The following is a 72,089-nucleotide window of genomic DNA, read 5'->3' on the forward strand; positions in this document are numbered from 1 at the left end:
CATCATTTGAAAAGAGCATTTTTTAAAAAATCACCCACAGAAAGTACATCCTGGGGTAAGCACTGTGATTGACCACATTTATATGGACCCTATTTTATTTTATTAAATACTTCCGATACAAAAGCAAAATCTGCCTATGCACTGGAGTCATGGTAAATACCCTCCTTTTTGAATTTATATGTAAGATTGTCATCCTAAACAAAATTGAGAACTCCCTAATTCTGCTATCCAAATCTTAGGCAGTCCTCAGACACTCTTTCCCAATTCCCTCAATTAATCCTTGATGAGTCCTTCTATCAGAATTTTATACTTTTATTGTCAAACTTGAGTAATGAATGCCCTCATTTTGGAGAAAAAGATTATCATGAGCCCCAATTGTTGACAAATTACTTTCATTAGAATGTTACTTAGATATAATACAAACATAAAACTAGATATAAATTCATGATGCTGAACAATTATAATACCAAAACAAATTTGCAAATTAGAAGTAAAACTATCAAACCAACACAATTCAAATTAACAATATTAATTTAATGTGACAATTTGTGTTTTTTTGCAGTTAGAAACTGGCTTTCCATTTGTTCTAGTGCATGGAAGGCACTAGAAAATAGAGTAAGGAAGGATTCGGTGTGTTCTCTTTCTTTCTTAGTTCTGTTCCAGCAAAAAAGCTCTTTTCTCTCTGTTCTCAGCTCCTGCTAGCAGATTCCCCATTTTTTACTGATGTATCTGGCAGACCTGACTTCCTGCCTCTGTTAACATTGCCTATCACTAGATCTCTTCTGACAAAGGCTTGCTATACCTCTAATCCCTGGTTTGCCTCCTCATCACCTATTTGACTTTTTTACCCCTTTCAACACACTTTTTTTCTTTCTTTTTCTTACTTCCCCATACTAAATTCCCTTTTTTAAACTAAATGGTACAAGCTCTTTTTTGTTGACCAACACCCACGGATAGCACAAGAGTGCATAAGATTTCTTTTGTCACTCACTCTTTATGCCAATTATTTTACTTTAATTTCTCTTTTTCTTTGCATTTCAAGGTGCCTAAAATAAACTCAAAAGAGAAATTTCCCCCAAATTTTATGTTACTACTGTTTCATGCAGAAATCATTTCTGTTCTCCAAGTTTCCTGTGACTTCACAAAGTATCAGAGGGGTTTCAGGTGGAAGATGTATATACCACAAAAAGGAAATATCAAAATGAGGGGTGAGTTCTGTCTGCAGGCTCCAAGGTGAGAAAAGTAGCTGAGCAACTAGATACCTCTACCAACCCCAAAGCAACCAATAACTTAAAGGAGAAATTCAAACATTCATTTCCCTTGAAAAATGATGAGTGGATTGAGGTAACTGATTCTATTCTATTCTTCCTTGAGTTCCCTCAACATTACATGATTCATTAGCATTTTCCTTTATGAATTCTACTACCACACTGGAGAATGAAAGAGAGGAAGGATTTTAAATCAGAAGGTACCTCTTCAGGAGTTTAGGATGAGAGGAAATAATTTCTGATAGAATCAGATGTTCTTTCTGATAAAATATTTTTTGTCCTAAGATTCAGAGAAAAAGAGAGCAGGTATATATAATCTTTAATGTTTAACACAAAAATAAATTAAAGTTTAACACTGGGCATTCCTTGGTGACCTTCAAGCCAGCAAGACATGGAAGGTTGAGTTTTTAGAGGAATTGACCAACAGTTTCAATGCATATAAGTTTTATCTAGGCGACTCTTGAAAAATGCTGATAAGACTCTACCCCTGACAATTTAACAAGAATCTCTGGAGAAGACTCTCAGACATTAGAATTTTTTGAAATTTCCTCACATTATTCTGATGAAGAACAAAGACAGAGAGCCAATGACCTCAGCTAAGACTTAGGAGTTAGCTTTCATAGTATTCTTCCATTGAATTCGGTTGTTTTCCTGTGTTTGTCCATTTTTCCTCATCATTTTCTATTCTTTTGAATAACATCGACATAAACGATACTAAAACTACAATGAATCTGAGATTTTATTTTGCTTGCCACTTGATGAGAGAAGTTGCAGAGAAGAACATAAGTTCTTTCAGGGACAGAGGGGTGCTGATTGTGGTGAATCAAAATCTTCCAAAATTCTCAATGTAAGGTCTCGTGTATCAAATCCACTGCCCTCTGGTCATCCGTTTTGTGGAGTCCTTTTTCTCAATATCTTCAGACTTGTATTAGTCAGGGCTCTCTAGAGGAACAGAATCAATATTCACATATACATATATATGAATAATTATAAAAAGGAGATATTTTTATATTGGTTTATGTGACCAGAAGCTGGATAGTACCACAATAGCTGTCTGCTGGGGGAACTCGTAGCTACTCAGTCCAAGAAACTGGAGCCTCAGAACAAAAGAGATCAATGACATAGCCCCAATCTGGGACCAAAGACTTGGAAACTCCCTGGAGAGTCGCGGGTCAGAGTCTGCTTTGGAAAAGTGAAGGAACCAGAGTCTGATGTTTTCAGGCGATCACATCAAAGAACTCACTCAAGAAGAATCAAGCTTTGCCTCTGCTGCTGCTGCTCTGTTCTTCCAACTTTTGCTTCATCCAGATCCCCAACCTACTGGACTGTGCTACTCCACACTAAGAGTGGGATTCCACCTCAATTTTCTATCCACATGCCAATCATTCCTAGAAACACACTCATTAACACACCCAAAGGCCTCTTAATCTTAGGCATCTCTTAATCAAATCAAGTTGATAATTCATATTAACCATCACAAGTCCACCCCTTGTCAAACCGATATCCAAACAGGATGCTTTATGTTGTACTTACTCTCCAACTAAACCCAATAACAAGGTCATAAGTCCACTAAACACGATATAATCATGCTTCATACAACCCAAAATGTTCCTTCCCCAGAATAAGAGGGAAAAAAATTGTTTGAGTGATTCTTGCTTTTCTGATATCCCACAACTTCAATACACTAATGTAGATTTAATAACACTTTAAATACTGACATCAAGTCAATCAATATTATACTACATAACAAATGAATAGCAGATGAGCGTAACAAACATGTCCACTTAACACGTGTAGTTATGCACAAACATGTTCTGAACAAAACAGGAAAGCAGTTGTAGTGACAATTGCATTTTCATTCCTGGAACTGGTCACGTGACCTCAGTTGTACTTTTAACTACCTTCTTCTACTACCCATTCTGTATTCCCTCTGCCTTTTGCAAGCACTTAAGAAGGTCTTGGTTCTTTACCTGGAGGGGTGAGCCACACCTTCATTCCTGAAGGGTCTGAAACATTTTTCATTCTGTCTGGATTGGGTTGTTGTAGTTTCCCACTGACCTTAATAACAGGATATGGCATTCCCAAGAGATGCCCTAAGGGATCTCCTACATTCCAGACATCCTCTTCCTTACCTTCATTGAGGAGTAATAATCCAATCTCCCTTTGATGATCTGGATCATTCATCCCCCACCAATACCAAAATTCCCTTCTTAGACTGTTGACTCAGAGGCATTAGAAACCCAAAGTGACCAGGGGAGTTTAGCTTCCAGTTTAATGAAATCATTGTTATGACCCCTAGTAGAAGCATGCTTCCCTCTGGAACTAAGATTCTAGGCCAGCAGAACATAAAGTTGCAGAGACAGGAAGCAAAAACTTTGCTGGTAGACCACTAGGGGTAATGGCAAGTGCTACCATTCTCACCCCTTGCTTTCTGGACCCATGAATCCTAGCAATAGAAGAGATAGTACCATACAGTTGGTGCCGATTCAGAGTATAGACAGCCTTCTGCGAAACTTGCCTCAGTCTTGCAAGGTATTGCCACTTAGCTGGCACTGTAACTGAATCTTCAAAAGGTCATTTCACCATTCTATCAAACCAACTGCTTCTGGATGGTAGGGAACATGGTAATACCAGTGAATCCCATGAACCCATTGCCATACTTCTTTGGCTGTAAAGTGAGTTCTTTAGTTAGAAGCAATTCTGTGTGGAATACCAGGACAGTGGGTAAGGCATTCTATAAGTTCACAAATGGTGATTTTTGGTTGAAGCATTATGTGCAGGGAGGTAAATCCATACCCAGAATAAGTATTCCAGTAAGAACAAACCACTGCCTCTTCCATGGAAGTGGTCCAATATAATCAAACACAACCAGGTCACTGGCTAATCTCACCTGAGATTGATGCCATACTGGGGACTTAAGATTGGTCTCTGCCACTGGCAAATTGGGCACTCAGAAGTGGCTGTAGCCAGATCAGCCTTGGTGGGTGCAAATTTATGTTGCTGACCCCATGCATAACTGCCATCCCTCCCAGCATGACCACTTTGTTCTTTAGCGGTTTGGGCTGAGGAAAGAGGCTGACTGCTATCCACAAGGCTGGGTCAGTCTACCCACTTGATTATTAAATTCCTCCTCTGCGGAGGTCACCATCTGGGGAGCATTTACATGGGTCACAAATATCTTTATATTCTTTGCTCATTCAGAGGTCTATCCACATACCTCTTCCCCAAACGTCTTTGTCACCAATTTTCAATTATGTTCTTTCCAGGTCCCTGACCAGCCAGTTAAATCATTGGCATTGGTTATACCCAACTCTCAGTACTGATTTTTGTTTTACTTACCTTTTTTTTTTTTTTTTTTTTGAGGAAACATTTATTTGGGGGTTCACAGTTTCAGAGGTCTCAGTCCTTAGATAGTCAACACCATTGCCCTGGGCCGGAGGTGAGGCAGACACCAGGACAGAAGTGTGTGACATAAGAAAGCATCTCAGTACATGACAATCTGGAAGCAGAGAGATGGCTCTGTTCTCCAGGAAAAACACATATATACCACAGAGGTACACCCCCAATGACCAACCTCCTCCAGTCACACCCTACCTGCCTATAATTATCACACAGTTAATCCCTATCAGAACGTTCTTTACTATTTTGAATGACATTGTCAGACATGATACTAGAACTATAATAAATTTGAGATTTTATTTTGCTTGCCACTTGATGACAGAAATGGCAGAGAAGAACACAAGTTCGTTCTGGGGCAGAGGGGTGCTGATTGTGGTGAATCAAACTCTTCCAAAATCCTGAATATCTCAACTGTGTATCATTCACCTTAAACATGGATTGAATCCACTGTCCAGTGTTCATCCATTTTGTGGAGTCTCTTTTCTCAACAACTTCAGGCTTGTATTAGTTAGGGTTCTCTAGAGTAACAGAATCGACAGGAGGTATATTAGGGGATGTATTAGACTGGCTTACATGACCAGAAGCTGGATAGTACCACAGTGGCTGTCTGCAGGCTGGACAGCTGGAGAAACCACTAGCTGCTCAATCCAAGAAGCTGAAACCTCAAAACAAGAGGGATCAAGGCTGTGGCTGAAGTCCAGGACCAAAGACCTGGAAAATCCCTGAAAGTCACTGGTCAGAGTCCTCTTTGGAGGAGTGAAAGAGCTGGAGTCTGATGTCCTTGGGTGATTGTAGTAGCAATTAAAGAACCTACTCAAGAAAATTGAGCTTGCATCCGCTGCTGCTTCCTTGTTCTTCCAACTTTTGTCTATCCAGGTCCCCAATCTATTGGCCTATGCTGCCCACATTTAGGGTGGATTTCCACCTCAGTTCTCTGCCCCAAATGCCAATCATTCCAGGAAACACCCCATTGAGACACCCAGAAACCTCTTAGACATCTCTTAATTCAATCGAGTTGACAATTCATATTAACCGTGATAAGGCTGTTCCCACTTTATATCAGAGACAACTTGCTAATCTGGTCACATTAAAAATGTTCTAGTATTCATTCTGCAGAATTCTAGGCTCTTACAGGGTTGAAATCATATAACTCGTTTTCACATAGCACATTATATAAACAAATCTCCCAAGAAAACACCTTGCAAAGAATAGACAGTGGCTTTAGCTCTAAAAGAAGTTTAAAGGGTAAGGTTTTTTTTCCAATTACCCAATGGATCATTTTGCATCTCCCCTGAGGTACACAAATTTCAGTCTAGAGACCACTGTATCTATCTGCTGTATAGTGCTACCTCACAAAAAGTTATCACTTTAGTGATGTGAGTGGTACTTCAATATAAATATTATATTTTTACTAAGGACTGTTCAACAATGAACATGAGGGAAATAGCTAATTTTTCACCATCAATCATGAGTTACTTCATGGAAGATTCTAAAGAAATTTCAGTTTTTGCCCAATGTTTCTTGTTATCATCAGGGCTAGTTCTCTGGGGCTTCTCAGGTCTTAGGCTCATCCTCTAAAAACTATTTTGTCCAAATCACTTTTGACCTCTTCATAGCCAGTTTTATAATAGTTTCAGTGACCACTCTGAACCCAAAAGAGCAATCTCTAGCCTATCTTGCTCAAGTGATACTTTTTTTCAGAAAAAGTCACTAAGGACAACTCTGATCATCATTTCAAAGCAAATTTTCTCACTACAACACGTAGGTATAAAAACTTAAATGTTCTTAGTGAGGTGTAATTTTAGGGGAAAAAATGGGAGCCAGGACTTTGGCAAGTGCACTGATTCTAAAAGAAGAGACAGAAAGGTTTCCTCAGAGTCAGGGAAAAGAGGGAAATGAGCCTCCATGAGCAAGCACAGGGTTCCAGTCATGCAGTTAAAGATCATGCAGTTCAATTCTGGTTTTGCAACTGATCCTCCCACAATCATGTACCAGCTGAAAACATTTCTGCAGACCTCTGGCCTACGATCTTATTTTTAATCTATAATTACTTCCCCTAATTACTTATCCCCCATCCTCTTTTCTATCAGTCTTACACAGGAAGGCCACGACATTTCTTTGGTCCCCTCCTGAATCATACTCCCTTCACAGAAACCCATGCCTCCCTCTGGGGTGTCTCCTTTTTCCTTCCTGTGTTCCTCCCACAAGAGATGTTCCGTATTCCCAACTGCAGGGTTCCCATCTGTCTCACTGGAGAGTCCCTTTACCACGGCCATGTGTGGGCTGCCTGCCTCTAAAAATAAGATTCCATTTATTTGTTTGGTACAAGGAAAATCAATTATGATACAGTTCTCACTGTGGAGATATTCTCAGACAACTCTGTAACTGATTCCCAAGTTCTATTTTAAAAGTATCATAAACACAGAAACACAGAATTCTGGAGATTAACAGCACTACAGAGCTCATCCAATGTGAGTCTTTACCAGTTTGCAATCATGAAACCCTTTGAAAATATGATAACAGCTACCAAAACGTTCCCCAGAAAAAAAGACATACATCTTTGTATGTCTTACACACAAAGCTCATACAAAAGACTGTGTGTAGTGTTGTTCACTGTCTGGGAGGCTAGTCCTGGGATCCCTGAGTTAGACATTCTTGTACTTGATTAAGAAGGAAACTAAGTCCCTAAAAAGAAACTAATATTCTGAGCACAGAGCCGGTTAGTGGAAGAAATAGTACCAGAACACAGGTCTCTTCTTCCCAGCCCACAGGTACACTCTGTGAGGACAATGGTGACAACCCATTTTAGTCAGTATTGTCATCATTGTGACCAAAAGACCTGACAAGAACAACTTAAAGAAGAAAAAGTTTATTTTGGCTCATGGTCAGAGGTTCAGTTCATGGTTGGCCAACTCCACAGTTCTGGGACCAAGTGAGGCAGAACATCATGGCAGGAGGGCATGACAGAAGGAAGTAGCTCAGGGCATGCTAGCCAGGAAGCAGAGACCACCCCACACCAAGCTATAAACCTCAAAGGAATGCCCCTAGTGACCCATGTCATCCAGCCACATCTACCTGCCTGCCATTTCCACCCAGTTATCCTTATTGATGAATTAATCCACTGATTAGGTCACAACTCGTAATGTAACCACTTCAGTTCTGAACATTCTACCATTGTTTCCCACATGAGCTTCTGGGGGAGACCACATATCCAAACCACAACATCACGTTTTCTATTGCCTAACCCAGGGCACATTTGAAAATGAAAGGGTGGGCTATTGATACCTATGCTAAGAAAACAGGTGTAAACTGGAACCCTTGGAGACAAACAAGGGCTGTCAGACAATCACTCCAGTCACACCAAAAGTGGAAAGGCTCTTGAACATGACTCTTACTCGAGCCAGAAGGCAAAAACTTTCAAAGAAAAAAATAAAATGTGAATTTTAAATTCAGTCTCTGAATCTTTATTCTGTAGCACATAAAAAAACAAACAACAACAACAACAAGCTGAACTGGGGATGTAGCTCAGTGGTACAGTGCTTGCCTAGCATGCATGATGCCCTGGATTTAATCCCCAGTGCAGGAAAAAAAAGAGAGAAAATAAAAAAGACCAAGCTGCTAGCCCCTCTCTGAGTTCTCATTAAATGCATCTCACACATCTCATGAATATGAGATACAAAGGAAATTATAATACTTTATAGCAACAAGATTTAAGTTTTCTTGAGACTTCCCAAGGGCCATCTCAATCAATTTTAAGTTTTATCAGCAGCACAGTAGTGAACATTGGAACTTTCTTTTGCTGCTGTTTGTAAAGTCAGTTTTACTCCCGAGGTTTGACCATTTCAGTCTGACTATGCAGAGAAAGGATAAGGAAAATTGATTCCATCGCAAAGAGTCTCCCCAAAGGTCTAAATAATTCATATTAGTCTCAACTTTCAGACATTATTTCAAGCAGTAAGCATATTCCAAAAGACTCCAAACTTTCGGCGTTTCCTCTTGTCAAATAGTCACACCTGACTCCCAACACTGGCCTTTCTTCTGAAGGGTCAAGCACCTGTGTTCACTCATCTCCTTGTTCTTAGATTGTTAGTATCAATACTTTAAAATGGGCTGCGGGGTGTAGCTCATTGGTAGACTACTTACCTGCCATGAGTGAGGCCCTGGATTTGATCCCCAGAATTGAAAAAAAAAAAAAAGAAAAAGAAGACGACTGAAAGAGAATCTGTTTTTCAACTTAGTGACATTTTATCCTAGCAGAGCCTTCAGCTCTCAATTACATAACCACCACCTACCTTGGGGCCCCAGACCAGTGACTCTCACTGGCTGTGTATTAAAATTACAGAGAGAACTCCTAAAAAAAAAAAAAAAAAAAAAAAAAAAAAAAGACATGCTTGGGTTGATTTCCACCCCTAGAGATTCTGATTCATTGGTTGGGGGTTGGGCCCAGATATGACTATTTTTTCCAGATCTCTACAGTTTATTCTAATGTATAGCCAGAGTTGAGAGCTACTGCTTTAGAGAAAAACCTCCATAAGCAGTACCTGCTGGCTTCCTTGTTTTCCCCTGAAGCTCAGGAGTACGGGGTCAGTACTGGTTGTATGGAGATGAGCTGGTAGGAATGACGTTCAGTCCTGCTAGGCTAGTGGTCCAGTAGGCAGACACAGGTGTACAGATCTGAGTCAACCCAAGTGGGACCCGGACAACATCAGTAAAGATCCTCACCGGAGCTTTCTCCTTGATATTAAGGTGGAAAGAAAGAGAAAGAAAGAAAGAAAGGAAAAGAAAAGAAAAGAAAAGAAAGAAAGAAAGAAAGGAAGGAAGGGAGGGAGGGAGGGAGGGAGGGAGGGAGGGAGGGAGAGAGAGAGAGAGAGAGAGAGAGAGAGAGAGAGAGAGAGAAAGAAAGAAAGAAAGAAAGAAAGAAAGAAAGAAAGAAAGAAAGAAAGAAAGAAAGAGAAAGAAAGAAAGAAAGGAAGGAAGGAAGGAAGGAAGGAAGGAGAAAGAAAGAAAGAAAGAAAGAAAGAAAGAAAGAAAGAAAGAAAGAAAGAAAGAAAGAAAGAGAAAGAAAGAAAGAAAGAAAGAAAGAAAGAGAAAGAAAGAAAGAAAGGAAGGAAGGAAGGAAGGAAGGAAGGAAGGAGAAAGAAAGAAAGAAAGAAAGAAAGAAAGAAAGAAAGAAAGAAAGAAAGAAAGAAAGAAAGAAAGAAAGAAAGAAAGGTAGATAGAACACATTTCTTCATTTTCTAAGTTAGTATGCGATTGGCTCACCCTGTATCTACCAGAGTTGGGAGAGAATCCAACTTCAGTTATTTTTTCATATGCTCCCCTACCTCTCCCTGCCTGTGTTCCCCCCACCATATCCACACATCATAAGTCTCCAGGACTATGTAACCCAAGAAAATCCTAACAGGGCCCTTCCCTCCTCCAGTCCCATGTGCCCACTGTCACCCTGATGCTCATGCACATCTGAGTATGTGCTCTCCTTCCTGTTGTTCAACCCTGCAGCAGGCATGCTCCTCAAGGCTGCCCTTGGCGCATCTCCTAGACCAACATGTCAGTATCATTCTCCCCAGTGAGATTCTGCAAATTCTGGACCACTGTGTTACAAAAGCATCCCATCTCCTGCTACTTAAGAAAAGAAACCTCTTTCTCATCTTCCTGTTTCCAATAAAACACCAAAAAAATCTGTACCTCCTTTTCTTCCTCTCTCCACCAATCACCCTGAAGTATGGAATGATTCAACTTGACACCTTTCACTGGATCCTCTTGAAGTTAAACTAATTAAATCATGATATATTCATATTCTACCATTATAGATACCACTAGAGCTATTCCTTCTAAAGAAAGGATGAATCAAGGGGTGGAGGTTGTGGCTCAGTGGTAGAGCACTTGCCTAGCATGTGTGAGGCACTGGGTACAATTCTTAGCACCACATATAAATAAATGAATAAAATAAAGGTCTATCAACATCTAAAAAATATTTTTTTTAAAAAAAGGAATGCATCAACTTAGAAATCCAGAAGCCAAGAAGAAAACCTAGCAGTGTGTTTCTGGCTACATGCAGAAACATGAATTCTGAACAAGGGGCACTGGAATGTGTCTGCCTCTGGAGAAGTGTATTCCACTCAGAAACAAGGTATTGCAGGAAGTCTCCTCACAGTCTGGATGAAATCTTACAATTGTTCCTTTACCAAAGAATCCCTCGTTGATTCATTCAGCCTCCTATATACCAGGATGTGGAGAAAGTTCTGCAAAGACACACCAGGGACTGAGAAATGAATATTCCAGTCTCTTGGAATTCCACTCTCCCCTGTAAGTTGATAAACCAGTGTTCTGGTTTTCCCTTAGTTGCATACAAATTTAATTTGCAAATTCATTTGCAAAGTCTGATCTTTTCTGGGTAACTTAATGTTTTGCTTCTGTACTTGCAAGAATCAGGCTAAACGATTTCAGGAGGGCTTTGTGTAGGCAACCACTTGGTCTTCCCTCAAATACTTCCAGCTCTCTTCATGGACGCAGGGTTGTTGAGTTTCCATTACTGAAAGTGAAGAGATCAGAAAATGAAAAGAGTATTTTGCAATAGCAGAAATACTCAGATGCTGGCACCTACAGTATGCTGTATACATGAGGATCCTGGGTTCTTTGCATTGCCACCCAAGGAAGTCTCAGGATTCTGAGCACATTCTCCAGTGCCTAGCACAGGACAGGTGCTAGGATATTGTGTATGTTATTTCCCTAAATGGGCACCCCAGTGTATCACATTTAAAACAGCCCGTCAATATCAATATGCTACAGTATCACACTTGCCTACCATGAGCAAGACCTTGAGTTCAATCCCCAGTACTGGGGAAAAAAAAGTAATGTTACAATCTCAACAGAAAAATAAACCCAAATAAGATACTCATTTATAAATAGTGCTTCATGTCTTTTGCATCAACTAGTAAAAGTAAGCATTAAAGATATCAGAACCTGGAGATTTAGCTGGTGGACATGGTGAGTGGAGAGAAAGCAAACAGTGCAAAATGTCTGATACGAAATAGTCAGAAAAGGTGTTTTCTGTTTCCTGTGAACTTGCCTCGTTCTCTTCGTCAGTATTTTTCCTTACACTATATTGTCTAAATGTCACAGGCAGAATTTTTCCAGCTATGTGGACATTTCTTTCTAGTGAAAGACTGGAGGTGGATATTCTGCAACTTTTCTGCATTCTCTTTTAAAAAGAGAAAGTGGCCAAAGAACCATAAAAATTGGATACTCTCAGGCTCCAACTGTGGGTGGGGCATGTTACTTACCTATGGCTGCTATGGTTTAGATCTGGAATGTGTTGAAGTCTTGGTTCTCAGTGCAGCAATGTTCAGAGGTGGTGGTTTGGGGAGGTGATGAGATCAGGTGGGTGGCTCTTATCTGGTCAATGGACTAGCTATTGATTGACTATTTGGAGGTGCTGGAAACTATAGGCAATGGGGTCTAGTTGGAGGAAGTAGGTCATTGGGGGCATGCCCTGGAAGAGTATCTCTTGTTCCCAGTCTGTCCCCTCTAGCCCTCTGCTTCCTGGCTGCCATGAAGTAAGCAGCCTTGTTCTACCATACTCTCATGCCATGATCATCTGTCTCACCATATGCTGAAACCTCTGAAACCATGAATTCAAACAAATCTTTCCTCCTCTAAGTTGATTTTCTCAGGTATTTTGTCACAGTAATGATAAGTTAACTAACACAATGGCTAAGGGAAAATTATTCCAAAATTAAACACCTTAGGACAACATTTATTATCTCATGGCTTCCATCAATCAGAAACCAAAGGATAGCTTGACTGGGTTCCCTACTTCAGAATCTCTCACAGGTTATAGTCAAGGTGTCAACTAGAGCTGCAAAAATTGCAAGACTTGGTCAATCTGTACAAGTACAATGAGGTGGGTCTGTAAAATGAGAATAGCAACACTTTCTTTGTAGGAAGACTGGAAACATTAAACTATTTCCTTAATAGTTTCTTCATTTCCTTAATAGTGTTCTACTGAAAGATATGAATAAATAGGAAAAGGATTCCACTACCCATTAAGTTTGGGAAATACTGTATTAAATTAACCTCCTTCCTGCTTTTTCTTAGGTCAATAATGAGGTGTTAAGTATTCTGAGCCTGTGAAAGGAAGACAGAATAGGCAGTTTACTAAACGTATTTGTCCACAGCACTTTTCCAAGAGACTTCTATGAGACTTGTGTTAAGTAATGAATTATATAATGTAAGTGTAAATGCTGCCCATGGAGTCTAGCAGGCTGCGAGATGTGCCTCCCTGGAGACAAAAGGTTTATATATATAGTGCTCTCATAGACTAGATTATTGAGGCCATCAGACCAGATCACACTCCTGTACAAAGGAAATGGGGTCACTCCTGAAACAGACATTAATAGCAAGATTGCTCATTTGAGAAAGTCGACCTCCAAAGGAGGTCTTAGCCAAAAGCTGTAATAGTTCCTAGTCTTTCTTCAGCTCTCCTTGTGAACTTGAATTGGCTCAACTGGCTTAGGGCATTCCTTATATGAAGATTAAATATGGCTTTCAACACAGGGACCCACCCCTGAGGAAGGCAAGGAGGCAACTGCAAGGTATCTCAAGCTGAAGATGAACAAGACCTAACTTATAAAATACATGTCCAGTTGCTCATTCCTCCTTTACTCAATGTTTTTTGTTTAAAATCTAGGGTTCAAGCCAGGTGTGGTGGTGCACACCTGTAATCCCAGCTACTTAGGATCCTGAGGCAGGAGAAATGCAAGCTGGAGGCCATTCTGGGCAATTCAGCAAGGCGCTATCTCAAAACAAATTTTTCATTAAAGGATGGGGATGTTGCGTAGTGGTACAGCCCTCGCCTAGCAAGTGCAAGGCCCTAGATTCAAACTCTAGTGTTGTACACACAAAGATCTAGACTTCAGTGACAACCTTTAAAAATATTTCAGCTGTGCTTGAGAAAACTGAGGTGCATGCCGGGCTGGTGTGGTAAGGATGGCATGTCCCATGAGGCCAGTATGATTGGGTCTGGTGTGAAACCTGGGATGAGCTGTCAGTTCACATCCTGGTCCTTTCCTGAGGACTGCCCTGGTACATAGAAGGGAGTCCCAGTGGTCATGTCTTGACTTGGCGATGTGACCTGTGCTGATATATTCAGGGATAAGTTCTCAAATGAAACTAGACTAGTAAGATTCCTTTCCTGGGACTATGGAGATTTTTGTTAAGGGAAACAGCCAAGAAAGGCCAAGAAGTCACAGAGTGTCCTAAAAGGAAGGTCTAGGGTCTCCTGAAGCTAAGGTCCTTAGAGTTACCCTACATCTTACCTGATGGGGCTTGGTAAAAATCATATTTTTTAAAATCAACTGGATAAAGTCTGTTTCTCCTTCTTTAATCAATTAAATTTTAATTAATAGATGGTGACCCAGGTCAGTCTTTTTTTAGATCTCCCATGAATGAGGCGAATGGCGGAGGGTAAGTATGAGAGCCCCATCGCTGAGGACTTTCCCTATCTGTAGCTTTACCATTCAGTGATCACTAGAGAATCATAAGTGAATAGGGATATGCTCGCCAAGTGATCTGGGTAGATCACCCAGGTCAGAGTCTGAGGAGAGCTAGCCTCAGGGAGGCGGAGCCATGATGGACAAACAGAAGCACCATGGAGAAAACAAACACAGCATTAAACAGGGATCAACTAGTGGGAAAAATGGGGTGTTCCAATAGCTAGGAACAGAGCCAAGCTCAGGGGCTAAAGTTCAGAGGAATGACCTCAGGCCTAGATGAACCGAAATTCAGGGCAAGGACACAAGTCCAGGATAACAAGACAATGACCCAGTTGAATCACAGATCAAAGCAAAATCCCAGTTACCAGAATTGGAGCCAAACATCAGAGTAGGGCAGCTCATCAGTGTGTGACCTGCATTGTGAGACTTTTAATTTTCCAACAAAGGACAAGTCTGGTCCCTGAGGGTGAAACAGAGCCAAGGCTGCAGGCAGGGGTCACATAAAAGCAAGAAGGGATCTAGGGACAGGAATCCAGTGTCCACAATGCCATCTCCCACCTTCTTCTCCATAATGAACAGCCCTGGGGCCTCTGCTCAGCCCAAACTGCCATGTGGAAAGGGCAGCAGGGAAGGATGATAAGTTAGGGGAAGGGTACCACTGTCATTGGCCTGGAACACGGGTCCTGCAGAGTGGCATTTGGGGCGAAGAAAAGGGAAAGCTGCATTTGTTTATTTCCTCATGGCAACTCACATACTTAGCCAAATACAGATAAAAATGAAGTGCACGAAAACTTTCCTAACTTCCTGACTCAAAAATGTTAAATGTATGAATCTGATGTAGGCAGAATCCCAAATCCCACTAATTGATCCTCAAACACAGCTTGCCCTGTGCCCTTCCATGGAGAACGATTTCCCAGAGATCACAGGGATGAATTTGCTCTATTGCTCAGTATTTTCTAAAGTGACCCACGTGGAAATCTGCTATTCACTTTCCTCTTGTCTCTTAAGCTGAAAGGAGCCAAGCACACCTGGCGATAGGTGGTTAGAATTTATGATGGATTGACGGCTCCTCCCACTTCTCTCTTTAGTTCCCTCTCGCACCCCACTCCTCACTTGCTCCTGTGGCAGGACATGACTGGGGTTTCACAGGGCTGAAAACAGTGCTACAATTTCCATGTGGTGCATGCTTCTGATGGACTGAGACCAAGATTAAGCAGAGTGTGTGGGTAGGTGAAAGATAGGATTTATCGTGCATTCCAAAGTAGATTTTGAGGGTCTTTAGAAGTTATCTAGTTTTAATGTACACCACCAGATGAGACTGTTTCATTAGTTAGCAAAAGGTGGTGTAATGAATTCTTAATGAATATTTCAATGAAAAGTTCAGAATTAGGTTTATAAAGATGCTGGTTCCTACAGAGTAGAAAACAGAGACAAATCCGCATACCTCTGATATTTAACAATAATGCCAAAAGTATATCTTAGAGAAAAGACAACCTTTTCAACAAATGGTGCTGGAAAAACTGGAGAGCTATATGAAGAAAAGTATAATTAGACACCTCTCTCTCACCCTGCACAAAACTCAAAATGAAATGGATCAAAGACTTAGAAATTAGACCAGAAACCTTACAACTTCTAAAAGAAAGCAGGGTCAACACTCCATCATATAGGTGCTGGCATGGACTTCCTTAACAGGAAATAAAAACAAGAATCAATAAGTAGGATACCATCAAACTAAAAAGCTTCTGCACAGCTAAGGAAATGATTAAAGGCATGAAGAGAGAGCTTATAGAATGGGAAATAAAATCTTGGCCAGCTAGTCCTCTGATAGGGGATTAATACCCAGAATATCAAAGAATTCAAAAGAATTTAACATTAAAAAAAAACACAAATAAACCAATCAATAAATGGGCAAAAAGTTAAACAGAAACTTCTCAAAAGAAGAAACTGAAATGGACAACAAATACATGAAAAAAAATGTTCAACATCTCTAGTAACCAGGAAAATGCAAATCAAAACTACACTAAATTTCATATCACTCCAATCAGAATGACAATGATCAAAAATATGACAACAATAAATGCTGTTGAGGTTGTAGGGAAAAAGGTACGCCTGAACTTTGATGGTGGGACTGCTAGGGACAGAACCACCATATGACCCAGCTGTCCCAATGCTTGATGTTCTGCCCCAAAATCTAAAATCAGCACACTACAGCAACATAGCCACATCAAAGTTTATAGGCAGCACGATTCACAGTAGCTAAATTATGGAATCAACCCAGAGCCCATCAATAGATAAATGGATTAAGACATTGTGGTATACACACACACACACACACACACACACACACACACACACACAGTGGAATTCTACTCAGCCATAAAAAAAAATTAAACTATGGCATTTGCTGGTAAATGGATAGAAATGAAGAATATCATGCTAAGTGAAATCAGTTAAACTCAAAAACTCAAAGGTCAAATGTTTTCTCTCTTATGCAGAAACTAAAGGAAAATAAAGGAAAGGGGGGAGAGAAGAACAGGATGATATAAAGAAAGAAATATAAATTAATCGACAAGTAAAAGGAAGTCTAGTAGAGGAAGAAGAAAGGGAGCAGAGAGGGAGGATAGGAGGGAAAAGGAAGGATCCTGAGCTGAAATCAATTTCCATGCAGGTGAGTTTGTCAGAATGAACCCAGTGACCATGTATAACTATAAAGCTCTAATAAAAATAAATAAATAAATAAGATACTAAATTTCAGTTGTGCTTGAAGAAACTGGTTGGGGTGGTGGACAATTAGAGGATATGGGGGCAATTTTAGAGTATGGGGAGTTCATATCGAAACTTATCAGGGCGTTCAATATAAAACTCAAAAGAATTTGCCACTGAACTTCACCAAAGAAATCAAAACTTCTCCTTTCTTGCTTTTTAAATCTACTTTTATTGAGTGTGAACTTTGTAAACTCATAATTTTTTTTAATTTAACCTGAGTCAAGTGTGATGACAAGCACCTATAGTCTCAGCTACTCAGGAGGCAGAGACAGGAAGCTCATTTGAGGCTAGGAGTTCAAGGTCAGCCTGGGCAATATAGTAAGAACCTATCAAAAGAAGGGAAGAGAAGGGAAGAAAAATTAATCTATATTTGGTAAAGTTGTGAGTAGTCAGAAGAAGAAGAGAAAACAAAAATAACTCTCCCATCCTTTTACCCTCTGCCTAACTGCATTTTTATGCTCAGAGCAGGGTGGGGACAGAGCCACCAAGTTAATGGACCTGGCACCTTTTAAACTGTCAGGAGGGTGTGACTGTAGTTTGGATCCTGGGCTTCCTCACGAGGAGTCCATAAAACAGTGCCCACTCACAGAGGTGCTGGGTCAGCGTGGGCCATCAGCAGCAGCGCTCACATTTGCGTTTGTGTCTTTAATAGAGAATTCCCTCCACACCTCAATGCTGCCTTCTCCCACGCCCACCCTCATACTCTCCAGAGGCTTATGACCTCCAGAAATGAATTCACTGTATTTTAATTAAAATCATTTCCCCACAATGGGGAAAGTTAAAAGGATTCTCTTCTTTACATAGCCTTTGGAAAGGGAACTTGAAGATTAAACTATTCTCAATTATTAATACTAAGAAAAATGTACAGCCAGTGGGCACTGCTGTCCCCTTTGAAATCCCATCCATCTGCCGTGGCGATGGGGCTGACCAACCCTATATTTCACTTTTTACCTTGTGGATTCGCTCATTCAGTTTCCTTGCTGATTCATGGGTTTCAAAGTCGACTCGTCAACACTTTGCTGGACCGATACAGGAACACGATTGGGTAGAAAAGGAAGGTAGGTGCTGATTATCCCATGGCAGGGGGTGAAAACACTGACCCCTCCCTTACCCTTCTCCTGCTTCGAGAGCCTTTCCCGGAATGCCGTGGCGCAGGAGCGGAGGCGGCCCGCGTGCAGTCATAAACATGTTTTTGTGCTTTGTTGATTCATGGGTCCACTGGACACTGCTAGAGAGGTCTTGCTCCATTCAGGAGGGTCTGTTCCCAATAGTCGTGCACTAAATACAAACACATGTGAGAGGCAGCGTTAGCACTGAAGCAAGTACAAAGCAAGGCACAAAGGTGCTTGGCAATGGCTTCCGAGCCGGAACTATCACACTTGATTCATTCCCGGAAGTCCAGGTTTCCCTAGCCTGTAAACATAAATAAGAAAGGTCATTTTTTTATTATTTACAACAATTTCAAGACCCCGTTTATCAAATGAACTGGGCCTCTGTCCCCGTCCCAGGGAATCCTCAAAGGTGGTGGTGTTTATGTGTTTCCCTGAGTCAGTTGATCTCTGCTTCCATGGGCTCAGGCCATCAATTTCTGCCCTGTCCACAGGCCACTTAGGCCAACCACCAGCTGCCATTTACTCGTCCAGAACTGCTGACCTGCCTTGGGCACATTCGGCCATCTTTCCAGGCTGCTCTTAGTTGAGGAGGAAAGAGAAGGAAAGAATTCACTCCTTCCCTCCCTCAGGTGTGCAAGAGAAGTTTCCTTTACCCAGCCCAGACCAGGCTGTTACTTTTGAGGAGATTCAGTTTAAGGTCCTGAGATTACAGAAAGGAGTGGTATCCTTGTTATTCCAAATGTGGTCCACACACCAGCATCCTCAGCATCACAAGGAAGTTTGATAATAATATGGAATCTCAGATCTAATTCAAGTCCCCCTAAAACATAATCTGCACATTAACAAGATCCTTGGGTAATGTGTATGCATAGTAAAAAGTTTAAGAAATATAAATTTCTGCACAGAAGAGTGTTCATCAATGTGCCAGTCATCTCCCATTTGCCTTGCTGGACCCTCTCTACCCTTCTCCACCCTTATTCTCTGCCCACAACGTTGACTTCTACTGGACCACATCAACAGAACATGCTTTCCCTCTGTCTTCAGAGGGTGGGAAGAAAACAGGGCTAAACTGTCTATGGCTCTCTCCATTGTAACTGTCTTGAGGAAGCCCACCATTTCTTGTAGTCTAACCTCTCCTGTCAAGGGTCCCATTTCCTTTCCCCAGGAAGAGTCGACTTCCATATTCATTCTTTTTTAACCACTTTTATGGTTTTCTTCTTGTCCTAACTAAGCATAACATTGAAACACAACAGTAGTATATTTCCCAAACTTCAGTTATTTACTTCTAGATATTCTCTAAGTTCATGTAAGGCACCCATGGATTTGCTGGAATGGGTCAGTGAAAGCTGTAGTCTTCCAGCTTTGAGCAGGTCTGTATGTCTTTCCAACCCACATGTCCATCGGAGCTCCCAATATTCTGAGAAGCAGCTAAAACAAGAACAGAAGTTTCTCCCTTTGAACATATCACAATTTTTGAAAGTTTTGGGAGGATCTCCACTCTTGCACATTTATAATCCATCACACAGTGATGAACCACAATGTTCTTCCTGAACTATAAATCACTGGAGGCCAAATGGGGCTAGTGTACAATGAGTGATGAGTGGATAAGGCTTATTTACAGAGGCAGACACAGCCAGATCCTGGAGGGCTTTATAGACCACATGGAGTAGACTCTGCTATGCCATCTAGATTCAAATCCTGGGCCACTGCTTTTGGGATTGGAGAGATTGTTTCCCCAGCTGCCCAGTGTTGAGCAATGCCAGTTCGAAGTATAAATCCCCACTAGGGATTGTCCTTGGCTGAAGGCAGCCTAGTAGTCAAAGATCACACGTCTTTCTGAGGGCAGCCCACATGGAATGATTGGCAGTGCTGAGATATAAAACCTTCACTCCCTTGGCTTCAATTAGGGATGACTTGGCACAGTTGTGCCAGCTCCAGAGTCCTGTGGGATCAGCTGAAGACAGTATTGCAGCCCAGTTTCTCTCTTTGTCCAGTCTTGCTCCCTTCACATCCTCCACAGAAGTTGATCCTGAGAGCACTCCCCAGTAAACATCCCCTCTGCTAACCTCCATCTCAGCATCAGCTTCTTGGGAAAACCAACCCACAACACTATGACTTGTGTTTTAAGAAAAAATGAATCCACATAAAACTTTACACCAATAACAGACCAACATAAACAAAACAAACAATTCAACTCCATACTACAGCAGAAAAAAGGGGTAGAGAACACAATAAGTAGTATTGTTAAAATGAAAGAGAGAAGTCAGAGAAGAGTTCACTGAGAGTTAATCAAAGTACATAAAAGAGCCCACGAACATCCTGGTGGGCAATGTTCTTAGCAGAGAAAGCAAGAATAGAGAGCTTGGGGTTGTAGTGGTCAGGCTTCTTCAAGGAGCAGTAAGGTCACCATTGAAACATGAGTCAAGTGAACCAGGGAAGAGTAGCAGAAACAGAGATCAAAGAGGCAAGGGGACCAGATTATTCCAGGTCTTGTAAGTTATCATTATTGAGATGGGAGTCCTTGGAGGTTCTTTCCGAGGAGAGTTATTCAGCCTGACTTAAGTTTTGAGAGTAGGGTGGATGGAAGCAAGCATGGAAACAGAGACATCTGTTGGGGCCAATGCTGTGACCAGGTGAAAGATAGTAGCTTGGTCTTGGGTGGTATCAGTGGAAGTAGTGAAAGATGCTCCAGTTCTGGATATACTATCCACAGTTTGACTTTCCATTGTTTCAGTTACCCATGGTGAATTGTGATCCAAAATTTTTAAATGGAAAATTCCACAGAGCATGATAAAATCTCACACATTCTGCTCCTTCCACTCTGTCCCTCCCAGGATGTGAGTCAACCCTTGTTCACTGGATCCATGCTGAAAACACTGCCCACTGGTTAGTCTCTTAGCTGCTCCCCCAGTTACCAGATCAACTGTCACAATATCACAGTGCTTGTGTAAGGAGTTTGGTACTATCTTAAGTTCCAGACATCCACTAGGGGTCGGTGAAGGTATCCCTCACAGCTAAGGGGGAATTGTTGTGTCTTGAGGATGGGGCTATCGAGATCTGTCCTCAGATTGGAAGTGGGATGAGCAAGAGAAGCCAAGGACCCCCGGCATCTTCATCTCAGCTTGGAGTTGCCATTCACTGAGATGGGTAAGAAGGCAGAATGAGCAGGCTGATGGAAGAGGAAAGTAGAAATCATGCATCTGGCAGGATGACATCTCTAAATAGACATCCAAATGGACTTATTAAATCACCCACCAAGTGGGAGGGAAACTCAGGATCCAAATGCAGAAGATTCCTATGACAATAAGAAACTGCAGCAAATGATGTAACTAATCAGTGAGAGGCTTTATAAATAGTGATTAATGCAAGAAGAATTCAATTGCAAAATTCAAAGCATGGATTTCATACCAACACATTCTCATACAACACTTTTAAATTCTAGGGGGTGCAAGGACTTTTCATTTATTGTGTGACAGCTGCACTGGAAATATCTTGATAAGGAAAAATAAAAGAAGCCAACACTAACTCTTCATCTTATTCTCTTCCTTCCCTTTCTTTTGCCCCCTTTCCTGGCCCCCCTCTTCCTCTTCACTTTCAATTCTTTGTGTCTTCTGCCAATTCCTTGAACTTGCCAATGGTCAGTCACAAAATTCTCATTATTAATCAATTAAAGACTGCTGAACCTTGGGATTGTGACCTAATTAAACACAAAATACATTTATCGTAGACCTTCTCCCCACTCCAAACAAAAATTTCCTCCTTTCCAAGTTTTCTGAATAGAATTAGAGAAAAAAGAGTTAGCACTGCTTACCACTTCTTCTGGTGAAGATTAGGAGAAGAAAAGAACATTTCATGATATACAATTAATATGTAAAATTATATCAGATCTTTCATGTTTCATCATGAAATAAGAAAATGTATATATTTGAGAGGGTAATTGCATTGCTCTTGCATGTATTAAATGAGAAGATTAAAAAGTGCATTATAACCTTTCTAAAATTCATTCTCAATAAAATTTTTTTTGCTTTTTAAATTGATAAAGAATACTAAACAAACTTAAAATGGTTTGGCTTTAATTTTTTAGATTATCTCAATGCTTATCAGTATCAATATTTGGTTTTTAATCTCCTGAATTTTGGAGCATTTTCTAATTTCGCTGGAAAGCACTGACTTTAATAAATTTTAAAATGGGTTATTATCTGACTTGAGATTTTTATGTTAAAATAAGAAAGCATTGGATCACACTGTAATTGGCAAATTTTTTTCTTTCCTATTGGTACATGAAATAATAGCATGCTATACAATCGGTGCTATTTTAAATTTGATGAGCTATAGCAGTATACTAGGTATTTATACAAACACACACACCTGAGTTTTTGTAGGTGTGTGTATGTATGTGTGTAAAATGTTGATCCAATGCCACTTAGATTAGTAACTCAAATGGGTTAACAAGAATAATACCAAGAATCTTTACTACATTGATAAATGGGACATATTTATTTCTTCCTTCAATAGCTAAACCCTCTGCATATAACATTCATGCTGAATGTTAAGATCACTATACTGAAAAAATACATGGAATTCCTTCTCTTAGAAATTTCAGTTTGTGTAGGGATATGGGCAATAAAAAAAGGGAAATTAAAATAAAGTGTCACCAATATCATAACAAGAGAAATTAGGGAGGCAATAGGAATATAGAGAGACTTGAACCAACCAATGAATCCCTAATAGTGGAAGGAATAGTTTGGGCCTTATCTAAAAATTAGCTGGCAATGACTGTTGAATGTGGAGTGTGTGTGTGTGTGTGTGTGTGTGTGTGTGTGTGTGTATGAGTGTATGTGTGTGTGTGTGTGTGTGTGTATGTGTGTGTGTGTGTGTGTGTGTGTGCACACGCACGAGCACATGTTGAGTGTAGTGGGGCTGAAATACATTTAATACCATATTTGCTTGTGATCTGCCAAGCTTTTTCTGGAAAGCAATACTGCAATCCTCTTTTAAAAGAAGCAGGAGAAATAAATAGTGCCCATTAGTACTTACCAACGCCAGGTTCTATTATCTGAGATAGCTCCACATTGTCCTACAATTATAAAAAGGCAGAGTGTGTACTGAAAAACAGACATCCCTGAAAGAAAGCCTAAGCAAAACAACGAAAACCAACAGGTACAAAGTATGGTAAGTGAAATATCAGGCGCTACCTGACCTTTCTTGGAGACAGTGTTCTGAGATGTGGGTTTATTTTTACTCTGCAGTTTGACGATACTTTTCATGGCCACAGTCAGTTTCATCTGAAATTAGCCCAGATGATCTAAGCGAAAGGAAACATTTTAGAGTTTTGCATGATGAACGGTACCTCTCAAACAGTGAGTTGGCCCACCCGTGTGGTCTGCTGGCCAAATCCTCCTCCTTTTAGTCATATAATCACACAAAGGATCCCCAGAGGCCCCGCAGCAATGAGCCCAAAGCGAAAAGCTGCAGAAGAGTGAGTCTGTCCTTGGCAGGCGCAGGGCAGGACAGTTGGCTCAAGCAGGTCTCCTGGGCTTTCACATCTCTGGACCACCTCCTCCGCTTTTAGATTTCATCATTTTGTCCTAATTTGCAGAGTTGCCTCGTAAAATCCATGGGAATCTCTCAGAAGCTACTGAAAAAGGTCACAAAAAAGAATCACAGTAGTTCAGTGCAGTCGTGAGTTCAGTTCATGTTTTTAACATTTTTATGAGTGTTCTCCTTCAAATGGAAAGAAAATTGGAAAACCTAAGCAGTAATATGGATACAGAGGGGGGAAAGTCTAACAATGCGAAGTAAAATCACTTATGAGAGTTCTAGATGTCATAATGCATATAATAAAAAGATGAGTTTTCACTAAACAATTTAGTAACAATAAAACTAATAACCTGACCTGTCACCAACAAGTAGACCTATGGTTTAAAAGGCAAAAGAGAAACCTAATTAAAACTATCCTCCCCAAAAGAACTTGATGGTGATTATTGGCAGCATGCATAGTACACAGGCAACTGGATTTTATTTTTTTTAAGTAGACATACATAGGTATGGAAATAAAACGCAAAAAGATTTAGGACAGAGAACCACACATTTCTCTAGAATGCAATCCCTTGAGCTTAAGTTAGGAAATAAAGACAAGTTAATAGGAGATGTGAACCCGCTACAGAATTTGGATTCTTGTCTAATTTAAAATTAATTTTAAAACGTTTCCAGAGAGTAAGCTATATCAGGTGACGCAAAGGTGAAGGAAAGAAATATGAACTACAGCACAAAAGTGCTGGCAAGCACAAGAAGTGGAGGCAAGCCAAGTGGGAGCAGAGCGGGTCACTGGCCACTCACCAACCAGGGGTCTGAGCCGGGGCAAGGAGTGGGCGTGGCTTCATCTGGGAGAGGCAGGTCGGGGCTGGGCATAGAGCTCAGTGGTGCAGCATCTGCCTGGTGTGGGTGAAGCCCCCAGTTCAATCCTCAGCACCGGAAGAGGGAAAAAGAAGAGGGGGAGAAACCCAACGAAACCAGGGAGTGCTCTCATTTGGATGTGGTTTGTCCCCCAAAGATTTGTCTGGCTTTGTCTCCAGGGTGGTGATGTTGGGCGGTGGTATGGACCTTAAGGGGGAGCCTGGCGCAAAGGCCTTCAGGTTGTGGAGCGCCAACTGCTGCTTTCTAAGGAGTTAAAGTAGTTCTCTTGGTTAGTATCCCAGAGAGGACTGTTATAAAAGCAGCCAACCGGGCCACTCCCGCCTCTGCCTCCATTTGTCCTTTCTCCTGCATGTGCTCCACCATGATGCCATGTGCCCTCTAGCCTTCACCAGAGACCAAACACTCAGTTGCCCAATCTTAGACATTCAGCCTTCAAAACTGTGAGGTAAGCCAAACTTTTTCCTTTATAAAGTAGTCTGCCCAGAAATTTTCTTATAATAATAGAAAGGACTAACACAAGGAACAATCAGGCAACTTATTCAAAGAACATTAATCAGTAATTATTATCAAGTGACAATGTCTCAAGCCAAAAATTAAAAAAAGAAAATCCATACTCAGTAAGCCTCAGAGATAGACTAAAAATGTACAACAGTGAGGTTTTCTCATTGCTCACATATGTGATTCTGCATTGAACCCCCATACTTACAGGAACAGTTACATATGGAGAATAATAGTAGGCCATTATGTCTTACATGGTGATTTTGTACTTATCCTTTTTGCCAACATTTAAATTTTGTCAGCTTTGCTTTTAAAAAAGATATACAATTTTTAGTTTTTCATAAAAAATTAGAAAATCTAGCAACACCAGGATCATTCCCCATTGGCACCAGCCCATTTCATTAATTTTTGTTACCTGGCCCTGTAGACATCTGTCTGTGACTTCTTCCTCTATACTTGTCAGTCTCAGGCATTTTTCAAGACCCTTGATCAGGAACATAACGGGGTCAAGAGTATACAAAATAATTGAACCAATGACTTTTTTTTACCAGTACTACTTTACTAAAAATTCTGTCAAAACACATGTTTATAATCCTGCCAACTCTGGAGTCTGAGGTAGGAGGATCACAAGTTCAAGGACAGGCTAGGCAATTTAGTGAGACTTTGCCTCAAAAGAAAATTTTGAAAGGCACTGGGGAGATGGCTCAGTGGAAAAGTGCTTAGGCCCAAGTTCAATCCCCAGTACAGAAAAAATAAAAAAATCAGTCAAAGTTATTTATTTTCCTGTCTTCCTCTTCAACTCAAAATTCAACCAGATTCTTAGCCATCATTTCCTTCTCAGAACCTAAAGAACCAGGAAGAGATTAAATGAATCTTGTAAACCACAGACAATCTCACAGTGGCCAAACGCCAGGCCAGGGTCCCAAAACACAACCTGGGCCCACACCCCTGGAAACTGATGAACCCCCAGAATGTAGTCCCTCTGCTTTGTGGAAGCAATCTGGTTCTATTCCAGCCCACCTGATATATAATTTGACAACTAGAAAGGAAAAGGTGGCCCTGTGGATATGCAAGATAGTTCTGGACCAAACAGGAAACTCCTGGAGAAAGGCCAGGGGTGAGTGAAATAAGCCAGAGTTGAATTTCAGACACTGCAACACATCTATTTGGGAGACATAGGGGGTGAGGGGTGGAGAAAGGATAGTCCTGCTGATTCAGAGCTTTAAATTTGTTAACAAAAGATGTTTAAAGAGGTTTGAAAAAACAAAGTCAACGCTGTCACTTCTAACTTGAAGCAGATAAATGTACAATCCACTCAAACATCCTGGTGGGGTACTTTCTCCCTCCTCAAGCTGTCTTCCCTCTTCTCTTCCTTCTCAATATGGTGTCTGAGCATGAGGGTCAAAGGGCCTCCAGTCACAGGCTTGCCTCTGAATTGCCTGGGAAAGGCACGGATGACTTCTATAGTCGTTGGTCTGGTCTAGTCCTGGGAATTCAGTGTCACACTGTATCACATTCTACAGAGTACCCAATCCTACAAGTACTTTTGGTATGAGATAAGTCAGTACTGTGGCTCAATTCCGATACTAACTTCTGGAGTTGGTGTCAGACTCCAGAGATCTAGGAGCACCATCCCCAGTGAGACTGCCCTACTCAGATGGTAGGCACAGGTTCAGGCATCCTCGGACTGTGGCACTTTTGACTGACCAGCTGCAAATCCAGGGAGCTCCCAGGGCCTCCCTCAAGCTTGATGATTTGCTGGAATGACTTATAGAACTAGGAAAGCACTACAATTATAATCATGCTTTCACCATAAAGAATACCAGTCAGCAGAGTCTGAGAGGGTCCCAAACATAGGGCTTCTGTGTACTCTTCCTATAGAAGAGTCACCTCCCAGAAAATGAGTGTGTTCTCTAACCAGGAAAACACTGAGCTTCAGTGTCCCAAGCTTATGATGGGATTTTGCATGTAGACATGATTAATGGAACCATGGCCACAAGAGTGAACTCACTCTCCAGCTTCCCCCATCCCCCGCCAGAGTTGGGAAGGTAGGCTGATGTCATGTGGCCCAAAGCCCAACCCTCAGATCACATGATTGGTCTTCAACATGGCCTCCCCATGCTGAGTCACCTCTTTAGCTATCATAGTCCACCATGAATAGCAAAGATATTCTTATCACTCAGGAAAGTCCAAAGGTGTAGAGGTTCCCTCCCGGAACCAGGGACAAAGACCAGACGAATCTTTATTTTATAGCAGATGGGCACCCACCACTGTAGTCAGGGCACAGTTATAAGCACCCACTCTGTCAAAGCTCCCACCATCTGTGACCTTCCAGTCTACACTCCAGAACTCTTGCAGTCCACTGGTCCTCTCAGTACATCTACACCAGCTGTCACCTGAGGCCCTGAAACTTGTGGTTGCTTCTCTGCAATCATCCTGCTGCCCATGAGACTCACTGAGGTTCACCTTACTCACTTTGAAAAAGAAGAACTGCTAGAAATGGAATATATGTGGGTAAATACAAAATCTATATTACTTCTCTTAGTTTTTCCAAAAGATAAGTGGCTATTTAAAGCCAAAAGTGCATTGTGGGTTTATATATGTAGAAGAACATTGCTAGAAAACAGCAACAAAACTCTGAAAAAGAGCAGAAGAAAGTATGCTATTGTAATTTTCTTGTAATAAGTAGTAAAATGTTGTTTTAAATAGGCAATGAGAAGTTAAAAATACATGTTGCAAATCACAGAAAGATTAGTTATGACTGGCTTTGACATGGGAAGCAATGATTTTCAAAGGAAGAGGAATATCTTAGTTCAGGATATTGCAATGAAATGCCATAGATTGGGTACCTTGCAAATAACAGAAATGAATTTCACACAGTTCTGGTGGCTGGAAGGCCAAAACCAGGGGGGCCAGCATGGTTGAGCACTGGTAAGGGCCTTCTTCCAAACTTCACACTGATACTGTCTTGCTTATCTTTCCTCAAGATTGCAGAAAGACAGTAAGAGAGCTCTCTGTGCTTCCTTTTATAAGATACGAATCCCATTCATGAGGGCTCCATCTTCAGGTCTGATTACCTCCCAAAGGCCTCATCTCAAAACATCACACTGGGGGTTAGGATTTTAGAATATAAATGTGGCACAAGTACTCAGTCCATTTCAGGGAGATAACTATTAGACAACATGTTGAACTTCTCAAAGGCCACTTGTCCTTCCCTAACACCCACCCAACCCCACTGGAATGCTACTGGATCAGGACAGAAAAGGACTTTAACATTTTAAGCAATTGTCCCTCCCATATTGCCTGATGTCGATAAAACTGGGGGATGCAGTTGATTTCCATATTAAGAAATTTTACAAAATTAACTCTTGAACATACCAAACAGTGGGTATCTCCATGAAGGGGATCATATTGGAGGGGTTTAGGTGGGTATGAGGACTTTCCCTTTTATACTCTCTATAAAACATTTTTCATATATTCTTATATTTGTGTGTTTAAAATGTTTAAAACAAATGGAAAAAAGTTCTCGATTAAAATACATTCCTCCTCTTGTTTTCAAGCAAGGATAAAATTTCAAGAGGGATATATTTGGAGTAATGAGAGACAAAGACACAATCTAGTTGGCACTATATTCATTGCCCTGAGACATAAGACCTAAATCACCCTCATGTCCTGGAGAACACAGCCAGGTTTCAATGCCAACAAGGCGTTTATAGGTGGATTATCATGCTACCTGCCTCTTTCCCAGAGCCAGAGAGATTGTGGGCTCTCCTTCTCTGAGTGGTCTTAGCTCATCCAAATTCTACAAAACATTTTGAAAGTCTGTTGTACATGCCATCTCATACATCCCCAGTTTATGTTTCAAGAATGTGTCTGCTGGTTTGAGTGTTTGGTTTCTCAGCACACATGTTCCCAAAGACACTGTATTAAAAATTATGGTTAAACCCTCAAAACTGCCCACAAAAGGCTCTTTAAAGTTAATATATTTGAAATATATACTAAAATGGTACCATATTAACTCTGCTAAATTGGCACTTATAACTGTACTTATAGGGAGAGATGCATTCCATTTTGTAACTGGAGATATCAGGATTGCCTGAGAGATAGGAGAGCTGAGGATACGAGGGAGGACTTTGGACAGTGAGGATGCTTGGAACTTTTTAACTCCCCAGATGTCAGAAGAAACACATCAGGTGGACTTCTTTGAATGATCCATTCAGTCTTCATCCGATTTCACTTCAGGAAACTACCTCCACCCTATCTCAGTGTTATGTGACCAGGCTGGGCTTGCCCCTGCTACACCCTTGACCCCAGAGTGGGTGCATGACTCGGGAAGTACTGGCCACAATGATTGGCTCAGAGATGGCCACACCTTGCCTTTCCAGTGAGATCACATGCAATGCATGTGCAGGTAGCATGCTCTACACAAACATTATACTCTAGGTGACCCAGCACAGTGCTGGGCACAGATGACATAGTCACGTCCAGGTAAGGAAGAGAATGGATGTGTATTGAGCACTGATGGAGCACAAGGTTTTTCATACAGCTTTAAGTGTTGAATACCTCTCTCACATAAATACATATTATAGATTAGAGTGGTATTTTTTCAGATACCTATTATGTTCTGGAAAAAAAATCCTACTAACTTTATTGATTTAAAAATAATTTATTTTGAGTTTTTTTTAATATAACTAGGATAAGGAAAATGTTTAATTTTCCTTAACTGTCTTATGGTGGTATATACCCCATTTATCATAAGAAAATAACAATAATAATGTTCATCCTGACTCACAGGTCATAAAACTCTCTCTTATGAGTTTTAAAGGTTGAAAGATGAACATTTTTGCAAGCAAACTTTTTTTTCTTTAGGTACTGGGGATTGAACTCAGGGGTGCTTAACCACTGAGCCACATCCCCAGCCCTTTTTATTTTTCATTTTGATACAGGGTCTCACTAAGTTGCACAGGGCCTTGCTAAGTTGCTGAGGCTGACTTTGAACTTGCAATCCTCCTGCCTCAGCCTTCTGAGCCAATGGGATTACACGCATGCACCACTGGGCCCAGCTTTGCCAGGAAACTTTACAAAGTACCATGTAAATATTATTATTGTTTCTGCTGTTATTATGATTACCATCTCTTCATCTCCTATCCATTCAAAAGAAAGAATAAGACTTCTAAAAGACAAATCAGGACAGATAGAAACCATATTCCACTTATGCCATAGACTCCTTTATAATTTGAGATGAATGAATAAATTGAACTATATTGCATGTGCACACACACACACACACAAATACATACATACCACCTGCAAAGAAATCTTAAATATGATTGGCTTCAATATAAATAAAATATGTGCTAATTTTCCATCTAGAGAAGTCATGAATTTTCTGTAACTTGGCAATAGAACTCTAAGAGGAATTTGCATTCATGTTATTGCGAATGGTTTTGTATTAACCCATGAAATCATTCGCCTCTATTCCTAACACTGCCTTCTTATAAAATAAGCTTTATACACTCTTAAATTGTTTTCTGAGCATCAGTTTTAAAAATTGTTTCTGATTAGCTCAGCCTCGAGTTTGTTTGGCAGGAGCCTCAGAGGCCAGCTATGAAAAGCTTCATTTCTGTTTCCCATTATCTTGAACACATCCTCACTTAGAAACTGCAGACTGCAGTCTTTTAAGCTTCATCAGTTCAATGCAGTATAAGGAACCTGCCCCATCCGAGGACACGGTGAGAACCAGAGGCAAGAGAGTGATGATGATCGAGTGCCTCCTCACCCTGACTACTAATGCCCTGGAGCACCCACCTCCTTATCTGGAAGAGAAAGGAACTTTCCTTCTCCTAGAGTACACACCAGCAGATAAAGAACTGGTGGCCAAGGATGAAACCGTATCCCCAAGAATACATCGGTGGCATTAGGGCATCTGTAGAATAAGCATGGAAAACCGTGAATGCTTACAAACCAAACATCCTGCTTCTATTTCTAAAACATAAATGAATGAATAATAAAAAGCTCCAGGTCTGGTGGTGTATAGCAGAAAAACTGTAAAAGAGAATAAAATCTGGGTAGCATCTATTATATTAGAAAAGCATTCTATAATACAGGTCTAGGGCAATGCCCAGCAAAAGGTGCCAAGACTAATACAAAAATCCAGGAGGGAAAGTTAGCAAGAGGTAAGTTCCACTATTAAACGCAGCATCAATTCTGCCTATAACTAGCCTTCAACTTAGTTCTCACCTCTGGGACAGGGAGTGCCACTAAGTGTATTCTTTCATTCATCTGGGGTCAACACATCTGGAGACTAATTCCAGATCTGTCCCCTAATGAACAAACAGACCTTGAGCAGATCAGTTCACCAAGTGCTTAAGACAGTATCTGGCACACAGTAGACACTTGATAAATATTAGCTATGTTTACATCCACTTCTCTGTTCCCAGGATTTCTCCTTTGAAAAGCTAACTAATTGAGAAAACAGTTTCCACCCTTGTGATGCATACCATTACCTCATGCCTGATGGCTTAAAATTATTTTCGTATGCGTCCTCTATGAAGTCTTCACAGTCACCATTGGACAGAGGTGGAACAGCATTAGTATTTGTGTTACAGGTGAGGCACAGTAACTGGGCAATCTAATAGCTAGTAAGTCATATAGGTATTTAAACCCTCACAGAGTTGTTAGATAACTTGGAGGAGAATGCATCTAAAATTTCCTGGCACATAGTAAACACCCCATAAATAGTTACATGGACAGGCAATAGAGCATAGTCATTAAGTCATAGGCTTTGAGTTTTGTATCCAGGCTCTGCCACTTATTGTGACAGTTAACTTTATGTGTCAACTCTCCTGGTTCACAGAGTGTGTATGTTTAATTAAACAGCATTTCTGGGTATGTGTATCAGGATGTTTTCAGATGAGATTAGCATTTTAATCAGTAGAGAGGGTAAAGAAGATTGCCCTCCCCAAAGTAGATGGGCCTTATCCATTTTGCTGACGGTCTAAATAGACAAAAAGCAAAGTAAGAAAGAATTCTTCTTCTGCCTATTTTTGAGCTGGGACATAGGTCTTCTGCCTTTAAACTCAACTCAAAATGGAACTATACCACTGACTATTTTAAATCTTCAACTTGATTTTAGACTTCTCGGTCTCTATAATCACATGTGCCAACTCCTTCTTACATACACACACACACACACACACACACACACACAAAACTGTCCTGAGATAACCAATAAAAGAAATAAATATCTGGAGAACTCACACTAATATAGATGTGAGCACCAAAAAGTGTAATGCTACTGTAACAGTATCTAAAAATGTGGAAGTAGTTTTGGAATTGGGCAATGTGTAGAGGTGACTGGAAGAGTTTTGAGATGCATACTAGAAAAATCTAAGAGTGTTATGAAAGGCCTGTTACAGGCAATTCTGGTGAAGGCACAGAAAGAAAACTTGACAGCTATAAAGAAATCTTCCATCTTCTTAGTGAACATATAAGCAATCATGAATAGGATATTGATAGATATATAGAAAGTAATGGCCATTCTGTTGAGGCTTCAGACATAAATAAGGAACACATTATTGGACAATGGAAAAAGGGTTATTCTTGTTATAAGTGGCAAATCATTTAACAGACTAGATTTTTGTGCGTTGTGGAATGTAGAATTGCAAGTGATGAAATTGGATATTCAACTAAGTAGGTTTCTAAGCAAAGTGTCGAAGGCGTGACTTTGTCCCTGCCAACTGCTTTTAGTGAATTTGTCAAGAGCAAGATAAATTAAATATGGAATTGTTAAGCAAAAAGGAACCAGAATTTAAATATTTGGAAAATTCTCAGCTAATTAGTATTGCTAAAAAAATAAGGTCGCTTTTCCTGAAAAGAATACAAAGCATATGGCTGAACAATTGTTTGATAAGGAAATTAATATAGTTATGAACCATGAACCTAATCAGCCACTCCGGCAGAAATACTATTGGTTTGAACTAAAAGGGATGGAGGTAGGGTAAAATGAAGAAAGGCTGTTGGAATTCACATTGCATCAGATCAGAGAACGGTGTGTGTGTGTGAGCACAGACTATTCTTCAAGAAAAAGAAAATGACCTTAAAGGCAATTCAGAGATCACCAAGGCTGCCTCCTAGGATTCAAAGGGCGGAAGGACCTAATGAAACCTGGGTTTCATTAGGTTAAATGGTGGTCAGGTGGAGCCTTGGGGCATAAACCCACCTCTCAGAGCCTTGGGTTGTCGGCACAACCCCCACAACTGTCCAGCAGAACCATGGAGGAGACAGACCCCAGCAGATTCTGAAGGTAGGGCTGTTCCAGTGGTTCCCAAAGGCGAAGCCAAAATAAACTAAAGGAGATTATTCGCGATCCTTAAGATCTAATGGTCACCAGGCATGGTGGCACACACCTGTAATCACAGCTACTTGGAAGGCTGAGGTAGGAAGACTGCAAGTTCAAGGCCAGCCTGGACAATTTAGAGAGACCCCATCTACAAAGATCAAATGCTTTTTACCTTAGACTTGCTAGGGACTCAGAATTCCTTTCTTTCTCCCAATTTCTCCCTTTTGAAATGGGAATGTCTACCCTAAACTTGTTCAATCATTGTATTTCAGACGTATATAACTTATGTGGTTTTGGGGTTGATAATGAGGGAAAATTTTTGTCTCAGGATAAATCATACCTCAAGTCTCACCCATACCTGGCTGAGATGATATTAGATGAAGTCTGACTTTCCAGTTAATGCTAGGATGAATTTTAAGATATTTAGGGATGTCAGAATAGAATTAATATATTTCACATGGGAGAACACAAATTTTGGCTGACTAGGTGTAGAATGTTATGAACTAGATATTTGTGTCCCTAAAATTCATATATTGAAGTCCTAACGCTCCATGTGATTGTATTTAAAGGCAGGAACTTGGGGAGACCATTAGGAATAGATGTATCATGAGAGTAGTGCCCCATGATGGATTTAGAAGGGGAAGAGAGTTGACCAGAGTGCTCTCTCTCCCTCTCTTACCCCACACCCCTCTTCCTCTACATTACAAGGACACAGCAAAAAAGGTGCCATCTGCAACGTAGGAAGAGAGTTTTTGCAAGAGCCCAGACATGCTTGCACCTGGCCTCAGACCTTCATCCTCCAGAACTATGAGAAAATAAATTTCTGCTTTTTAAACCATCTAGCCGGTGGCATTTTGTTATGGCAGCCCAAACACACAGAGCCACTTAATGACTGTGTGCAACTGGAAGAGCTACTAAACTTTCTGAGACCCAGTTTTCTCATCTGTACAGTAGAAATGAGAATACCTGCCTCATACAGTTATGGGAAAACTAAATGAGAGAAAGTATAAAAAGCACAAAGCACATAATTCAAATTCTCCACCACACCTCATTTAGAAAGGTAATGAAAAATTTCATATTTATATGAAAATAAAACAAATACTGTCATTCTTCTGTTTCTTGGGGGATTGATTGCCATGGATACTAAAAATTTGCAGATGCTTAAGTTCCTAATATAAAATGGCATAGTATTTGCATATAACCTACACACATTACATGCATCTTCCTATATACTTTAAATCATCTCTATATGGCTTATAATACCTAAAACCATGTAAATGCTATGTAAATAGTTGTTATACTGTACTGGTTAGAGAATAATAATAAGAAAAAGTCTGTATGTATTCAGTACAAATGTAGTTTTTTTTTTTCCTCCAAGTATTTTCCCTCCATGGTTTATTGAGCTGCGGATGCAGAACCTGTGAATCCAGGGACCAACTGTACTTCATATAATGTTAGAATTAGATAAGGATTGAAATGATAGGGAGGGAGTATGAAAAATGGTGAAATGAGACAGACTTCATTATCCTATGTACACGTATGATTACACAAATGGTATGTATCTACATCATGCACAACCATAGAAATGAAAAGATGCACCCCATTTGTGTGCAATAAATTGAAATGCAGTCTGTAAAAATAAAATAAAATAAAAAAACAAAGAAAAAAAAACACTTTGGAAAAGAAACATTTCAAAGCAAAAGGATGGAATGAGGATTAGGAGCAGAAGCGATTGAGGTCTGAGTCATTACTTCATCATACCAATTTAGCACTTAATTGTTTTGTGCTAAATTCTTAGTATCACAAATACAGACCACATCAAGTAAAATAACCGAATGAGGAAACAATTTCACTGGGTATGAGGGGTGGGAAAGAGAATTGAAGAGAATAAAAGGAAAGGACTCTGATTCCTAAAATGCCTTAGTCTGAGAATTATTTCAAAGTAACTAGAACACTTACATTAGAAAATATGGCAGGAGGCAAAGTCAACAACAGAGAAGTTCAAAACACAAGGTAAAAAGCCGGGCATTATGGCACAGGCCTGTAATCCCAGCAGCTCGGGAGGCTGAGGCAGGAGGATCGCAAGTTCAAAACCAGTCTCTGCAATCTAATGAGACACTTAGCAACTCAGCGAGATCCTGTCTCTAATGAAATATTTTAAAAGGGTCTGGGGATGTGGCTCAGTGACTAAACACCCCTGGGTTCGAAACACACACACACACACACACACACACACACACACACACACACACACACACACACACGGCAAACCAAAAGGGGATAATTTGACAGGAGCTAAGGAAAATACGTGACAAGAAATTACAGTTACAAGGGAGCAAAACTCAGAGCAGCTAATGCTGAAGGATCAGCAGCAAGGACTTCTGCCCTGACCTTCTCTTCTCTCCTGGCCATTGTCTTGTAGGGAAATTAACCTCTCCTTAGCCACAGTGTCCCACCAGGCAGTCTCTTCAGTAGAATGCTCTTCTTGTTCTTTTCTAAATTCCCCAAATCAGCTACTGTCCTGAATTTCTGCTCAAGAGTTCTTGACAGTCTTAGCCTTCAAAGCAGCAGTTGATGATTTTTATGGACTCTTTCTGGTTTAGAGCCAGATGATTTTGAGGGGTCGTGACCATTTTTAAGAATTTACTATTCTCCTAGTAGAATTATTACGCTCATTTTTCTCCAAGACCTTTCTGACACCTTCAGTGAATGTTTTAATAATTAATTTAATAATGATTTGCCATTTGAGAAGAAATAGTAGTCTTCTCTTTTGTGTTACTTCTAGATCTTTCAAGAGTGCAAGATAGGCAGATCACTTGTATTAGCATATGAATAAAATCAATCCTCTTCTTATAATAAATCATGACAGCTATATATTTTAAAATGGCATTGATATGTGTGTATATTTGCATTGTATTTGCATATGCATTTCTAGAGAGAAAGGTCCTGGGTGATCTCTGATTTTCATGTGAATAAGGGTGATATTTAGGATAAAATAAATTTCACACAATGGAGACTGCCTGACCTCGGGCATGTCAACCTAAATCCTCAAACAATCTGAGAGAAATGTCCTGTAAAGGATACTAATATTTATTTGGAGTAACAGAGTATTGCAGGGGACTATGCATGACATCGTGACCTCCAGGCATATTCAATGAGGTTGAAGCAAGGGGCAGTTTGTAAAGGCAACGTGAGGAGGATTACATCAGATGTTTTCAAACAACAATCCTTGGCCACAATGATTAATAACAAGAGTGGCATCCATCCAAGGTTGAACTGACAGTTGCTGGGCAGATGTCCTTGCAGAAGTACTTCTTGTTTAAGCTGGTGTTGGCCTCAGTGCAAGCTTGTGGTTCTAACAGACTTTTATGATAGTTACTACCAGAAAATAAAGCACAAGAACCCTACCTTCACAGCCTCCCAGATTTATTAACCTTTGTGCTGTTGTTGTTAGGTTTGACAAAAGTGACTCCATTTTGATTTTGACAACTCTCACATTTCTGTCACAAAAGTCAGCACCATGCCTGCAGAGCCTGTTAGAGGAATCCCAGCAAAAGTTCTCTGAGGAAAGAAATACCTTTGTGACGTACAAATTTCTATGTCCATACTCTGTGTGTGACTTAACGTAATGGGTTCTCCTGTTGGTGAGTGCAAAGCCAATGAGCCCCACCAGAAGATAGAAGAATGGAGAGAGGTTGATCACTTGTAGCAAGCAAGTGCTCTCCTCAAACAAAGAAAGTGAAGGGATTTTATTGGGGATCTTATACATATTCACATAAGAAAACACATGTAGGTGTGGGCACAGTTCTGAGCATGCTCAGTTTGAGGTACACATTTCCAAGCAGGCTCAGTTGACGGTCATAAATCATATGTTCAGAAAAGAAGATGGTGAATACATTACTTGTAAGTCTCTCCAAAGAATCTTAATGAAACAAAATGGGAGAACAACTTTGAAGGCAAGATAACAGTTTTATAAAGGGGAATGGCTTTCTCCCCCTAAGTATAGGAATTTGCCCCTACAGGTGCCTGCCATTCTTAGCAGCTACCTTGTGAATCTGCTTGATTGACCACAGCAGGCTGAGCCAGGGTGGGCCTCTCACAAAGACCAGCCAGTCTCTACAATGATTAGCCTGTGAATGTAAGCTGCAGACAGACACGTGCACTCAGCAGACAAATTGGAAGGTCAAACCCAAGGCTGAGTCACATTAATGATGAACTCTAGAATCTTCATTCAGGAACTATGGTTGCTGGCAGAGACACAGGACAGCCCTCCTTTGGACTTCCCGATCACACTAAGACTTACCGAGTGAAATTCCTGGTCACCATAACACTTGATTCTTCCATAGCTTTCTCTCTAACAGTTTCTTTTCAGAGTGTTACTAGAATAAGTCCAAGCTGCCCACCACTTGAAGGTCGATTCTTAAGAGATGGGAGTTGGTGGGCAGGAATTAGATTTGCTCAAGAGCCAGTCCTGAAGAAGGAGGAGGAGGAGTCATCTCCTCAAAGCTCCACTTTGGGGGACCCAGAAGGGGAAAGGACACTGTTATAGGTAGGGAAAGGAGGATCAGGGCAAGAGGGCTACATACTGAGCAGTGTCACCATCTTTGTCATGGGTGAGCTATGCCATTAACATAGATCAAAGAACTTTGTGTCTTTCTGCAATGTCGTAGTTTATTGAATAACAACTCAGAAGTTACACTACTTTCATTGGTAGCAATTCACTGAGTATTCATGGGTCACCTGGTAGTCATAGGCCAGGCAATCACAGATTATTTTATTCCAATCTTAAGTACTAGTATCTATAACACCTAAGTCACACTTTACACAATGAGATATATACATACATATATATGTAATATATATATAATATATATATGTATGTATATGTATATTTAGAAAGGTTTAAAGTGGTCATAGTGTTTTACCTTGCCCTGAGAGCCAAGTTAAAGAGCAGATAAAAATGCGAAAGCATCACTCTAAGTGGTCAGATACAATTATGAACCAGTCAAAGAACAGGGCACAGAAGTGTCAGAGAGCAGAACTTTTTCTAGACCAGGAGTTAGATGGCAAGCAGCTTTGAAAAGGGCCATGTGGAGCGGGGAGATCAAGCTGAGCTGAAGCCCAGGGACGGGGAGCTGGAGGTCTGTTTCTTGTCGACCTTGCAGTTCACCAGATGTCTGATGATGGGTAGGGTGTGCCACCACAACACAGCCAGTCTTTGGGAGTGTCTCCTTTTATGGGTCTCACGTGAGGGTTTCTTCATTCTTTGGTCCAGTATGCTTGATAAGCTCATGGGCCTGGTTTTTCTGATGTTTTTTGACAAACTCATGAGCCTAGTTTTCTAATAAAAACCACTTAAAGGTTTTTTATGCACCCATGTATCCATGTGCTTCTGATTTAATTCAGTAAGTTCCCAGGTGATCATTATTTATGAGCACAATTTATTTGTCAGTTTGTGACTTATGGTTGTGCCAGGCAGGGACAAACAAAGTATAGAGTCATTCCACCTTGACCCTTGTACTTAAAATGGAGTAGCTCATGGCAAACTACTGCTTTGCAAAAGAGAGTAACTCAAGATTAGTCACAGTCTGAAAACTGCTCTTCTATACACCACAGAGTAGCTCAGAGCAGGACACAATCTACTCTCCACAATAAGTCACATTACTTTTAAACTTTGATATGTTTTCTATATTGGGCACAGTGACTTTTATTCTATAGCCCTATGCAAAAAATGGAAACTCATTTGTAAAGTAAGATGTGAGGAATCTGATTTAGCTTCCTGACCAAAAATAGTCTTTCCCCCTTTGGATTGAGGCTGCATGTTATTGAGATTTAGAGAATGATACCCCCATATATGGTCATTTTTGGCATACTGGGCATTTTTTCCTAAAGGAAATCAAAAGGCCTTTAAAACAGGTTCAGAATTAAGGTCCTTTGACCTTGTCAGGTTACTTCTGTCCAACCCAAGACAGGGAGAGCTTCCCTCAGGAAATCCCCTATCAGCCTTAAAACCAAACTGCAAGGGGGAACATAATTGCCTTCCAACCGCACCCTGAAATCTCATTATTGATCTCAGAAGGAAAGCCTGAGGAATGTACCCACACCTGGATGGATTCCATGACAAGATGTCCCTTGAGCTCATTCATATTCCAAAGAGAATCTTTTTATAAGTTAATTTGCCCCCCATAATAATCACTTACACCCCTTCCAGATAGTCTTCAGGCCCCATTCTCCTCCTCCCCTAGAGAAAACAAGATATAGAAGCTTCTGGATGATGATGGGGCTAGTGGGGAATCAAGCTCCTGTGATGTCCCCCACCCCTTTCTGCACTGATAAAGTCATCCACCTTTCTTCTATTTATTCTCTGTCAGCTTATTTCCCTTCGTCCTTATGCTGTCAGGATTTCAGAAGGCCAGGCACCAACATCAATCTTGGATGCTTTGTTATAAAGCACTGTCAATCAGAACTTGTATTATCAGCTCAGGAAGATTTGCTGCACAAATGAGATAGATCCAGAAGCAAAGTTGTGATAGTCAGCCTGGGAGAAGAGGTAGATAAAGACCAGGCAAGTTCTGTCCTCAGCAGGCTTGGCCTGCACTCCCCAGTGGGGGCAGGAAACAACCTAAGGAGTGAGGCAGGGTCTGGGTGGAGATGGGGGTGAGGAGATGGGGTGCCATACCACTGTCCCTTACCTGAGAGACACCAGTAAACACAACCCACACAAGGACAGTGCAGGAACCCAGGGTTCCCTAGCTGGCTGAGCACATCTGACCTAGGCCTCTGCAGGGAAAAGTTAGCCATTATAAGTTAATTGTTCACAATACTCACTTCTTCGTTCCACAACCAGAATTGTTAGGTATAGTCACAGCGTTCCTTCATGAAGGATACTTGGCAGAAATAGAGCATTCTAAACAGGTACTATTAGCTTTTAAAAATAAAAGTTGCAGAAAAGTACAGATCAGAAGTAGCCTTGTAGTATACTAATTGTAAGTCCTTTGGGTATAAACTGAGGGATGGGATAACTTGGTCAAAACGTGGGTCCCTTCCGAGTTTTCTGAGGATTCTCCATGCTGCTTTCCAGAGTGGCTGCACCAATTTGCAACTCCACCAGCAATGTATGAGTGTGCCTTTTTCTCCATATCCACGCCAACATCTGTTATTGCTTGTGTTCTTGATAATAGTCATTCTAATTGGAGTAAGATGAAATCTTAGAGTTGTTTTAATTTGCATTTCTTTAATTACTAGAGATGTTGAGCATACTACAATAACACGGTCATATCAATGTTTATAGCAGCTCAATTCACAATAGCTAGATTGTGGAACCAACCATTTGCCCTTCAACAGATGAATGGATAAAGAAACTGGTATATATACACAATGGAATATTATTCAACCATGAAAAAGAATAATATTATGGCATTTGCAGATAAATAGATGGAATTTGAGAATATCATGCTAAGTGAAATAAGCCAATCCCAAAAAACCAAAGGCTGAATGTTTTCCCTGATAAGTGGATGATGATACATAATGGGAGTCGAGGGTTGGGGGTAAGAGAAGAACGGAGGAAATGAGATGGAGGAGGGGGCAGGGGTATAAAAGATGGTGGGATGAGACAGACATCATTACCCTATGTACATGTATAATTACATGAATGGAGTGAATCTACATCATGCACAACCATACAAAAAGTTGTGCCCCATTTGGGTACAATGAACCAAAATGCAATTGTAAAAAATTTTTTAAATTTAAGAAATTCAAAAGAAATAGGCCTGTGTCTACTTTAAAAAAGAAAACCACTCTATTTAATAAAATGTCCTATCTATAGCTAATACTGAAAACCAATTCAAAATTGAGAAAGACTGAGTCCTGTAAATAAATGGAGATGAATGCTCTTTTAGTTTGACTTTTTACATTAGGTTATGAATTAAATTGAGAAGTAGAGCAATTTATCACACACCCAAAGAATATTTTTCTGCCCAATGTTACCCAAATTCTTCTGTTGACCAAGTGTTTGCTGGGAAAAGACATCAGCTCCTCAAATCCTTCTTAACTCCTGTGGTGGCCACGAGCACTGTCCAAGAACACAATGGTGCTAAATTCCTTGGCAATTATCCTCACTCCTTTCTTCCATTAATCTTGTTGCAATTTCTTTTCTATCTCCATATCCCAACCTCCATCTCCACCTTCCCACTTGACAGGAATAGTTCTGCTTACGTCTTTTCCCATGAGGATCTGAGCTTCTCTTCTGTTTTCATTCCCCTCATGTCTAGAGGGCTCCTGTGCAGCTGGCCTCATCATAAAACATGAGCCACAGGTCAGAATGGGGTAACAGTGTCAGACCCTGACCTGCGTCTCGCTCTGGCTCTGTAAACCTACCCTCAAGGCCAAATGTCATGTTTGATGTAGAAGAAGTTGCTGTGCTGCTTAGATGTCCCCGACACCATCTAACTTCATTACTTCACGCGGATGTTTTGTCCAATGTCTTCTTCCTTCTGTGAATGAGTTAACTGGGCCTGACGCTGACCATCCTTGCTCCAGAGCTTGGTCAGCCACCACCACCCTTGGCTAAATCCTCTTTCTTCCTGATGTACAGTTGCAACCCCAGGCATTCTGCACCAGCAGGATAATAAAGACACATTAGGGGAAAGAAGACCAGGGAAATTTTTGCTCTTCACTTATACAAGATTGAACCATATGAAATTGTTGCCATTTTTGTTGTTGTTGTTGTTGTTAGACTAAAGTGATCAAACAGGCCAGGTTGGGTGGCAAGCACCTGAAATCCCAGTGATTGGGAAGGCTTAGGCAGGAGGATTGCAAGTTCAAGGCCAGCCTCAGGAACTGAGTGGGACTTTATCTCAAAACAAAAATAAAAAAGGGCTGGGGACGTACCTCAGTGGTAGAACACCCCTGGATTAAAACCCCAGTACAATAAATAAATCAGTAAAAAGAAAGTGGTCAAACCAGTAATTTTGTATGCTTCAGCCCAATACATAAAGCAGCGTACTCACAGTTCCACGAAGTTGCAAAAGCCATCATGCACGATGATTATGAAAGTGAAAGGTGCCTTAAAAGATCAGTGCACTGCTCATTATGTATTAAATGCACGTAAGCAGTGCTCCTGAAGGAGTCCCATGCTCAGACTTACCCTGCCGTGTCTTCTATTTTAAAATGCTGAACGGGTGATAGAGCCCTCATCTGAGGAAATGAAGGCACCACACCCAGGTAAGCAAGGCCGATGGGAAAACATGTGAATGAAGGACGCTTTTCTTGTTTTGCTCCACAGTCCAGAGGGCTGATCCAAGAGGGTGCTTCATTGCGGTTGGTAACTCATCCAAGCGTGAACCTCAGAGAGGGCACCACCCTCCCCTGGGCCATGAGATGAGGCACTGGCCAGGGAGGTCATCCCAAGGTCCACGGGCTGAACGAGTCATGAACCTCAAGCCTGCCAACATCCACCACAGCTTCTCCGGGAGCCACATTTCCTCTTTAAACAAGGTAAGGCCCATTGGGACACAAAACTGATCTCCCTTGTCCCAGTCAACCCCTCTTAGGAACACAGATTCTCTTCAACAGATCCAACTTCCTTTAGAGGCTTTGCATTTGGTGAGTAATGGTATGTTTCTCTTTTTCTTCTCGTCTTCAAGGATCATATTCTCATTTTTACCCCCTCAGAGTTTTAAATGAGAGAGTTCTCTCCAAAATCACATGGACATCCAAGCGTACACATATGGCATTTGGGCCCTATCTCAACTGAGAATCAAGCAAAACTTAAGGTCCAAATGTCTGCAGTGAATTAAAAGTAAGGTTAAAAACTCATTCCAATAAATCAAACTTGGTTCTGCTCACTCAGGGAAAGCACCACTATAAGGTTGTACCTGTATGGCATTATATCATTATGGTCTCATTATTTCTAGATGTTTCCCAAAAATTATAGTTTTAAAATCAAAATAATATTCAAGTCCCTTTTGAAAGAAATCCTGCTTTAAAGTTGCATGTGAGCTACACACAGATAGACCCCACATGTGCATATTTGAAAGAGAGGAACACGGCTTGTCCCCATAGCTGAGAAAAATGTGGGAATACGTAGGTGTGGGTGTGGCTTAGCATGACCTCTCACCTGTAAACCAGAGGGACAAAAGGATGTCACACATAATGGGAGCCCCAAGGCTCCTAAACCTCCTTCAGTGGCACCAGTTTCAATATTCATTTTTATTTTACTTTGACAAGAATCCCTAAGAATACTGCTAAACGTCCTCTTCCTCTCCACTCTCCAAACTTCATTTCACGTCACAAATATGTTTTGGGCACCTAGAAGATACATAGCAAAGAGCTAAATTGTGATAGAAACACAAAAATGTAAGAGGTAGACATCAGCTCTGAGGAGACTAACAAACCAGAGAGGGAAATTACAAAACCCTAATTTGGTTTTTCACAGTGTGTCCTAAGAAACACATAGTTCTTGATTTCATGGTTTTTATATGGAAAAAAAAAACAAAAACAAAAACAGTCCCACAGCCAAATAGATTTGAGAACTGCAAAGTTAAACAATGTTAAATAATTTTCTTTCTTTGTCATCTTTCTCAGGCCCTTGATTTGCACTAATGTGATTTGGGCTACTGTGAGTTGTGAGGCTCTGTGTGAGGAAGCAAGATGTAGCACTTCCTGTATTATTTGATCTTGAACTCCCTTTTACACGCATCCTTTCCCACCAATTGCACTTAGAAACATTGTGTTAGTGATTAACAGCTTGCTGTCTGTCCTATTCACTTGGGTACTTGGGAAGTTTAGGGCATAGACAAGTTAGACTGTTCGGACAGGATTTCCAGAGAAGAATGAATTTAAACTGAATCCTGAGCTGGATCCTCAGATAAGAAAAGAATGTGGAAGATCCAGGGGCAGGGGTGGAGGACAGAGATTTCTCATGAGAGATGGCATGAATGCACAAAGAATTCGTCAGAAGTGAACTTGGAATATTTAGAAATCAGTGAAGGAAAGCGTCTTACTAGAGATAACAGTTCATGTTGGAGAAAGACAATGTAAAAATTATAAAGGCACAGAGTACTGGGTGAGATATTTTTTCTAATTCTCATAACAACTCTGAAAAAATATGCATCATTGTAACCATTTTACAGATGAGGAAAGTGAAGCATGGAGAGGTTAAGAAGTTTGCCTAAAATCTAAGGACAGATAAATAATCCAAGATGTCAACCCATGTTTGCCAAATTATAATGCTATTCACACCAAGGGGTCTAATTTTTTTTTTTTTTTTAATTGAGAACATTACAAGTTTCTGACCACTGGGAAATTCTCAGGAGATTAACATGAAACTGGAAGATACATTCAGTGATGGTTCTCAGGACAAATTAAAGAAGGAAGAAACAGAATCTGAGATGCTGATTGGAGGTTGTTGCAATCACTTGAAAATGAAGAAATGAGCAGAAAGCAGGGTGTGTGGGCCGTGGAAGTGGAGCAGAGTGCTGCTGGCCCAGAATGGAGTCCAGAGCTTCCAAGGAGGATTTGACACATGGTAACTGATAGAAGGCAGGAGGGCAGCTGTTAAAGGAGAGGGAAGAGTCTGAAGTGGGTTTCTACTCCTTTCCTGCCCCTTTTCACCCTAAAGTAAGATGTCAACATGAGGTACTGGAACAGCCACTGGACAGCAAGGGACAGAGCAAGTGGGTCCAGGCATCTGCCAGTTTCCATGCTGCACCGTGGGGACAATGCCTCAGAGAAGCCACACACACAGGGGCACACGTGTGTTTCCTTGAGCAGCAAATATGGAAACCCACAGTGACTATCCTTCAGAGGCTCAAAACTTTTCTTTCAAAAGGAGGGGTTTGCCTAGCAAGTGTGAGGCTCGGGGTTTGATTGTCAGCACCACATATAAATAATTAAAATGAAGGTCCATCAACAACCAAAAAAAATTTTTTTAAGAAGGAGGGGGTGTTCAGGGCTGCGGAGATAGCTCAGTCGATAGAGTACTTGCGCTGCAAGCACAAGTCCCTGAGTTCTATCCCCAGCACCACAAAATAAAAAAAAAAAAGAAGAAGAAGAAGAAGAAGAAGGAGGGGGTGTTCAAAGCCAGCCTCAGCAACTTAGTGAGACCCTGTCTCTAAATAAAATATATAGAAGGACTGGGGATGTGGCTCAGTGGTTAAGCACCCTTGGGATCAATACCCAGTACAAAAAAGAAAGGGAGGGGTCTTTATTCTCAGACTCATTCAAGAGCCACTTGCATAAAGGTCAAGGAAACTATGCCTGGGATTCTAGTCCCAAACCAAAAGACCTTGAGTCAATTCCATCAAGTTTTTAAGCACCGATCTCTCATCTTCAAAATGGAAAAGATGACTTAAGAAGTTCACTTGAGGCAGTAAATTCTATAATTCTTATAATCAGCACCAAATGACAGATCTTTGGCTGAAGTTAAATGTCTTTGGAATAAGCTGCTTTCTGGCCCTTCCTACCTCTCTTTTCCAGCAGAGGAGAAATTCGTGGATGTGAAGACTCTCAGGCTCAAATTCAAGGTTTATTCCAGGTTCCAGGTCTGCAAGCCAGGGCTCATTGGCCAAGCCACATGGAGTGGCAGTGAAAATTAGGTTGTGACCAACAACTGCATTTCGTCTAACACAAAGGGAGTTTTGAAGCACTGCTGACATTTACTATATGAACTGGATTTTCCTGAGCAGTCATAATGTTTTGCTTTCATATGAATCTGTGAGGAAATGGAGACTGGACACGCCTCTCTTGCCTTTGTTCATTGGCAGCAATCTGTCCACCAACAGGTAATGATTGCACCCTAGGGACATGCATTTCCCTTGGAATGGTCAACAAAAAGCTCTGGTCAAGTTGCTTTGATTTGCTTTGCTGAATTCACCCTTTTCTTCCCCACCGGACTCACAAAGCCATGCTTTTTGGTTGACTACAAACAGAACTCTGAAAGCCCCACTGAGGAGTTCATTTGTATATCCAAAATCCTGCCAGCATTTGCAAACCTTCTCGCTAATTTATGCCTTCAAAAGTCCCTGAAATAAAAGGTGAAAACATCTCCATCAAGAAAGCTATAAAATAACTACAAAAGGGCAGAGACCTTGGCTGGGAAGCCACAGGATATGCATGGAGGGAGGATTGCCAGAAAATGGAGCTGGACGTATCTCTCTGGTTTCCTTCCCTGAGCCCAGCAAGGTGCTGCTTTATGTCAACTGCATGAGCCGGCTCCCACGGGAAGCTGCTCAAATGGAAAACAGACAGTGCGCAGGCCCCCATTGCTCTCTCCCTGGAAATGAGAATGAGGGTGGGGGCCAGGATGAAAGGGGGACAAATGACTCTGAAACAGTCCATAAGACCAGACCCCATCTGTCAAGATGGACGTGGTCACTGGCATTAAATGATTCATTACTACCAAATGGTGGCATTTGCTTCTTTCTTGCTGGCTTGCTTCTTTCTTTGTTTCAATAGCAGGGGAAAGATGGGATGGGAAAGATCCATTATCTAAGGCTGGTTCCACCAAGAGACCGATCCCAAAACAGTGATTTGAATGCAAGTAGTTAAAGGAAAGGAGGTCTTAGGAAGCACCAGAAACAAAGTGGTGGATGTGTACAGTGTTGCAGCCTCGCAAGCCCAGCTACACGGGAAGCTGCGGCAGGAAGATCGCAAGTTTGAGGCCAGTCTGGGCGATTTAGCAGGATCCTGTATCAAAATAAAAAAGGGCTGGGAATATAGCTCTGTGTGGTAGAGTGCTTGCCTAGCCCACAACAACCCCAATACCACCTTAAAAAAATAGGGGGAACGTGAGCAAGGGGGAAAAGTCATTACATAGTACACAGTGCACAGCACCCCCTACACAGTACTTAGAACATGGTGCGTAGATCATGAGGCCCTGTACCTAGTGCATAATACTTGGTACAGTGTATGACTCATGGCACATGGTGCATTGTAGTTAGTGCACAGTACAGATGCTGGGTATCTGAGGTTCAACTCCTCTGGGTACCTTTAGGATGCTTGGCAGATTACATCTCAGAATCTCAGAGTGGTCCTCCTGAAGTGAGGAAGTAGGTATATTTATCTTCTCCCTTCCATCATGGATGATGGCCACTCCATGTACACTAGCACCTGGCAATTCCCATCTGTCCTATGCGGGATGCTGCTATCCACATATACTGAGAAGACGGGTGTGGGAATGTGAGCAGGGCTCTGACATCTGCTGAGGTCTACTGAAGAAGTCGTGAGCATCGAAAGCCCATACTAACAAGAGGTTTGTAAGTCCTTCAAATACCCGGCTCCAATTGATAGCATCTAATGGATACTTTTTTCTAACCTGAGGGTTGGGGCAGGGCTCAGGCCATCTTTGCGTGTGTGTGGTTACATTCCATTCTCATCACCCCTGCACCTGAGTTACTGACGTAGTCATTTCAAGGACCTCTCTGCTTCCTGGCCAGCTATACACATAGACTTGTCAGGCTGATCTTGTGAACATCAAGTTACTAAAGACCATTAACACATTCGGTTAAATGCTCAACTAAATGCAATACAACCATTATACTTTTATAAGTCTTTTTTATAAAAATGAATCTACAAATCAGAAAGTATCCTTTGTCACATCCTATATCCTAGTTTTGATATAACCAACTATGATCATAATATGAAGCAATTTCCAGAATATCCAGAATATACTGGTTTAGTTAGGAAGAAAGTAAAACAAGGTATGGACCAGTGGGTAATGTATGCTGCTATTTGTATAGACAGAAGTGGACTGGAGATCAAGAAATGGGTGGATGGACAGAAATAGGGTGGTAGCCATGCAGAAGTATAGAGAGACATACAGACCTACGTGCCTACACATAATGTCTCTGGAGAGACACACTAGAACCCAGCTATGATGATCGCCTTTAGGAGAGGAAAATGAAAGCAAGGGGGGGGGTCTTTTGCCAGTTGCTCTTGTACGTTATTTGATTTCTTATCCTGTGCATAAGTTAATGTTTTCTTCAAACTATGAAAGACAGATAAACGGTTGAAATGGAAGGCAAAGAAAAACACATGTCCCAACTTCTAGCCTGCCCCTTCTCCTCCAGCCAGACTGTAGCAGCGGCTCCTTTGAAATTGTCTTTTGCTTCCCCTCCTCTTTGCCCTTCTGCCCCGCCATATGCTTTGACTGAAGAGAAGCCCCCTCTAGATGGTTGCTACCTGCTAGATCTTTCCTTATAGTCAGATGTCTGTGTAACACCCTTCCTTATAACTAGCCCAGGAGATGGAAGTCTGCAGCCTTGTTCTAGAAGAGACCCAGGCTCTATTTGAGAAGATCCTGCCCAGCCAGCAGCCTCATTTTCTTCCAGGATAAGAGCCGTTTGTGCCCCTAAGCTGCCCAAGATGGGTCTCTGAGGAGCTGGTCCTCCATCTTGTTCAGGGCTGGCTCTGCTTGGACCTGCTTCCCCCTTGCCAACTCTCATGGCCCAAACTTGGACGTTGGATTCTGGTAACACAGCTTTCTCCTGACTGCCTTCAAACCAGAGCATTGGCATGAAATTCTTTGCTTCTTTATATCCAAGCAAATTTCTAGATCAAAGTTCCTTCATGAAAATATATAATTATTTTCCCTCTTCAATTCTAAAATGCTATCATTCTCCTTGCTGTTTTTACAGACAAAGACTGTGGTAAACTCGAGAGGGTTTCTAAGCCACAAATCAAAATGTATTTCCCTCAAGCTTAATGCTATTCAACATGTCTAGTTTTTGTCTCTCTTTACTTTTAAAGTTTTCATTTTATCCCAATGAAGTAGTTGGCGGCTAGAAAGCTGTTTTGTGCTTAATAGAAAGTTTAATTTTGTCCAAGTCTTTACTTTTCTGGCTTTGGTACTGGATTTACAGTTCCCTTAGAAACAAAACTATTCAACTACTTTTGGAAAAACAATGCATTTGGGCAATCTACAAGGATGATTCTGTGGTGAAGTTACTACAGCTTTTCCAATACCCAATTCCTTGCACAAGATCAATTCGAGTTGAAAATGAAGTAGAAATGTTCCTGTCATGCCAAAGACACCTCATGAACTGTCACCATTACAGAAATGAGAGGCCTGTTGTCACTTTATTGAACACATACTCCCAACCAATTCAGTAATACTGAAATTTCTTGGTGTTTTTTCAGTTATTATCTATCATTTCCGGGTAATATTTATTATTTTCAAAAATTGAAGCTTAAGGCAAGTTAGATTAAAACAAGTGGTTCTAGAATATAAATAGTAAAAATTAAACTGGGCATGGTGGAGCACACAATAATCTCAGAGTCTTGGGAGGCTGAGGCAGGAGGATTATGAGTTCAAAGCCAGTCTCAGCAAGACCTTGCCTCAAAATTTAAAAAATAAAGAGGGTTTGGGATGTAGCTTAGTGATAGAGCACCCTTTGAATCAATCTCAGTACCAAGAAGGAAAAAAAAATTATGGCAAAATTAGACATGTAAAATCACTTCTTCGTAATTTCTCTTGTGGTCTGTCAATGACATTCTATAGGATCTCTCCTTCCTTTCCTTCATTAATTGAAGAACTAGAAATCTGAAGCATTTTCCTAAGTAATAAATATATAAAACTGCAGCCTACGGATGTGGGGGTAGGGGGTGGGACAGAAAACCATCAGGAGTGTTTATGGAATCAAACAAGAAACTTGAAAAGAATAATAGGAGAAATTGAGTTGAAAAATTAAGAGGTAACCACTTCTGAGTGAGAATCTAGACAAGGATAAAAGCAAACTCCCTTTTATTATTGTGGCTTCCAAAATCTTGAAGCAAAAGCAAGGTCCCAGTCCTATGCCAACAATACCTGAATCCCTTTCCTTCAAACCAGACCCCAACTCATATGGCCAAGATCAGCAGTGGGATGGAAGACAGAGAAACAGAATGGCTAGGCTTTGTGGCAATCACCTCTCATCAGAGCTTGTTGAATCCTTCCAGCCACTCAGCATTATAGATCCTAGGGCCTCATTTACAGGTGAGATCATGAAGGTTCAGAGAGGTTAGGTAACTTACTCAAGATGAAGGTTAGTTAGAGTGACGAAGGCAAGATCCAAAGGCAAACTTTGGGGTTTCAGGATATATATTCTAACAGGGATGTACAGGTTGCTTTTTAAAGCACTGACTTTTCTCTTGGGCCTACAGGTGTCCATTGGGTAACTCAAAGCAGGATAAAGCTTGTCACCTCTGCCTTGGTTTTGTCTGGGTCCTTTGGCTACCTTCACTTTGGGTCAGACTCAGGCTCCACTCCACACATAGGCAAGTTAATCATTTAGGATTGTCTGTCTGAAAACACCAACTGCAAGGTTGATTAGACCTAAATTCACTTAACCTTCCTCATCTCCATTCAAGGCTAAAGGTACCACCACAAGGGCAAATAAGATGTGTTTTTCAAAGTTTACAGGGACATTATAATAAGCAGATAGTTCAGTTTCAGCTTTTAGGACATCGTGGTCCAGACCCCCAAGCAGCACCAAGAAGTCTCCTGTCATTGCTCTAAATCTGAAGGCCTTCCTAACTCCATCTGACTTTCTCACTAACCCTTTCTCTGAGTCACTCCCTCCTGTAGTCATCCTGGATTCAAGACAGGTCTGATGGATAAATGTCTGTGACAAGAGACAAAAGCCCCCCCACACACACACACCACAACAGTGACTTTCTTACTGCTCACAATTCCATCTGACTGATCCTGAGATGATGATCAACCAGGCTACAATTTGACCAAGACTGGTTGACTATACATACTCCTGGGCCCCTTCCCTACATAATCTGAGAGCTCTCATTAGCCCTTCTAAGACAAGGCTGAGAACACTAGTCCCCTTGTCTTCCTAGTATGTCTCTACCCAATATTAAATTCCTTTCCTATTTCACCATGACCCTTGCCATTTGGTTTTCTTTGGAGAGAGTGACTGGATCTGGTATATTTGGACTCCCTAAAGTCAGGGATCCCTGGCTTAGGACTTCACAACAAACTTGCATTATAATGGGGGTCCCTCCTTCCCATAGTCCTAGATAGGGGTCACTTGAATTGTTTATTTGGCCCAAAAATGTCTGTAAGGAATCTTCCCCAGGAGTAGCTAAGAGTCCTGTTAGATTTATAACTGTGAGGTGCCTGGATAATGCACCTTGAGGCAGGGCTAGTATTGAAACCACCAAACTATGGACCAGTTGGTCAACGTGAAAGAGTTTCAACGGAGGCATGCAAAATTCTTGCACGTCGGAGACCAGAAGGTCAGCTGGGGAGCTCCTGGATTTAGCACCTCTCTCAAGTATTCAAATAGCGCCCATCACAATAGAAATCCCCACGGACAGGAGCACCAACCTGTGCTCATTTTTGGACAACTATCTAGAATTAGCTTCAAACTTCAGTTATCAGGACCCTCTGGGAATGGGTGCCTTTCCTGCTGGTCCCAGGATGCTTCAATAACAAGAGCTTAAGATCCCAGTAATCTAGACTCAAGCCATTGGCAGCCCTTCCCAGACACCGCCAACCAAGGGTGTAGGGAGTACTTAGTGTTGAGAGATTGTGTCCTGTCGTCTTTCCCAAGATGGGAAGGGAAAAATCTTTCCTTCCCAAGGCAGGGTTTGGAGGTATTAGAAGGGAAGGAAAGAAAGAACTGAATATTCATATTAAAAATATAACCATGGACTATACCATCTGCAGAATATCCTGATGCTAAACTGATAGAGACAAGATGAAAGCAAAACCCCATCTACTCAAAATCTGTGTCCATCTCTGGGGTCCCACAGCCCACCAGGCCATCTCTATCACAGCACCATGTAGGCCTGTCTCCCTGCCCTCGGCCCCCCAGCCTGTGTAGGAGCTGGGACAAGCCAACCCTCAGAGGATGGCTCGAAGCAAGAGAATGAAGGGCAAATTCCTAAGACATGTCTCTCAATGGAAAAGTAGCAGATTCTCCTCCAAACTTCCCACCTGTTGTTTGGAGTCATTAATTTAATTGCTGTGCTGCACTTTTGAGTGAGTTCCTGTCGTCCATAGGAACTGCCCCGACCCCAGGCCCTGGTACACACTGGGCAAGCGCTCTCCTGCTGAGCCACACCCCTGGCCTCCCATAGGAACATTGAATCATCACTTGCTCATTTGCTAGTGTTAAGTGGCCTGCTTGAGTGCCCACCCTTGGGAGGTGTTGGGCTGTGCACAGGGACACTAAGGGCCAAAACTCGACTCGCTGAGGACACCACAGCAAGCTCTCCCCACAATGCAAAATTAAACAAAGAGAGCAAAATACAGGCAGAAGTTAAATAATGAATAGTGGCTGCCAGAGGGAAGTCTAGAGATATGCTCCAGGGAGAAAGAAATGTCTTCAAGAGTGATTAAAAAGGAAGGGCGATGCCAATGCAAAAGAAAAAAAAAAAAAAAAAAATTCCAGGAAAGACATTCTAGAAAGCAGGGAGTTATAAAGTAGATCCTTAGCAATGAGGAAAAACAAGGCTGCCAGCTCATTCTGAAGTTGCTGAGGGCAAAGAAAAAGGGTGCCCGACTCGGCTGCAGAGTCTGAGAGAGTCCAGCTGTTTGGGGGGAAGCTGAAGGCCTGCCTCTGGAGTAAAGCTGAGCCTTCAGGCTGATTAGAAAAACATGTAAGTCAGAGTAAACACAGGGATCGAGAGCGTCTTGCTGCGCGCTCCGCGGTCAGCAGAACACTGCTGCTCTTTCAATATAAAGCTATTATCCGCAGCTGCTGACTCATGTTCCTGAGCGCCACAGATGTCTTCCATTTTGCAAGACTCTTCTAGCAGCCTCTCTGTCCTTCCTCTGGGTATCTGATCTGAGTTTTGAGAGGAAGATTCCCAAGAGAACGATTTCCCATGGGATCCTCCAGAAACCAAGTACTCTAAGAGAACCAGCGTTTTATGATCCAGCCTGGGAAGTACAGTGTTTACTTCTACCACACTCTATTGGCAGAAGCAGTCATAAACCCATTCGAAGTAAAGAAGTAGGGGCCCTGATCCTTCTCAAAGGGAAAAAGTCACAGAATTTGAGGTCACATTTTTAAGACCAACATACTCAACAAGTCTTTGTTTTGAATAGGGGACTTAATATCTGGAGCTACAGCAGCCATCTTCCTAGGAGAAGGGAGAAGTCCAGAGAATCACGGAGATACCAGCTCTGGTATGGAGCTAATGAACCAATCGGAAAACTGCCACCTCCAGACTTTTGATAATATGAGAAGAATTAACTCCTATTTGTTTAAGACAGTTTTAGATTCTTTTGATATCTGAAGGCAACAGACTTTCTGCTGTTGTACCACTTTCAGAGATAAAGCAGTTCTGACTCAGAATGGCATTAGTAGATCTGAACCTGGGGAAGCCTAGAAATGCAAAATTAAGAAAACCATATGAATGCATTTGGGCCTTTCATTATAGCCTTTGAGTTTTCATCAGCTCTGGCTAAGCCTCAAAGAATTTCAGAGTGAAGCATATTTGTAACTTACTGACATAAATTTGGGGCATAAAACTGACATGCAAAAAATGCATTATTCTTAAAAATTGGTAGAGCACTTAATGACTACAAAGCACTTCCTGGTCTTCAGCCCCCTCATTGGAAAAGATGATTTATACTCTTCTTCCCATTCGGTGTCAATCAACCACAGTGCAGGAAATGAAGACATTTGCCTCAGCCAAGAAATTATACCCTTAGCAAACAAATCCTGGAAGAGGTATCAGGGATTCCAGAAGAATAAAGAAAAGTACTCCTTCAAATGAAGACTTGAGCAAAAGCTCAAAGGCAATGGGCTCCTACTTCTTCCTACAGTGGGACACATTCCTGCCTGCTGGCCAGATGAGGAAACTGAGAAATTGAAAACCCTCACACATTTCCAGCCTGCTCCAAGAGTCGTTCTGTGATTGTTTGATTGTTTGCAATGCTGGAGATTGAACCTAGGCATCCTACCACTAAGCTACATCCCCAGCCCTTTGGAGTTTATTTTGAAATGAGATCCCACTAAGTTGTTGAGGCTGGCCTGGAACTTGGGTTCCTCCTGCTTCATCCTCCTAAACAACTGGGATTACAGCTGTGCACCACCACACCCACTTTCAAGAGCTGTTTCCCGAGTTCCCCAACCTGAGTACTGAACTCATGGGCTGTAAGTACATTGCCTTTCCAGTTTGTGCCTGTTTTGCATGAAAATAAAATTCAAGAAAGTAAATTAGCTCATCTTTCAGAGAAGAGCTTTCCAGGGTCAATCTCCAGCAGTGGATTCTGGGTCTGATAGGACTTATATCTAAGTTGTTCTTGAATTTAATAAAGTTCCAATACACGCCTTGGGCCTCTGGGACATATGGAATGCTTTGAGCTCTCTGGTCACTATAACAGAAAAATGCGGGGACTGTTCTTAGAGAAGCTTCTGCTTCCCCCAAGATAATGTGATTTTTTTTTTTTATTCCCATGGACACTGTAGCTCCTGCTCGGATCTCACACCACAGGACCTTCTTTCAGGGGAATTTCCAGTATTGACTTAGTGAGGGCCAGCTTTTGGCTTGTGCCGGATCCATGGTGAGACGCAGCCCAGAGCATCTGGTCTCCATTCCCTCAGCCCTCCCTTCAGCATGCAACACCATGGGCATACTGCACCTGGACACCTGCGGCATTGATCTGGTCAACTCTGCTCCCCAGACCTCCAAGGAAAGCACTAAATTCTAGTATACCTCATCTGCCCAAAGGTTAGCCACTGGGACCTTGTACCCCCAAGCTTCCTGGCCTTGAAATGCCCTCAGACGTCCATGGCTCAGCCTCCTAATCCCTCTCCTCTATCCAACGATGCTTCATAATCCATGGACTCTAAATCTTAGGGCTGGTACCCTGAGACTTCTAGCAAAACAGAGTGAGTTTAATATAAGGCAGAGTCTTGTTTTTGAAAGTAAATAGGGAAACACAATTGCAGTTTTTCTAAAGCTTCCAATTTTCTCAAATTTTCCATTTGGATGGTATGTGTTAAGCCCATCCTTAGTGACCCTAGCTAGTCATTATCATTACTAACAACAAAATAGAGCAGATGTTTATTTGGATAATGATGCTGACTCAGTAGTCTAAGGGGAACACTCTTATGGGGAAAGAAGCTGCAGTCAACACCACGCTTACGATCAGTTGCTAGCCCTGAATGGGGCAGGACATCAGTTCACTAGAGAAATTGTACCAACTCTATTTTAAGGTAATGAGAAATGTGTGCGTGTGTGCAGGTGCACATTTGTCCTTTGTCCTTTTAGAAGCAATGGTATCTCTTGTGAGGCATTCTATTCTGCTCTGTTCCTAGCCATGTATAGTAAACCTGTCTTATTCTAAGAAGGTCAACGCATTTTACAGACATAAGCTCAGCAGGTCATGCAGGAGCCTGCATGGTCAGGTTTCTTCCTTCTGGAATCAGTGTCCTGCTGCAGTCCCTAACAGAGTCCTTGAATGCTCACCAAAATAGTGTCACCACCTCAGAGCTCATGAACGCTGAGATTGGACTGGAAGGTGGAGGTTCAAGGAAGGATGTTTCTTGTTGCTAATTCCTGCCATCTGGTCTGAATCTGACTCTGGGGATAAGCAGTCTGGCAGGTGACAGCTTAGAGCATGACTGGTCTTTACTAATGCTACCCAATCCGCTTCTGTGTAATTGGCACCTAAATTTGCATAGATTTGCATAAATCATGCACCATCAGGATCCTTTTAGTGCCTTTTAGAATTAAAATAATTTTGCTATTTTTAAGATGTCATTTCTAGGTGGCTTCTTTCCCTTTCTTTTTTACATGACTGTGTTGCCCCTCTTTTATCACTCTCTTAGGGTCCTGTGATGGTATCTGCTCTGTTAATGAAAGACTCATTGATTTAATAATAAATGTATGTCGAATAAATGAGTGAAGCCGTGACCTTCACCTGTGACCCCAGCCATGGATCCCGAGCCAACATCTGAAAGCTTTCTTGGGCGAAGGCAACAGGAAGCTTCACTGGAAGTGCAGGGTGGGGATGAACGAGAGTTGCCCACCAGCAGGCGGGAGAAGGCGGAGCCTCTGGGGAGGTCTTGCAGCCTGGCTGACGCCCACAGGCCAGCAGAAGGGAGCGGGGACTGAGCACGCTGATGCATGCCCTTCCGCCCAGCCTTGGGTACTTGGAACACGCTCAACTTTAGTGTGTCTGTCTCCTCCTTTGGAACGGGGTGGAAGACAGTGGGAGAGATGAAGTAAGAGCAAGGTTGAAATTTCCTCCTTAGCAACAATCCCCTCCAGTGCCTACAGGGTCTGGCTGACAGTATTTCATATTGACTTACCCCACTCTGATCATGGCAATATGCTTTCTTCTCAGCTCTCTGACGGCTTCTGGAGAGGAGCAGAGTTAAATGTCCTCAAACCCTCTCCGTCACACTGACAGGAGACTTCCTGAGGTTATAAAGGAGTTCTTTCTCTCTGCTCCAGTGTTAAGATCTCTAAAGGATCTTGGGTGGGAAGCTTACTTAGCCCTCTTCCTCAATGTCCATCAACACTCCTTACAGAAGGCCAGCCTCCCCTCAAAGAGATTAAACAGAGCCACAGGGGATCTCAGGAATCCACACGGAGGTGTTCACACATCACCTTCAGGTCATCTTGATGAGCAATAGAGTTAAAAATCCAACACCTCACTGGATTTATCAGGAAAGTAAATTTAGTTCAGAGAGATGCGAATTAGTGGAAAACCAAGATCTAGAACCAGATCTCCCGTTTCTAACACACACACCATCTTCTCTCCTATGAAGTTATTTTCAAGAAACAGAGCAGCCAAAAAAGGTTCACTCCACCATTTAACCTAGTTATCTCACTCCTCAGTATATACCCAAAGGACTTAAAATCAGCATGCTGTAGTGACACATCAATGTTTATAACAGCTCAATTCACAATAGCTAAGCTATGGAACTGACTAGGTGCCCTTCAAAAGATGAATGGGTAAAGAAAATGTGGTATATATACACAGTGGAATATTACTCAGCCATAATGAAGAATGAAATTATGGCATTTGCTGGTAAATGAATGGAACTGAAGACTATTATGCTAAGCAAAATAAGCCAATTCCCCCAAGCCAAAGGCTGAATGCTCTCTCTGATATGTGAATGCTAATACACAATAAGGGGGAGAAAGGAAGAATAGAAGTATTTTGGGATTAAACAAAGGGGAATAAAGGGAAGAAGGAATGGGAATAGGGAAGATAGTAGAATGAACCAGACATTACTTTCCTATATTCACATATGAATATATGACCAGTGTAACTCCACATGATGTACAAAGAATGGGAAGTTATACTCCATGTATATATAATATATCAAAATATATTCCACTGTCATGTATAACTGAAAAAAAAAAAACAAAATAAAATTTTAAAAACAATTCCAAGCAACATTAAAAAAAGAAAAGTTTTTAAAAAGGGTTTCACCCTTGGTTAAGATTAGGAAAACTCATCTGTGTCTATCTTCAAGGCAGGGGCATCTGGGGTTAAGTAGAGAATGAAATCTTTCTGGGGATGGTAGTGTGTTCTCAGTTAGCTTTGTTTCTACAGAATCTGAATCTAAGGGCTCCCACAGCCTGTCCAATAAGTCTGTCTGGTAATATGTGACCCCACTTAGCAACCCTCTCCACTGCTCCAACCCAGTGCCGGCTTCGCAACTTAGTTTCTCTAAGGTCAACTCAGCTTCACTAAGGTGGTTTCCTGGTTATAAGTGGAAGCTCCTTAATCTAAGCCTTCCAAAGAATCCAAACCTTCCTCTTCCCAGGACTCCAAAGTGTTCTTCAAACCCTTTGCCAGAGGCCAGGGATCCATCCTCAAAAAGTCATTAAGGACTGATTTCAACTGAATAGCTCTTCTGTTCTCTTGGAGGCATCTCTGGGCTTCTCATGCCATATTCTGTTTTATAGCTAAAGAGCATTAGAGTTTAATCTGAGACCCTTGAAAGTTTCCAAAGCTCAAGAAATTATTAGAATGTAAGACTGTGATTGTTAAGGGAGTCCTTATCACTGCCCTTAAATCTCTGTATTCTCAGGACTAACCTCTGCACCAAAAATACAGTCCCCAGGTCTATGCTAAACTGGAGAGATGCTTTCAATCTAAAGATAGCCAGGGAACCCTGACTCTGTCATGCCTGGGCATTCAGTGCCCACACTAAGGCAAATAATTTGTGGACCGTATTATCCTTTAAGGCCTCCCGTACATTAGGCATCCCATGGGCTTTTGTGCTTCCAACCCACTTACCCAAATTATCCACTGAGCTCCTCTTTCGTGGACAGTGCTGTGCATATATTGGTTCATCTCTTCCTCACAGAAGATTAGCTCATGTCTGCCTAACTCCAAAGAATATGCTCTTTCCACCAACTATGTAACCTCCCCCTCCTCCAAATAAGAGAAGAGTTGGTAGCTCAAACATGTGCATTGGCCCCTGCTCTAGAATGATCTGTCTTCAACTGGATTTGAGGGTGTAAGTTGAGCCTGTATCCGTGCGGATTCTCCTCTCTCCTTGGGAGGACAATATAGTACACCTCTCTGACTCTGCAGAGACTTCCTATTCTTCCCTGGGATAGAGGTAGTTCTGCTGAAACAACCTAAATACATACATTTCCAGTGACAATGTTCCTTAGTTAAAATCTGCTGTTTTGCATTTCCAAGGCTATGACTTTGCCTAACTTCCTGGAGCAGACAGATCTAAAGAATTCATCTTGCAGGACCTGGGGGCTCTGAGAAGAGATGTCTCTCCAAAATGGCGGAGACTGCTTTTGTTGTTTTTCTCATGATGAAATTTAAAAGCCACAGTGAGACAATACATTATCTTCCAGTAATGATCTTGTCATGGATTTGAAACATGTGTACTATAACCAATTAATCATTTGTCTTCAGTGTCGGAAAAGAAGTCATTTCACTTTCCATGGAGATTTTTCTGCTTAACACTAGCCTACATCCTATGGGAGCTGTGAGGGACTTCTTTTCCACGGATTTTCTACTAAGCAATTCAAAATTGTACACACCAGCAGAGTTTTAAATGGGGGAGGTGTGTCCTGAAAGTGTGTTGAATGAATAAGTGGCAATAAGTCATCTCTTTAGAAGAGCAAGGAGTCTGACCACTCCAGAGCTGAGAAGGCAGAGATTGCATCTGGGTGATCGGCACAGGGCTGCCAAGGCACTGTGAGCTTCGCGTGCATCAGCTCAGTTCATCTTCACAACGATCCTACAAGGTAATGGTATTTTTGTTACAAGATGCTGAATGAGGTGAAGCCATTTGGCCCTGTTCTTGCAGCTAGAAAGAGGTGGAGTCCACCCCTCCCAGTCACTCCTATTCAGTTCCTCACTCCTTTGCACCCCAAGGCAGAGTGAGTAAGTGAACCCATTATGAAAGGAATTTTGCTTTCTGGTTCACTATCAGGTTAACTGCATTGCAGACCCAGCCAGAGGTTCTCAGAGAAGCACTCAGAGGAGTCCTGAGAACTGGCCTGCATTCAGGCTGACTCCAGGGTCTTTCCTGAGCCCAAAGCACTAAGATACAGCAACAAAAACCTATCAGCACTGGGCAGCTTTGAACCAGCTAGACTGATATGTGTGAAACCAGGGTTTTTTTGTTTACCCCTAACTCCCCTGGAAAACAAATACAGCTAATCGGCTCCCAGTCTCTCAGGACTTGCTGTTTTCTTTAGTGCTTTATCACATCTGCTGCTCCCCTGCCTGAGGTTAAGTTCGTATTCACTGAAGAACAAAGCTGAAGAATTAGAAGTGAGACCATAACAGTTTTCTTTTTTCCTGCCATGTGCTAAATAGACTCCCATTTGTTGTATCTGAACACTAGTTTGGGACTTATCCTCCCCCATGGAAGTCCTCTACCAAACATCAGAAACGGTTTATTAAAACAAAAACTCATGACCAAAATGTCACATTTCCACAAGCAATCACCAACCCCATTCTCAGTTCATCTCTAGAGAAATGAATCACTTGCTAACATGTCCTGAGTCCCAGCTAAGGTGCAATGGAATGATTTAGTACCTCCTTTCCTTAAGCTTATGAGAGCTATTTTTATAATTAAATTTAAACATTCTGAGTGGTGAGATGATTCTTGGTGGAATTCCTTGTGGGAACCCTAATCTCAAGACTCCTGGAATCTATCCTTTGCTAGACTACTTTTTTTATCAAAATGAGCATTTTTCCTAGACTAACGTTCTTTGGTTAGGTCAGAATCACTGCAAGAAAACACAATGTGAGATTGAATATCGATATCAGCAACAGACTTTACAGAGCTTGAGAAAAAGGTCTATATGGCTGGTACTTATTAAAAGTTCATTTAGAATCTCTTCACTTTTTATCTGTTTATTTGAAAATAAGATAGGTGGACAAAATGGTATGGAAGCTTCCTTCCAACTCTGGTGATTTATGAATCTATGATTGTGCAATTTACTTCCCCCAAGTTCTGAAAGGAGTCTCTTAAAATTAATTTTTAATGATTTAAAATGAATATTTTCATCATAGCAATATAATAATAAAAAATTGTGTGTTTTTTTTTTTCTTTTTGCCAAACTACTATGCCAGGTTTGTTGAAATGAATGTATTTTGTAGGGGAGAAAAAGCACTATCTTTTTCTCATCCAGGTTTAGGGCTGACATCTCCATGACAAAAGACAGATGAACAAGAGGAACACATAACAAATGTATTTTATTAGAGTTTCACAGGACATGGGAACCTTCAAAAACCAAAGACGCAGAGTCCCAGGGAAAACTATACCTTTAAGCTTACATTCCACAAAGAATGACCAGGCACACAGAAGTATGACAGGAATGTGACCTAAGGGTAGTTAACTGGGGTGGCTTAGCAAGGCCTGGTGGGCTGCAGGCTTGGGGTCTGACCCACCTGGAATGAGAGTCTTATGACCAACTTTCAGACATGGCCAGTCAGAATTCCTTGATGACCATTGGTCAGGATGAACACCGATTAGTGCCTTGGACAGCTCATTGCTCCTGGCAGTGAGATAAGGAGGACCGCAAGGAATGTAGCAATGAAGGAAACCACAAACTGCAGCTTCCCTTGTCTCCAGTCTGTAGGTGGGGATCCTGGGTTGCAAAGCGAAAGAATATACTCATAAACATCTGGATAAATCTGTCCGCACGGTGAACCTGCAACCTATCCCATATCTCCGCCATCCTGTAGGCCAGGTGTGGCCCTGCACTGTGTCCCAGTCCGCCACAGTCAGGGAGCCAGGGAGTAATAAAACAACCCAGCCCTCTTCTCCATTCGGGCCTCCAAATAAAGAGGACACTGGGGCATTTTCAGTTCTCAGGTTGAACAGCATATTTCAGGAGAGAAAGTGGAGAGGAAGTCAGAGCGAGCTTCTTCCTTTGTGGTTTTCCCAATTGCCCAGGTGCCATATTTGGGAGCAAATATATCCAAAGCCCAATAATTCCTTTCCTTTTCTTTCTTTTTCTATAAGCCCACATAGTCACTTAAAAAGTCAAATACTCAAAAGCTTTTTTTTTTTTTAACATAAGCTTTGCCATTTAAATTATTTTCTTTATGTGCATTATGGCTTCAGAAAAGTGACTGAGGGAAGACCAGCTTATGCAGAGTCTTCCCTTGGTATTAGGGAGGTTGGTTCTAGGACCCCTCACAAATACCAAAATTCATGGATGTTCAAGTCCCTTATAAAAAATGTCATTGTATTTGCACATAACCTATACCTATCTTCCCATATACTTTAAATCATCTCTACATTTCTTACAGTACTTAATATATAGCAGTCATGTTAATAGTTGTTATATACATTGTTAATGGAATAATGATATGAAAAAAAAAAGTGTTCAGTACAGATGTAATCTTTTCCCGAATGTTTTCAATCCATGGCAGGTTGCATCCACGGATTCAGATATGGAGGTGCTTATCTCTTCCTGCTGAAACCAAGGCATCCCTGATTCGTGGAGATGGTTACTTGGGTATTGATTGAGCAGCAAATGAGTTCATAATGGGAGTTCTCTCTGTTCATGTCAATCATGGTTTGTCTTAACTCCAAACCACACATGGGAAGCTTAAATCATACCATACCATTGTATTTGTGTTTGCAAGAAAATCTCCAGTTTGCTTTCTATGTCACCTAGCAAGCATCTCCCAAGATTCTACTTTATTCCTTAGATCCCTTGGTCAAATATTACTTTGATATCACACTGTACACTCCTCAGAAGCTCACAGCACGAGTACACTTACTTGCAGCAAAGTAAGGAGGACACAGAGGTAAATACAGTGGGTTAAAACTAGCAGTCTGAACAAGCATGATGATTCATGTTTCTCATCCCAGAGGCTCAGGGGACCGAGGCAGGAGGATCACAAGTTCAAGGTCACCCTGGGCAACTTAGTGAGGCTGTATCTCAAAATACAAAATTAAAGGGGTTGGAGATGTAGCTCAGTGGTAGAGGATCCCTGGGGTCAATCCCCAGTACCAAAAAAAAAAAAAAAAAAAAAAAAAATCCCTAGAAGTTCTGGGGTTAGGGGTGTCTCTCAGTGGTTATCAGGTGCAAAGTTTTGGATTTAATCCCCAGCAACAGAAAAGCAAACTATAAGACCCCATCAGTCAGCTTGCCTAATTGAGAAGAGGTGTTTTTTGTTTTTTGCTTTCTTTTAGGGAAGACTGGTTACTTGTGTATTGGGGTCAGTCCAAGTTAAGCTTAATAAGTTAACACCATAGTGAATATCAACAGACTCCCTCTATGATCCAACTTTAAAAAAACTCCTCTGAGCCCTCTTTTCCTCTTTTCAACTAGTCCTCACTTTGGGACTAGTTTTGGCCTTCCTCACCCAGTTTTACCGAGAATCCTGCTAAGTCAATGTAGCAAGAATCATCCTTGATGAGCCACCCTTGATACCTGATCACACTGGCCTGCCTTCAGCAAGAACACTGTGAAGTCTACTAGCGAGACCCCCTCATCCTTGATGTCTTCTCTAATCGTCTTCCATCTACTGCCCCTTCACTCTGTTCACTGATTATAAATTCTCAGGTGGAGCCGGGCATGGTGGCATATGCTCGGGAGGCTGAGGCAGGAGGACCACAAGTTCAAAGCCAGCCTCAGCAATTTAGCAAGGCCCTAAGCAACCCTGTGAGACCCTGCCTCTGAATAAAATACAAAAAAATGGTTGGGGATGTGGCTCAGTGGTTGAGGGTCCCTGGGTTCAATCCCCAGAACAAAAAATAAATAAATAAATGAATCCTCAGATGTCTTTGCTGTATTCAGCGTTGAGCCCAATCTCTCTCCCCTATTATGATAGTCCTATTGTAGCAATCCAGAATTAAGCCTCCCTGCTTAGTTTAAGAAATATTGGAATAATTTTTTCTTTAACAATAGGCAGGCTACATTATTTGTGCATTGTAAAATGAAACACTTTCATCTTCTCCAAGTTGTATAATTAGGTTTCAGTTACAGGTATTAAAAATATGATCCAGTCCCTGGGGCCTAAATGCTCAGAAGTCCTTATTGCAATTGCACTGAATCCATCTCCCTACCATTTTCCCTCTTCTACCTTTCTGGGAATAGAAAGCTGTGACTTACTTAAAACTGCTGTTAGCATGACAGAATTCCAAAGAGGGGAGACTGGAAATATGGGGATGGGCAGCAGCTCCACTTGGGACACAAAAATGTAAATGAGAGTTTTGCAGTACCTGCCTCAGGTAGAAGGTATTGTGAATGGGTAGTGCAGAGGAGGTATTGTCAGACGCCAGGTTGAGACTTAATGGGTCCCTGGAAAGAAAAAAGGGTAAGAGCAAACTTTCTGGGCCTTTGGAGGCAGAGAGTGGAAGAAAGCCTGAGGAAAAGTCAAGAAGAAAAAATACGTAAGAAAAATAAAATCTGGAATTAAGAAGAGGAAGTGAGAGTACTAAACCTCAGGGTAGTTTCTGGCAGAACTCTATCAAAGACCTGCTCAAGAGCACACTCACCTGAGGATGCCATCATTCCTCATCTTTTTCTGAAAACCAGGGGCTGCTCTGCAAGCTTATGGAAGAGGAACCCTAAAGGCAGGACCCTGCCTCGTCCCTGGGGTACTCGCATACAATGTCAGTACCCGCTAGTTAGACCAGCTTACTCTATGACTGCTATTCAGGTATTTGAGTACCACCTATGGTGAGATACGAAACAATTATTGCCAAATATTATTCCATTATCACTAAATGTAAAGAGAGCTTTTGTACATTTTTATTCTCTGCCTTCTAAGTGCATGCAATTGTCAGACTATATGTCAGACATCTAATCCAAAAACCAAAAGCAAATTTCCTTTTTTTCATCCTATACATTAAACAAAAAGCATCTTTCCTACCTGGTTTCCCAGAGTTTTACAAACCTGGCTAACTAACATCTTTGCATCCACTTCCTTGACTTAAAATGGTACAGGAAGTTGCTTTTGACTTTCTCAGGGCAAGAACATCTGATTCTTTTAGAACATGAAGGTGAGCATTCTGGAATCTAAAGAAGGGAGATGTGAGACTATAGCAGAGATCTCAGTAAGTCCCTTCTTTCCACTATTCTCTGAAAAGACCTATTCCTCAGAGCATGGAAGGCCGCAGCATTCAGGGAAGCCATGGGCTGGGTGTGCCCATTGGCACTATAGGTCTACACTCCACTTTGCCCAAGCTGATCTCCGGGAGGTTGCACTTTGTGCATCTCATCACTCTGGTTCACCAACCTCTGGCTTCCGTTAGTTTGGCCATGAGCACCGTTGGCAGCAGGTCAGAGGTGGAGAGAAGTGAATTTTCTCCCACTATAGACTCCTCCCTCCTCCTCTCCCAGGCTCAGTGGCTGCAATTCTAAGTGTAAGGATGCTCCTCCTGTCTGGTGGGACCTCTCTCAGCAGAAAGCTCCAGCTGCACTAGTTTCTGACAACCACTTCCTGCTGTCACTTCCTGCCTATGGTGGCCTCTGTTGCCATTCCTTGACATTGCCCATTCCCTCTTCTGAAAGTATCCTCTTTAGTTCACCTCTGAGTATGCTGTTTCCTAGTGGGAACTTAACCCTACTCACCTCTTCATTCAGCATCAAGGTTTTAGATCAGACTCAACTTTCCAAAACACAGCTACATTCTGATATGTTTATTCATATTTAAGAGCATTTTTAGAAGGCATTCTAATTAAGAGCATTTTCAGGTGGCAAAAGAAGTGACTACAGGTTCTACTTTCCATAATGAGAACATTGCTGAAGACCCATTCTCCAGTGAAACCATCATAACGGATGAAAATCATATAAAAGTCTCCAGAAGTTGTCCTAAGGTCACACAAAAAAATACAGAAAAAAAAAAAAATCTATTCAAGAAAACTTACTAAATCTTGGTAGGAACAAGGAGTCTGTGGTACTTGAGCCTTGACCTGGTAGCTGCCTCTACCCCGCAGTGGGACTGAGCGGAACTCCACTCAGAGTGTTTACCTGAAGGCCGAGGTGTCCTCACCCTCACCTCACCGTTAAGGGGCACAGTATCTCACTGGGAGGAGCAGGGCGCCGGTATTTCTCCTCCTCTCCAACTCCAAGTTGGAAAGGCCAAATTCCTAATGAGTAGGTGAGAGGTTGGAAGCAGCCTTATCCCAACAGCTTCCACCAGGGTAGAGGCTCCACACCACATGAGGTAGGTGCAGATTCTAGAGGCCCAATCATCACCCTGCCTCCTGCCAGCTTGTGATTGGGCAGAGATTTCACACTAGATGAAGCAGGTCAGGAAGGTCAGAGCCACCAGGCCTGGCTCTGCATCCAAAGCAGTGGCTCTGAGATTTCGTTGAAGGAAATGGGGTAATCAGAGGGCACAGAAGCTCTTTGTGGAAGAACTGACTTTATTATAAACAGAAGTCAAGCCTAAGAATGCTCTCAAAAACAATGCATGTGTCAGTGGCAAATAACTGAAAGGAAGGTGGTAGCTCAGTAAGAGTAACAAGCAAACAATAGGTCAGTTAGTTTGACAGAGATACCCAGGAAAACAGATAGCTAAGAACTTCTGGTGCCCAAACAAACATCAAATTACCTCTATTGGCCTGCGGGGCACAGCAGAGTGGTGGAGTGCTTGCCTCCCGTGTGCAAGGCCTGGGATAGACCCCCAGCACCACAAAACGAATGAATAAATAAAAACTATTCCTGTCTGAATTTAATTGGGTCAGACTGTGGAACAAATCGAGGCTTAGGCATTGCCAAAACAATAGAGGTATTGGCAGTAAATTGATGAAGCCTAACAGCTTAGTGTAATCCCGAATAAGGCAGAGAACTCAGGGAAAGAGAGATTCAAAATTAAAACGGCCAATATAAATTTAATTGTACAAATTATAGAATTCAGTGTGAATGAATTAAGTGATCAAATCAATAGAGATTTTCAAACTGGATCAAAAAATAAGATCTAACTAAATGCTGTCTGTAGAAGATACCCTTTAGATTCAAAGATACAAATAGGTTGAAAGTAAAAATAAATAAATAAAAATAAAAATTTTTTAAAGTTTTAAAAAAATATATATCATGCAAATAGCAACCATGAGAAAACTGGGGTAGTTAGGCTAGTGTAGACAAAATGGACTTTAAATCAAACAAATATTACCACAGATAATGAGTATGAGTAAAAGATCAGTTCATTAGTAAGATATTAAAACTGGAAACTGGTATACACATCTAAAAAGATAATCCTAAAATGTAAGAGAGGGGGCACTTCCTAACTCATTCCCTGAGATCAGTAGTATTCTGACACTGAAACTAATAAAGACATCACAGGAAAGAAAACTACAGACTATTATTTCTTATTAATAAGGATTTAAAATTCCTCAATAAAATATTAGTAAACTGAATCCAGCAGCATATAAAAGGGCTCTATGTACCATGTCCAAGTGAAATTCATACTAGGAATGCAAAGTTAGTTTAAGATGTCATAATCAAATAATGTAATACCCCAAATCAATAGATAAGGGACTTTATATGATTATCTCAACAGATTTAGAAAAAGACAAAATTCAATATCCCTTGATTATAAAAAAACTCAACAAACTAAGAATAAATGGAAACTTCCTCTATTTAATAAAGAAAATATGTATGTAACCCAGAGCTAACATCATACTTAATGACAAAAAGAAAAAAAAAAAAAGAATGTTCTCCTCCTGAGATCAGGGACAAGAATGCCCACCATTGGCACCTTTATTAATGCTATACCAGAAGTTCTAGTCCAGAATACAGATTGGAAAGGAAAATGTAAAACTAACTCTATCTGAAGATGAGAAGATCATGTATACAGAAAAGCCTAAGGAATCCACTAAAAAAAACTATGAGAACTAATAAATTAGTTTGGCAAGGTTATGGGATCCCAAGATCATCATTCAAAAATTAATTATATGTCCATATGCACACAATGAACAATCTGAAAATAAAAAAGAAAACAATTCCATTTATGATACCATCAAAAAGAATAAAATACTTAGAAAAACACTCAAGAGAAATGTAAACCTTACACTCTGAAAGCTAGAAAACAATATTAGAAAAAAACTAAAGTATACTTAAATGAATTGAAAGATACCCCATGTTCATGAACTGGAAAAATTAATACTATTAAGATGGCAACACTCCCCAAATTGACCAATGGATTCGCCACAATCAAAGTCACAGTGGACTTCCTTGCAGAAATTGACAAACTGATCTTAAAATTCCAGGGGAAATTCAAGGAATCCAGAATATCCTGAACAACTTCACAAAAGAAAAAAGTAAGAGAACTCACACTTTCTGGCTTCAAAACGTCCTACAAAGCCACAGCAACTAAGAAACTATGATACTGTCATCAAGCTAAATACATAGATTAATGGAACAGAACTGAAGTTAGGAAACAAACCCTCATACTTACAGCCAATTGATCTTTAGCAAGGGTGTCAAGATATTTTAATGGGGAAAGAATAGTCTTTCAACAATAGTGCTGGAACATGTGACTATCTACGTACGGAAGAATGGAGCTGGATCACCACCTCACACTATGTGCAAAAATTAGCTTATAATTAATCTAAAACCTAAATGTAAGGTCTAAACCTGTAAAACTCTTGAAGGACATATAACTGTAAATCTTTGTGACCTTGAACTTAATAATGTTTGCTTAGATATAAAACAAAAAGCACAAGTTAAAAAAAAAAGAAAGAAAGAAAATATTAAAAAGTCAGAAATTACCAAATTTAAAACTTTACTAGAAAGGACACCATCTAGAAAGTTTTTTTTTTTTTTAACTATAGAATTGGAGAAAAATATCTGAAAATTATATAAATGATGAGGTAATTTTATTTAGAAGAGAGAACAATTTTAACTCATTATTAAAAAAGACAGTACAATAAAAATGAACAAAGTATCTGAACAGACAGTTCTCCAACATAATATGCAGATTGGCCCAAAAGCACATAAAATAGTGTTTGACATTTTTATAATGCAAATCAAAACCACAGCAATATAGACTATTTGACTATTTGACTATAATATACGCTTTTCTTAGTACTGGGAATTGAACCCAGGGCTTCGCACATTCTAGGCAAGCACTCTACTGTGGAGCTACATCCCCAAACTTTTTAAAATATGTTTTTTGAGAGTGTCCTTCAAAGTTGCCCCGGCTGACCTTGAAGTGCCTCAGCCTCCTGAGTAACTGGAATTATAGGCACACACCACCACACCTGGTAAAGGACCATATATTTACCCTAAGATTCCACCTACTCCGAATGTTCAGAATGGGCAAATATTTAGCAACAAAAAGTAGATTAGTGGCCACCGAGAGCTGGAAAGGGACAGGGGAAACGAGGAATGACTGCTAATGGTTTCTTTTGAGGAGCAACGAAAATGTGGTGAAATTGATTGGGTTGATGGCTGCACAGCTCTATGAATATATTAAAAGTTATTGAGTCGAACACTGTAAATGGGTGAAGCATATGGTATGTGAATTATCTTTCGATAGAGCTGCTAGTTTTTCAAGTGATCACAATTGTTTTTTCTGACTTGGGAAAGCAAACCGATCATTAACATAGAGCAGCACTTCCCACCATTCGCCTTCACTCCCCTCAGTCCACTCAGACCTAACTGCACGGTGTCCAGGCCACATCATGGAATGGCTGAGAGCCGGTCCTGTGTTGGAATCCTTGCTTCCTCACTCACCAGTGTGGCTCTCAGGACAGTGCTGTAACCTCTCTGTGCTTCAGTCCCCTTAGTATAAAATGAAGGTGATAACAATTTCTAGCTCAAAGAATTTTTAAAGGAATTAAAATACATATAAAATGTTTAGTGACTACCATAAAATAAGTGCTATATAAATATTGCTTTGTTATTAACCCTTCACCTTCCTAATAAGCTGAGTTCCCCCTGCCATGAGGACAGGTCAAGTTTCATATTCTGTCTCCTTGTCCACAGTGATGGGTTCAGAGACTGGCACTTGAGAGTCTGACCAGTCAGAGCCAGTGAGACTGTTCCCAGACATAGTTCGAGCTGTTCCGGAAGGAGACACTCTCCTTTCAGGTGGCAATAAAACAAGAGGCATTTGGCCTCCAGAGATTCTGGCAGTCATCAGAGGGCCATTAGCCACCCGAAGAAGGAATTGCACAGGTAACAGGCTAAGAGCAGACTAAGCATATGAAGGTAAAGGGTGGAAGCTTTTCCCCCCTCACACACAGACTGGCTCCCAACTCACAATCCCATAACTACCCCTAGGTCTCAACCCTAAGGGTAGATATATCCCTGTTTGTCCAGGGTGGTCTCAGTTTAAGCCTGTTGGCATTGTGTGTGTGTGTGTGTGTGTGTGTGTGTGTGTGTGTATGCACGCGTGCGCACATGTACAGGCATGTGTATGGTTCTGTGGACTGAACCCAGGGGTGCTCTACCACTGAGCTACTACCTCAGTCCTTATTTTTCATTTTGAGACAGAGTCCTACTAAGTTGCCCAGGCTGGACTTGAACTTGTGATCTCCCTGCCTCAGTCTTCTGAGTCACTGGGATTATAGGTGAACACCATGCTTGACTGTGGCCCAGCATAAAGCATAAATATGAAGAACTTCCCTTTCACTCTCGTCTCTCAGTTTGGATGAGAAACTAAAAACCATCTTATAAATCATAAAACTTTCATGCTCTTTGTTATTACTTGATGAATTGCTTGACTCAATGGTGCTGGCTGGGACAAGTGAGTATCTGCATGCAGATGATACACAGTAAGCCTTATAAAAGGCAGAAACCATAACTTTATTTGTTATTGTTTAATTCCCAGCACCTACAACAGTGCCTGGCTTGAAATAGGTGTTTAATAATTACCTGCATAATAAGTGAATAAAATAAAACATTTGTCACTATGTCTAGTTCTAGCCCTAAGGTTTTCCTCTTTCAATATCCTCACTCCTTAAAGCTGTTCCTAGTATTTGGTTTTTAAGTTTATTTTGCAACGAATTAAAAAAATACATTAGAGAAGGAGAAGCACATGGTAGGTGATCCTGGAACATACGCCCTTTCAAATAGCAATGCTTGCTCCTCCAAGAGCCAGTGAGGGGACATACCTATTCTCTCACTCTCTGAAGACCACAACATTTGAAAAGTTCAGGGCACCAAGTTGAGTAAAGATTTTTTTTCTAGATGAGACCAGTAATTCAAGGTAAAATTCGCAGATACAGAGAAAGCCCCACCACACTGCCTTCCCACAATGCAGTTTTATAAAGCTATTGTAACAAGTCTAAAAGTTGTGCAAAAGAGGACTGAATATTTTCCATTTTCCCCATTTGCTTCATTGGCCTTCATTTAACCTCTCTGCCATTCGCCTCCTCTAGTTTCAGCACCGAAACCTTTACCTGATCCCTAAGCCATCAAATTTCTCCATTTTCTACCATGATAGTGTTTCATAAATATGAGAAATACTGTGCAAAGAAGTTGGAAGAAATTTTCCATTTTTCGAGAGCTGAGATTTGCAGTTCAAACTAGAACAAGAACAGATGTGAACAGTAATATGCAACAAAGTCACTTATCCGTTTGATACAAGAGGATTAAAAAGAGTAGGGAAAATATACTCTTTGGAATATTTTTTGGCCTATTAGAGTCACGTTAACAGTGCCCCAGAGGCACATGTGGTCAAATCTAAAAGGTTTACTGTATGTTTCTAAAGTTAAGCTTAATTTAAGTTACTGTTGTGCCCACAGGGTAGATAGCCAATGTTCTGAATCCAAGGGCTGGTTCAAGGGGAAAAGATTGGATGGAGGTAGAAAATGTCCAACGAAGAGGTTAAATATGCTTTGTAAGTGTGATAAAACCACATGAATATTAATTGGGCCAATTCAAACCTTGGCCTCTCAATAAAACAAAAATATTTTTAAGCTTTAGGAGAAAATAAAGCAGGTGACTCTTCCTAAGCTATTTGTATCTCACTGCTGTTTTTCAGAGTCTGAGGTTATTTTCAAAAGAAAATACACTTTCAATACTTCTTGATTAAACATCCCAGAGCAAGAAAAAACAGAGACTTACTGTAAAGTTACACCATATGAAAAGCCACTCTCCTCCCCCAAGTGCTTAGTGAGGACTAACTCTCTCATCTCCTTCCATACACTGGAGCCAGGGCTGGAAAGAGAATTTTGAGCCCTGAAACTTTAGCCAGATGGAGAAGTCTTCTCAACCTTTTCCGTTTTGCTTCTCACTTAATGCTTTGCCTTCCTTTCCTGTTCTTCAATTTGCCGGTGCACCCCCTAACATAATTTATTTACAAACTATTAACTAACTTCCTTTGCAGTGCCATGTGTTGAAATGCAGAGGAAAGACAGGGCACATGGACATACCCGATGCTGCTTTCCATGTGACAATCTTTCAAGAGTTAGGGATCCATCTTCAGAGT

General features: G+C 41.2%; 1 long non-coding RNA gene across 4 annotated transcripts; it reads right to left on the minus strand.

Annotated features, from left to right (window-relative positions):
- Window positions 1-9,894: 9,894 nt before the first annotated feature.
- LOC306657298 lies at window positions 9,895-42,509 on the minus strand. 4 transcript variants are annotated; one of them, XR_013762750.1, is made up of 4 exons: window positions 42,441-42,509; window positions 23,240-23,677; window positions 18,039-18,205; window positions 9,895-11,199 (listed from the first exon to the last, which is right to left on the minus strand). It is a non-coding gene; the product is annotated as an uncharacterized lncRNA (long non-coding RNA). The 4 variants fall into 4 exon arrangements; XR_013762751.1 differs by lacking the exon at window positions 42,441-42,509 and having other exon boundaries at window positions 23,240-23,975; XR_013762752.1 differs by lacking the exon at window positions 42,441-42,509 and having other exon boundaries at window positions 17,879-18,205; window positions 23,240-23,975.
- Window positions 42,510-72,089: the final 29,580 nt, after the last annotated feature.

The sequence above is a fragment of the Sciurus vulgaris genome, assembly GCF_902686455.1.
Source record: "Sciurus vulgaris genome assembly, chromosome: 3".
Lineage (NCBI taxonomy): Eukaryota > Metazoa > Chordata > Mammalia > Rodentia > Sciuridae > Sciurus > Sciurus vulgaris.